Genomic DNA, 72089 nt, shown 5'->3' on the forward strand with positions numbered 1-72089 from the left:
ATTGAAATTGGGTTTCATTTGACCAGGCCAAGGTTTTCCAGTCATCTATGGTCCAACCAATATGGTCACAAGCCCAGTAGAGGCGATGTCATGCTGTTAGTAAAGCCACTCACATCAGTATTCTGCTGATACAGCCTGTTAAAACAAATTTCACCACACTGACCTAATGGAAATGTTTGTCATATGTCTTGCGTTGATTTCTGTGGTTATTTAATGCAGTATTGCTTCTCTGTTAGCAAGGACAAATGTATGCAAACGCCGCTGCTCTTGGTCGTTGAGTGAACGTCTTCAGCCACTACATTGTCCACGGTGAGAGGCAATGCCAGAAATTTGGTGCTGTCGGCACACTTTTGATGCTGTGGATCTCAGTATACTGAATTCCCTAATGGTTTCCAAAACTGAATGTCTCATGCATCTAGCTCCAATTACTAATCTGCATTCCAAGTCTGTTAATCACATTGGAAACCTTTTCACATGAATCATTTGAATACAATGACAGCTCCACCAATGAATTGCCCTTTTACACCTTGTGTATGCAATACTACCACTATCTGTATATGGGTATATGGCTATCCCATGAATTTGTCACCTCAGTATATTACACTCTGTTCACTCTAAAACTGGCTGTGTCTACATGGAGTCCTGTGTATTTTGAGATTACCACAAAAATATGTAAACCTATCAGATGCAAAAAAAAAAGAAAAAAAATCCCCATTAACAAGCTATTTAATCCCACTCACATTAGTTGAATTGTATATTTACAAAAGCTGAAAGGTATGATTCAGTAATAAGACTTAATATGGATAAATTAGGAATGCATTACTGGTTTTCAGTCTAGAAGCTTGTAGTTTGATAAGACAAGATGTAAAACAAACAAATTGTCTAGGTTTCCAGCAAGATTTTAACATAGAGCCAATGTGTCATCACCTTCAGAAAGTGGTTGAATCACCACTTAACTAGGGAGCTGGTATTACCTGCTGTACGCTCTCATTGCCATATTGATGGATAACAGAGGTAATATGCAATGTAAAATTAGGGTTCATTTATAGATTCTGTGTGAAACAACCTTAGTCAAATCAAATAATAAATTTGACAACCCAGTGTTACATCTTAAGTGAGAATAATTCAGATTATTTATTGGAAATGATGATGAAATATCAAGTGAATTTCCCCTAACAATTCTGAACCACTCCAAGAAGTAAATCAAGGGTCATATAGTTGCCAAACATAATCTCTAATGTTGCCAATTCTCTATTAGACTAACAACAGGGAGAACATGTTTGCTCAGGCAATACTTTGAGCAAGCTAACATTTGGCAAACTCACACTTTGAAGACATGACAGTGCTGGCTGCCACCATGCCACAGGCAGTCTACAGTTGTGGCGCTGATGAGGTCGACCCCAGTATCGATCTGAGTATCATCTTTGAACTAAGCTAAATATTATCCTTGTGTAGTTCTGCCATCCAGTTCTTTGTAAGCCTTGCTTGTGTAAAGAGTGAATAAATGAACTACAGCAAAATGGGAGTGTTGTTTGGTGTAACCGACCGAACTTCCTCCTCACTGGTGATCCCGAGTTGTAACGTCTTCCATTTTTGCCATTTTACTGTGTCCACAGCCTCCGTGTCAGTTATTTTTGCGTGTATTATATACACACAGCATTCGAACAATGGCTAGAGCCCAACACCAAATGCCAGATTTTGTGATCGACATGCATCATGTTGCGGGCGACATACACACGCCAGGACTGCAACACAATGCCTCTCACTTGACAATTACGCCAATTTCGCTGGACGTTTTTGAGCCTGCAACAATAAGTGAGCTTAGGAGTGTGCATAACGCTTTTGTTCACACCACATGTGCCCTCCCTCATCGATGGTACAGTTACCTGTTATGGTTCTCCGTACAGTTTGTGTCCAATGGCAATTTCTGAAAATGCTTCATTGGACAACCTACCACCATCAGGACAATGATTTGCCATACCGTAATCTGTGCAGTACCACATGGATTCAAGCCAATGGCTGGAACCACTTTGTTCACAGGTCAACATCCTCAGCATCCGACCACCCCCGCGCCTGCCTCGGTTCAGCATCAGCACATGCCTTCCTGCTTCGATACCTCGGTCTGCAACAGGAACAATTGCTTGTTATCTGTGCCTGACCTCCATCTCCGTCCCACTGCTATGCCTCAGTGTTTTGTGCCACAACATTCACCTTACCCGCGCTCCGTTTTGATTGGAGTGCCTATGAACAGTGAACATTCACACATTCCGTCCGACGTTTGACATCATTTTCCTCACTGTGATTCTGGACAGCCCGCACCTCCACACCCTCCCTGCAACATAGGTGGCTACGGCTCTGTTCCTACGTCAAGCTTTCCGCGGACTAACATGCGTTCTCAAACTTTGAACTTTTTCTCTCCTGACGCCCATGTGCTGGCTCCAGTCGAACATCCGCTACCATTCTCGGCACATCTCGGTGCCTCATCCATGTTGGTCTTCCACAACGCATCAATTTGAACACACCCACAACATTTTAAGTTTCCGCAACTGCAATTGAGACATTATGGTGCCTCACCAGTGTCAGCCTTCCGTGTCACAATGGATCGTGCTCAACCACAACACGTCACCTTCACGCTGCTACCTGACCAGCCATTGTCACCACATCCCCTGGAGGCACATTCTCGTGGAATACTAGAGCAACAACATCTCTTTTCAGGCAGTGTTCCGACGAATTCAACTCAACCTGTTCTTTCACCCATTCTACAACGCTTACCAATGCTGCTGCCATTTAATCCAGACAGGGCAACAACCTGGTTCAAAATTGCGGATGAAGTGTTTGACCATTACAAACTCGATGAGTCAACCAGGTTTCTGTGCCTCATCACCCACATGTACGCCCAGGAGGACTTGATTGCTGACCTGTTCGACACCCCGAGCTCAGCTACCCGGTACACTCGAGCCAAAAAGACAGTTCTACATCAGCTTGTATCCTCAACTGAAACAGCAATACAGCAAGTGCTCCACGTCGAGCAACTAGACAACAACAAACCTTTCCAGCTCTGGAGACGGCTACGTGCCCTGGTCAGCGCCGATCTACTCTCTGACACAGCTGTTCTCACCACCTGTTCAGGAAAACTACCTCGTCACAACCGCTTTGCTCTGGCTCAGAGGTCTCCAGAATCTCTCGAGCAAACAGTGACAATTGCTGACAAGCTACACGATGCATCACTGCTCTATTTCGCCAGCCACTGCCTACCTGGCATGTCTCAGGTTCAGGCTCATCACCCTGCGACAGGAGGCGGCCAGGGCCATACTGTGCCGACCGTTCCGCTCCGGCAAGCAGTAAACAAGCTACTGGGACGTCACCAACGCCGCCCACGGTCACGCCCCCTCGTACAACTGAGCCTGCTGCGGCCACCGCCACTGGCAATGAACATTTCACAGGAAAAGCAACCGCAACACTCATACTGTTACTTCCACACATGGTTTGGTTAGGCGGCATGGAACTGCAGACCACCCTGCTACTTCCCAAACGCCAGTCGCAGATAGGTCTGGGTGTCGCCTCCTGCGCATGACATAACAGGCAACCCCCAGTGGTCCATTCTGTCCGGGAATGGCCGGATAATTGCCGACGAATTTATATTAAAGACATTTCGTCGAGATACCTTTTCCTAGTGGACACAGGCGCCGATGTTTCGCTGCTGCCTACGTCCTTAGCGTCGTCGAACGTCTGCCCTCATCATACTTCACTGCAAGCCGTGAATTCAACTAAACTACGATGCTGAGGTTCAACTTCCCATGTTGTCTCACTCTCCGCAAACTGAAAACTCGAGTGGACTTTTTTAGTGTGCGAAATTGACATACCTATACTAGGAATTGACTTCTTGCGACACCACAAACTTTCATCAGACCTAATGCAAAACACTTTGTTTCATCACCCGTCCAAGACTCACTTCCCCTGTGCTCCGTCGAGCAAACCCTCGCCGGGACGCATCGGTCTGGGCTCATCTCATCCGTACATGCTCGTCTCATTTGACGACGTTACAAGAAACAGCGCACAAGTGCCTTGGCGAGCTTGAAAACGTCACACGCCTACGCAAGGAAAACTTTGAGCTCTCCCTCTGGCTCCACAAAAGTCAGCTCTATCTCTCCAATGCAGTAAAGGAATTACAGACACTGCAGCAAGGTCAGTAAGTGTGCTGAATCTGCTTGTAGTCCCAGCAATCGAGCCCCTGTGTGCTTACCTCCCGATACCCCTCGCAACTGTGCTATCAAGTCTGCCATTACGTGTACTGACAGTTCCACAGGGCCACACCCCCCTAACATGGCAGCATTTGACACTCGGCCAGACACGAGTGCGCATGCACGACAAATGTCACGTGTTCCCGAACTGACAGCTCCTACCCCTCCACTCGTGGACAGCACCTCAAACTATGCAACTTCGGGTCCTGTGCGCCGCCGTGCGACTGCCACCGACAACAAAAACAGTGCACTTGTGCCTAGCGCTTCACCCTCGACCGTGCTGCCACAGGCCGCGCCCTCGGACAATGGACTCACTAGCAGCTCACGAGCTCTACCGAGCTCACCTGACCTTGGTGCCACTGCTTCAAGCCGGCGGCCATCTTGTCGCGTTGACTCCTGGGACACGTTGCCGCCTTGGCTCCTGTCGGATCCGCCTAGTGGCTTCGACCACGCCTTGCCCGCCCTGCCCGCCACACATTATAAACAAACCAGTTGGTGGTCTATGCCCATACATACGACACCCAAGAAAGCCGGGTTCTGGCGCATGTGCGATGAGTACCGTTGACTAAATGCACAAACAATTATGGACACCTACCCCATACCCAACATTGCCGACTTTACCAGTTCCCTCGCAGGTGCGACTACGTTCTCTTTCATTGATTGCAAACGGGCCTACCATCAGATCCCCATGCCACCTGAAGACATCGAGAAGACAGTAATCACCACCCCAATCGGGTTATTTCACTTTTGATTCATGCCCTTCGGTCTGAAAAACGCAACCCAGGCCTGGCAACGCTTCATCAATGAAGTGCTATTCGACCTAAATTTCTGCTTCGTATATCTTGATGACATTCTTGTGTTCAGCTCCTCTGACGAGGACAACATTTGACATGTGCAAACTGTGATGAACACTCTCGCCACAGCTGGCATCGAGTCCAACCAGGACAAATTGCAGCTACATCAACCAGTTGACACTTTTCTTGGTTTTTGGGTCTCTGCCGATGGCATTTCAACCCCCCCTGAGAAAGTACAAACAATACTAAACCTACCCAGACCTGCGTCATTCAAAGAGCCCTGGCGCTTTCTGGGGTCGGTTAATTATTATCACCGACATCTATCTCGGGCTGCGGAGATTCAGGCTCCACTGACGGACACCTTGGCAGGCACCCACACTTCTGGATCTTGTCCTGTTCCATGGACCCCTGCTATGACCGACTCTTTCACCACCCTCAAAAATCTTCTTTCCGAGGTGCATCCTCAACTCAATGCGCAGCTTTTCATCACCACAGACGCGAGTGATACTGCCATCGGCGCTGTTTTTAGCCAGACAATCGACGGCCAGACTTTGCCTCCACAGTTCTTCTCGCTCAAGCTCACCAATGCACAACAGAAATATTCCATGTTTGTCAGGGAGTTGCTCGCGGTCTATGAAGCGATTAAGCATTTTAAGAGGGACGTTAAGGGACGCCCGTTCTATGTTTTAATGAACCACAAACCCCTGGGTGCGGCCATTACAGACTCGCCACTGACCCGCTTCCTCGCCACTTCAGATTCATAGTCTTCATATCTCAGTTCACCACCGATGTCGGACACATAAAGGGTGCTGACAACATAGTTGCTCATTTCCTTTCACGAGTCGACGCTGTCCATTCGGTGTTAGACCTCTCTCAACTGCCTAACTTCCAACCTACCGACGAGGATACACAACCTGATTTCAGACTCTACCTCTTCACTACACTTCGTCTGCCCCACCTTCCCTGGCATTTCTGGTGAGATCTGGTGTGATGTCAGTACGGGCACGTTATGCCCCCTCATCCCAACCACACTCCGCTGAGCTGTCTTCAATGCATTGCACAATTTAGCCCATCCCCGTGTTCGTGCGTCTGCCCACCTTGTAGTGGAGCACTTTGTGTGGAGAAATGTCAACAAGGATTGCCAGCATTGGGCATGCTCCTGTGTCGTGTGCCAATGATGCAAAGTACACAAGCACACTTCACCCCCCCCCCCCCCCCCCCCCCGGCGCATTTCGATCCCTCCTGGGCGTTTCCAGCATATTCATATTGACATTGTCAGCCCTCTCCCCCCCCTCTAACGGCTTTCATTATGTTGTCTCGTCTATCGACCGAATAACTCGGTGGGTCAAGGCTGTCCCTCTCCCCAATATTACGGCAGAAACTGTTGCTCGAGCTTTTGTCTAGTCATGGGTATCGCGTTTCGGATGTCCAGGTATCATGACGACTGACCAGGGCAGACAATTTGAGTCAGCCCTGTTCAACGAGATTTGTAACATTTGCAGCATCCGGTGCATTCATACCACAGCATATCACCCGCAAAGTAACGGGCTAGTAGAGCGCTGGCACTGCACTTTCAAAGTGGCTCTTCGATGCCACGACTTTCTATGGACGAAGGCCCTTCCCCTTGCTACTCGTCATTCATGCGACCTATAATGAAGACCTCAAAGGCACAATAGCCGAGTTCGTATACAGCCAGAACATTGTTCTCCCTGGTGAACTCGTGAGCCCTTCTGCTTCTCTCACTCAGTCTGACTTACCTTCCTTGGTGGACCACTTCAGACGCCACTTCATCAACCTCCACATCCCTCCCCCCCACCAGCCATTCCCACCCTAAGGTTCATGTCCCGAAATCTCTGGAAAATTGTGAATACGTCATGCTCCGAGATGACATTGTCCGTGCTCCCCTCCAACCTCCATATACCGGTCCGTACCGAGTTCTCCGGCACTCAGCCAACACCTATGACATCCAGATAAAGGATTCAGATGTCACAGTCGCTATCAACAGACTTATGCCTGCTCATTTCGAGCCTTCTTCTACCCCCCTTCAGGCAACGACCACACCACTCACTGTCATGACTCACGACGCTCCAACCACTCCCTCTAAGTCGGACTTACACACACAATTGAGTGACCTCCAGCTCCATTCATCAAGCTCTCCTCCGACCTCGCTCCCTACTCCGGTCTCATGCACGCCGTCAAGTGACCCCAAGCTCCCCACGTCAAGTTTACCTACGATCATGCCCTTGCCTCCGGGCCCTTCACCATTCTCTTTGACCTCTCCCCCTTCACCGCCTTGCCCTTTCAAGGTTTCTCACACATCTTGAACGTGCCCTTGCTCGAGGTGTTTGTGCCTGTCCCTTCTGGACATTATCCATGACATCTCTATATTACTACGCGATGATACACTGTTCATCATGTGTTTCCCTTCATCCGGTGCTCATGACACAACCTTCGCCATTCCCTGACACCTGGTGAAATGTGTTCCCTTCTCGCCTGACATTAACCTGGACATACTTAGTGTGTTCGCCACGCCCACCGGAGACATCGTCATCAACGCTCCATTCCTCTCGCAAACTGCCAGCCTACCTGTCGCCGCAAGACCAGCACGACACTTGGCGCACTTCAGCGACTTCCAGGTTCAGTGGCTGAAACTTCCTTCATGACATCTATTGATATAGCTCCCCGACAACACTGTCGAGCTGACCGTGATCCGGCTCCCGCGGACCACCCGTGCTGATGCCATAGTCACTTCCCACTCCCCCCAGCCTCTCAAGAGTACTCCGTACGGGTTGGAGGGGGGGCTGTGTGGTGCTGATGAGGTCGACACCAGTATCGATCTGAGTATCGTCTTTGAACTAAGCTAAACATTATCCTTGTGTAGTTCCGCCATCCAGCTCTTTGTAAGCCTTGCTTGTGTAAAGAGGTGAATAAACAAACTACTGCAAAATGGGAGTGTTGTTCGTGTAACTGATGCGAACTTCCTCCTCACAGTCGTACTGATGAAGCATTACGGGATTACCATAAAAGTATGGAAATGTAGGAATGTTCAGTGCCACAATTAAGTCAATGCAAGTGTTTCTTCATAAAAAACTAAACATTATTTTGGTAAGAGTAGAAAAGGCAATCATTAATGTGTGTGCAGATCTGTAAGTTTTTCGCCATTAGACTTACAGGTTACTGAATCGAGGTAGCAAGAAAACGTATATGGGAGAGGTTCTGTTAAGATTTCTTTACTTGTTGTCAATCTGCATGAGTGTAGCTTTGTTAGAGATGAGGTAAAAATCTTGTCTCCAGTGAGATTATAACTGACAACTTCCACATTTCTTACTTCAGATGACAAACAGTTTACCAGATAACTCCCAATGACTAAAACAGACAACTTCCTGTTTGTTCCCCTAGTATCTAAGATGGATAATTTGCAATGTGAAAGATGAGAGTGGCTGCAGTTTCAGTTTGGAATGAGCTCCCTGAATTCAAGAATATAAATCTGCTAACTCTAGGTCACCATTAAATGAGAATCATTCAGAACGTTTAATACAAATGACAAGAAAATGTCAGTTGAATATAGCAGGATGATTCTCAGCCTCCCCTAGGAAGTAAGTCAAAGGTCACAGTGTTGCCAAACATATTCTGGGTTGTTGTTATGTCTCTAGGACACCAGGAAAAAAAGTTTCCACAGCTGAGCTAATTGTGATGTGTGTCATACTTGCATTTGTAAACACGAAATAGGCAGCCTCTGAGTTCATTAAATGACTATGTCAATGAACTCATTTACATTTCTGTAACTAGGGGTCATAACTAAAGTGTAGTTGCAAATAACTTGCAGATTCACTGACTGCAACCAGAACACCACCAATTAAGGTCAGGGAAAATTACTTGGGTGGCCCTAATCCTCAGTAGTTTTTGTAACTGTTTTTTGGTCTAATGTATATTGCAAACTGGAAAACTCATTTGCAGGACATAATTCAGCAGCAATCATTTTTTGCATCACTGTAACACAGAATTAACCTCTGAGATGGAAAGAACTGCACAACAACATGTTAACTTCATTGACATGCCAGGGTTCCACACGTAATATACGTCTTTGCTGATAAACAAATTGTGTACACTGTATATTGTTCATTTATATGAACACAAATTCCTCATGGAACTAAATCCATGGTGGCTTTGAACATGGCTCAATGATTTCTTCACCTCAAAACCATGTGATTTCTACGGTTGGGAATTGAAAAGATATCCCAGTGTTGGCAGACTGTAGTAAATAGCGAAGGAGAATATACAGTATTCTTGATTGTGTAGATGTGAAGTTTCCATTACTGATGTGGTAGTACAGTGCACCATCATGTGAGTGATTTTATGTTTCATTTTCTTCCTCTACAAGTGGAGCAGACTTGTATTCTCTGCCTCTACAAGCATGGTGGGTCTATTCAGCCAATTACCATGTTAAGATCACATAATTTATATTGCATTAATAATAATCCAACAAGGTAGTCATTCTGTCTTGATGTCATCACCAACATTGAAAAAATTGTTCAATACTTACTTTATTTCACACAATGAAAGTATATAGTTAAAATTAAAAATTAATAAGCCTGTATCTAACTGCCTCAAAGCAAAGCATATTAGGCCGCTGTATGATCAAAATATTGACAGCTACAAGATACAGATGCAGAATAGAATAGAATCTTTATTTGCCTTTCAGTATGTTTTCCATACAGTTGGCATTGTCAGTGAGATCAATACTTATAATTATAATTGTACATAATTGTGCCTGTGCAGAGCGAGCAGATATGCATGCTAAAGTAATATTTATAATACAACAATTATTCATTCACAATGGTAATAATAATAATAATAATAATAATAATAACTCAAAACAGTTAAATATACTATAGTATCAAGATGTATTTATGGTACATCTTACGTATCCATGTTAAAAGTCTTTGTTGGTACATTACTGTCACAAACATATAGGTATAATTTATATGGCAGTTTTTTGTTTCATGTAGCATATCTCTTTTGTGTCACTGTTTTAAAACTCATCAAGTGAGTAATATGGTGTACATTTGAGCCACACTTCTATTGTTTGCTTAAACTTATTCATCGGTAGTTCACTCACAGCCTTTGGGAGTTTGTTATAAAATTTCAAGCTAAGGTGTTTATAGCTCTTTTGTGTTAATGTCAGCCTTGTGTATGGTAGGCCTATGTTACTATTATTTTGAGTATTATGAACATGCACTTCAGATCTTAAATTAAAGTTCTTTATGTTCTCTTTAGCATATATTAAACAATTATAAATGTATATACTAGGTAGTGTCATTATCTTTAGTTCTTTAAAATGATTTACCGAACTTTGTCTTGGTGCTAGTCCTAAAATGCACCTGACGGATTTCTTCTGCCACTTGAAGATGGTAGTTGAACCCACTGAGTTGCCCCAAAGAAGTACCCTGTATTGCAGTTGTGAATGGAAAAAAGCAAAGTACTTGGAGATTAGCAGATTCTTACTGATAGCGTGTCTCAGCTTGTGTAATAGCAAGAGAGTTCGAGCTAGTTTGCCACATAGATAATTTGTGTGTCTGTCCCATGTAAGTTTTTGATCTATATGTAAACCTAGCAACTTGACATTTTTTGTATTCTGTTCAGTTGGTTTCAGAGTGAAGTAAATTTCTTCAGTTTTCAATTTGTTTATTGATAAAAGGTTGGCTCTGCACCAGTCACTACTTTGTTGTATTCTATGACATCTTGCATCTGTTCTCCATCTGTTATTAGTGTCATATCATTAGCATACAGTACATTGTTGCATGGCATATAATTTGAGAAGCCATTGGTGTAAAAAATGAACAGGAAAGGGCCAAGCACTGAGCCTTGTGGAATTCCTCTCTTTATATTCATGGGTGTTGACTTTCGATATTTTGTTTTTACTAATTGTACCTTATTGCTTAAGTATGATTGAAAGAATTGTAATAAACCATTACAATACCATAACGTTCTAGTTTTTTAAATCATTATTTCATGTGTGACTGAGATGAAGGCCTTTGTTAAATTTAACAGTGTAGCACAGATGAATAGATGGCCTGATGACCTGCTTGAAAGTGAGAATATTGACACTGCATTTGTAGTTTTTGTTGATTTACTCAAAGATGTTTTTAAGACCTGTTGCCCAAAGGTTCTGAAAAGAGAGACTGCAACTGCCTGAAAACATGACTCTACATCCGAGTGGTTCACACCCACTCTGCAGACATTTATAACATTTGTTATGATTTACTATGTTGAGTATAAAAATTATGGTGCAGACAAAGCTAGTTGTATTGAGTTACAGAGTAAATACAGATAAGAAATGAGGTTTTCAAAGTGTAAAGCAAATGATAATTATATTAGTCACAACAAGTGTAAAGCTGCTTGGAATGTTTGTAAAGACTGAACTGGGGAGAAGCAAGAATCATAAAAGTGATGACTGTATTGTTAACACCACACCAGATGAATTCAATGCCTATTTTCTGAAAGCTGGTGACATACGTTTCTGTATTACAATTGGGTCAAATAATAAATATGAACATGACCTAAAGGATGCACTGAACGCATTTCTTCTGCGTGTGAATGGAAAGGGGTTCATTTAAGAGATATAATGAAATCAATTTCAAAATTAAGCAGCTCAAAAGCAGAAACAACATTTAAATGATTTATCTGATTCTGTATTTTTTTTTTTTTTTTTTTTTTTTTTTTTTTTTTTTAAGGGAGACATAATAGCATACCAACACTGTTTACTTGTAAATTGGATATTTAGAAAATTGGCTCTTTTCCAGCATGTTTAAAAATGAGTGGTCACATCACTACACAAAAAAGAGGTAAGTCATGTCCAAGTAATCATCGACCAATGTATCTAATACCCAGTCTATTGAGTGTAGTAGAGCACTGCATGCATCTCCAAATCCATACACACCTATCTGTCAAAGACATTCTTAGTGATTCTCAGTATGGATTCAGACCTGGCTTATCAACTGTGAAAGCAGAGAATAATATTATTTCATTGACTTTGTCTGCATTTGAATCCTAAATTTTTATCAGTGCCACACTTGTAGACCTGAGTAAAGCTTTCGACCACCTGCCACAGAATTCTCTACTCTTGTGGTTTTAAAGGTAAAATCTCTGAATATATCTTATCTGAGTGAGAGAAGACAAATTGTACAAATTAATAAAAACAAATCAGACACTCTGAGTGTAAGACGAGGTGTCCCACAAGATTCCATGCTTGGACTCTTGCTTTTCATAATTAATATAAGTGATTTGTCCAGTAAGATACCACGTACTTGCAAACTATATGCAGATGACACCACCTTTGTTACAGTTCATAGTGCCTTTGACACTCAAGCAGAAAAGTGCAGAACAACTGGGAATACCCAGTATATGGTTTAGAGCAAATGAATTAAAAATTAATCATTCTAAAACTGCAAACCTTCTTTCTAGTCTTTGTTGCAATGACAACCCCAGTGCCTCAGTTAAGCTTCTTGGCATTCATTTTGATCCAAAATTAAATTAGGAAAGACACGCAAACTATATACATAAAATTTAGCTCGAGTCACTTATCTGCTAACTAAACTCAGAACTTGTGTGCCTATTTCCACAGACACCTCACATTTGCAATGATATTATGGGGCAACTACTCGGGAGCAAAAATAATTTTTATTTAGCAGAAAAGGGCCATTATGTGCATAGTTGGAGTAAGAAACCATGTACCATGCAGACAATACTTTAAAGAGTACACAATACCACCAATCATGACACCATTTATTGTCAGCTGCTTGGTGAATATCAGGGATAACCAAGAATAGCCACAGATGATGAGAATCAATACATAACCATGACACATGTCAAAGGCAGATGATGACATCCCAGTTACTACATTTAAAGAAACCCAAAACAGTTACACATAGAGAGAGATACAATTATTTAGTGTCAGCGGAAATGTCTGATTCCACCCACCTGCTTTGATCTGTGATGCAACCATGTTGTGTTGTATGACTTCGCTATGGTGTGGCATATTTGAATTGGTTGTGTTTGTAGTTGTCATGTTGTTATATGATCATGCCCTCTGTGTGGGTGTGCTGAGTTTAACGTGTGGTGTTGGATTCATTTGAGTTTTTATTGTCATCATACTAACGTGCTTTTGTCTTTATTTGGTGGGGTAATGTGGGTTGTGGAAGTGTTCAGCAAGTAATTAAGTTCTTTTTTCTGTTACTATAGGTTATCTGTCTTGAGCTGACTGCAATCTAATAAAAAAGAATTACACCAGATGCATTTCACTTTTATTTATAAAACATCTCCTGTGGTAATTGGTGTTTGTTTACATATTCTGCTCTGTCCTCTTTGCTAGCAGTGGTTGGTATCGAAAGGCTGGATTTCACATTTTCTCTTGGCAGTTTTTGGCTTTTTGCAGTATTTCTTGCGCTGCATTATTTACACTTCACTTTCTTAAACAGCAGTGATGAATGAGAAACTGTGCATCATTATGTTCTGAAATGGGTGATGATAATATGTCTGACACAGTTTCTGCAGATGTTTGGTCTTATTGCTGAATATGTTAGGTGTCATGTTTGTGGCAACAACATGAGACTGATGAGAGTTCCAGCAGCTCTGACCAGAGGTAGGACTATCTTTATTTACATTTATACTCAGCAAACCACCATGAGGTGGATGACAGAGAGTACATCCCATTGTATCAGTTATTAGGGTTTCATCCTGTTCCATTTGCCAATGGAGTGTGGGAAGAATGGTTATTTGAATGCTTCTGTATGTGCAGTAGTTATTCTAATCTTATCCTCACAATCACTAGGTGAGCGATGTGTAGGGGATTGTAGTATATCCCTAGAGTAATCATTTAAAGCCAGTTCTTGAAACTTTGTTAATAGACTTTCTCGAGTTTTCATCTGTCTTCAAGTGTCTACCAGTTCATTTCCTTCAGTATCTTTGTGACACTCTCCCATGGATTAAATAAACCTGTGACCACTTGTGCTGCCCTTCTGTGTATACGTTCAATATTCCCTTTTATTCCTATCTGGTACGGGACTCACACACTTGGGCAATATTGTAGAACTGGCCACACCACCTGCTTTACCCTCAACTTAACCTTTGTGATCAGTCCATTTCATATCTCTACAAAGTGTTACAACCAGGTATTTGTATGAGTTGGCTGATTCCAATAGCGACTCATTTATTTTATAGTCAAAGTTATTATGTTCTTTTTTTTTCATTTTGTGAAGTGCAAAATTTTACATTTGTAGACATTTAGAGCAGTTGCCAATCTCTGTACCACATTGAAATCCTATCAAGATCCAACTGAATATTTATCTGCTTTTCTCAGGTAGTACTTCATTACAGATAACTGCGTCATCTGCTAAAAGCCTGATTTTACTATTAATATTGTCTGCAAGGTCATTAATATACAACATGAACTGCAAGAGTCACAACACGTTTCCCAGGGGCACACTCGAAGTTACTTCTACATCTGACGATGACTCACCATTCAAGATAACATTCGATGCCCACCCCAACCAAAATGTTCTCAATCCAGGCACAAATTTCACTTGATACGCCATATGATCATACTTTTGAGAATAAGCATAGTTGTAGTATTGAGTCAAATATTTTTCAGAAACCAATAAACACTGCATCTAGCTGGTTGCCTTGATCCAAAGTATTCAATATGTCACATGAGAAAAGTGTGAGTTGGGTTTACATTGTGATGTTTTGTGTGTTGTTTATTTATGGTAGGTCAATTTTGTTTTAATTGCTGTAGTGATTGTGGAGTTTTTGAATTGTTAGCGTTTTGGTTCCACTTTTTGGAGTTCTGGGTGCTGTCTTTTTGCATCAATGGCTGCATTTGAGCAATATAATTCAAGGGATATGCAATTCTACTTTTTGCAGTTGTGGGTATTAGATTTTTGGTATTGATATCTTGGTTGAGCCATATAAGATAAGGAAAATATCCAGTTCCACTTTTTGGGGTTGTAGGTGTTGGTATTGATAGCTGCAGTTTTGTTGGTCTAGCGAAATGTTGGAATTTAAATTTTTTTGACAATATTTGCTTTAGGATGACATGGTGTTTTTCTTATTGTTGTACAATTAGCTTGTCCCAACCCTAAACTCCCAACTTTCTGAGGATGTCCTGTTAGTTTCATTTTATGTTTGAAGTGAGACTTTATTGTATCATTTTTATTTTTGTTCACGTTTATTTGTAGTTTCATCATTGTCATTATGTGTACACTAGAAGTAGTCATTTCCACCCTATTGATGACATCATGTGTCAAAGCAGACACGTGGGATCGGATACTTCTGTAATGCCATTATTTAATATGTTACCACCTAAAGCACACAGTGTATCACTGAACGTCTTCAGAAATGTTAAAAATAGCTGGTGTGAATAAAACACCTTCTATGATATAGAAGAATCTAAAATGTATAATAAAAATGATCTGATCTACTAAAGCTCCTGTATGATAAGACCATTACATCACTTGAGGTGTTCCAAAAGTGTTATTGTATCAGACTGTTGCATTTTATTTTCATAATGCATTTACACTTAATGATTAACATTTATCAAACAAGTCTCAGTTATATTTGTTAAACTGTTTTTATCAGTATGCGTTTTCCTTTTGACATTCTGGACGACACATTTTGATTTAATAATTACTGAATGCGTCCAGTATAACACATATATATTCCTTGAACATGCTAAAATGTACGAGTTCTTCTGTATCTGTGTAAAATGACATCAGTTGCATAGAAAATGCTTAATGATGGATTAATAAATAAAATAAAATCATGGTTGTACTGCAATTTAAAACGCTTTAAGTAATAAATTGGTATTAGTTATCTAAATACCTGGTAATTTCTAGCATTGTACACATTTCATGACCATTTGTAGCTATCACTCTACGATTTTTTTATCATTAGCTTCTTAAAATATTCACCAAGGCCACAGAGGGCACAAATTCAAAAGTTGCGCTATGAGTAAGTAGGTGAAAAAAACGTGCTGCACGGCAACAACTCTATAGCCAACAAGATTTTAATGACTTCCACAATACAAAACCAAATTAGGCCTACACACACTAAACATAAAAATGCATGGCTAATCTTTGTTTTGATGATGATGATGGTTTGTGCGGCGCTCAACACCGTGGTCATCAGCGCCCGTACATGTTCAAAATCTTTCCATTTCCCGTATCGGTACGTCCCGAATGACTATGATAAAATGTGAGGACAACCAAACACCCAGTCCCCGGGCGAAGAAAATCCCCAAGCCGGCCGGGAATCGAACGCGGGAATCCGTAATCCAGAGGCAGCAAAGCTGGCCACTAGATTAATCTTTGTTTTGTCGCATCTCGATGGTGCTCAATGTTTACGCTACCATAGACTTCAGATCCACATCCAATGCACTCCACAGTGCAACATTAATGAACACGAAATATTACATGACAAGGTGAATCATGACTTCGTTGGGATAAAAGGAGGCAACACACATTCTCACGGTGTGCCGAATCGGGTCAAATTGTGGCTTTTGCAACTGCTAGCTGTTTGGTTGCGGATATTTCTTTCTTTCATTTTTCCAATTATTTACTGACGCACGAATGTTTTGTAAACGTCACCATTTAATTTCCAGTCGATTCGCGCCGAACGTTTTCATTGGGTGATGGTAACTTGTTCTGATTGGTTGAGTGCACTGTTGTGACTTATCTTTGGTCGAGGAAATAAGCGCACGTGTTTTCATAGGACAAGTAACTTGTCACTGCGATGGTGGGGGAACGATCTATTGCTGATATTTGGAGTGTATTTGTTGTGCACAAAGAAAAATATTATTCTAATAATTAATGGAAAAGTAACGACAGTTAGCACTATATGACATTTTCAATCAATGCGTCAGTAAAAGTAGTTCGAAGCAGAAACACGTGTACCGTTGCCGTCTAGGGGAAGTCGACAGATGACAATTGTGGGTATTTATGTTCGTCGATTATCCCAGGTTGTGTTTGATGACAAATTCTGTTGAGTGCACGTGAGATCGCTTGTAACCAATATAAGAAAGGCAACACTTGGCATACAAGAGCAGGCGATAAAACAATACTTGGAGAAAGGTATATGAAGTCGGAAGTATGTTTATGGGAACGTGATACTGGAGGCCCAATAGTCTGGGTAAATGTTAGCTATGGATATTGCGGTCGTAATTCTGTTCTCCGTTCTTATGCTGACGAACTTGTGTGCCGGAGTTACTGAAGAAGATGAAGGCGTGAAGTATGCAAACAAATGTGAAGGTTAGTAGAAATAGGCGATACGGGAATAAAACTGGTCTACAAGTTTCCAGATGATTTAAATTAATTCTAGAGATACATTCATGCAATATTTATTTACAGAATGTCGCATTACCACTGCTGCTACTAGTAATTGAATAAACTAACTTTTTAATTACTAAATTTTATATAATATATCTTGTACGGTGTATAAATATTTCTCTTTCATTTGTAAACGCTACGTTTTAAGTCCTATATCGCCTTGCATATAATCATCAGGCTTTATTAATAAGTTTATGAATTTCGAAGTTGGTATATACTGATCAGCTTAATTGGTGTAAGGTCTCCATGCGTTAAGGAATTGTTTTGTCAAGTTGAAGTGCCGCCTGTCTCGTCAGAGTGCGAACCAGTACTTGTGGAAGTAGTACTGTGGGAGTAATGCTTCTGCCACAGGAACACAATTATACAGCAGTTACATAGCAGGTAAAACAACAAGCACCTGATAAATATCGTGCTGATGGAAGCTAAAAATTTAACTTACTGGTGTACACAACGAACAGAAATTATTATGGGTAAACCTTTTATCAGAACAAGTGATATTTTGGAGAAACGTGCTATGATCATAGATTACTAAAATTAGAGTGAAGTAGCGGTTAAGAGGAAAAATAGAACTTGGAAGTTAGATACAGAGATTAACTTAATTTTCGATTATAATACGTGAAGGGAACATGTAGAGATACCCAGATTTGCACTGAATATAAAGTAATTGACATTAGCCACACAACCAGTTAAATCATACACACACAGGGGCATCATCAAACAAAACCAATTCATTACTGTGCGTCATAATGTCGTCCACATGCCACAACACCCTTATGTCATGGGTAAAAGCAGACTGGTGGAATCGGACGCTTCCATTGACCCATTATATGGCTAGGCAGAGCTAGAGATACCTGCCTCAAAGCAGAATGAAACAAAACAATGGTTGTCACCCGATGGTTAAGCAACAAATTTTGGGAACATTTTTGTTTACACATTTGTGTGTACTGTTTTCACACTTTTACTTGGCCCTTCTGTGATTGTTTTGTGAGCTGAATTCACGCATCTCCGGATTGTTTATACTTGCACCATCCTTAGGTATGTAACAATATTTGTACCCTAACAATAAACTAATGTTGTGAATATATTGATTATCAGTGTGTGGCATTGTGCATAGTGATTGTTAATGTTATTTCCAAAAATAAGCAAATAGGCTGTACCTGGCCCTTCTCGTGACTCGCTATAAACTTTCTTGCCACTTTTTCTGTGATGTAATCCTTTACGTGTTTGTTTCTTTTATATGCTGTAAGTTGGCTGCTATGGGAAAAGGAAGCAAGGCTTGTCTCATCAGCCAATATACTATGTATTGATTGGTAGCTCCTGCTGCCAGTGTCCTTCACTCATGGGCCAAGTAAAAATGTGCGATCACCTGGCTTCCAATCAAAACATTTAAACATTTTTAAAAATGTTACTGAGCAGGTGCAATGCGGTGGAGGGCCTCTAAGATGAAAGCATATAATTATAACCAGAAACTATGTGGGATTTTATTAAAATATGTTATAAATAGTTTTCTCTCTTTCTGATGTTTAACTGTCTGGAAATGTTTCAGTATGCAAAGTTCTTGCAGTAGAACTAGAATCTCGACTTGAAGAAACGGGAAAAAAGCGTGATGTCCTGGAGATAGGATATTCACTAGATGATGTGAAACCAAAGAAGAAGTACAAATATGAAAAATCGTAAGTGAAGTTTTCCCCCTACATACTAGTGATGTTCAAAATCTAATGCAGATTTGATTGTTCCATACTGTACATTATTTTTGGTAGCCTACATGGTTTCAATAATGATTACGTAGTACAGCTTACTTGCAAAAAGAACACACACACACACACTCAGAGTAAATGTTTATATGTTTATATTGTTATGTCAAGCAATATACCTCTTCCTCATAAGAATTTTATTTCATTGGAAGTCTTGTTAATTCCGATGTGTTAGCTAATTAGTTGTGCATTCATCCATAATTCTTTTGTAAAGTGGCATCAGACATGTCATTGTAATTGATAAAGGAAACAGTTATTAAAAAATACTAATTTATGCATACAGTAAGATTATCTTCTCAGAAAAAGTTTAACATTGTTCATATGTATTATACCACTCCACTGGTCACTATGCCCCCCCCCCCCCCCCCCCCCAAACACACGCACAGATGGGTACACTATGGCTGAACCTTGCATGCTGTTGAATTATTCATATTGTCCCTGTGGCCCGTCGGAAAAACCTGTCAGCACCTTACCACTATGAATGAAAGATTGAGCTCAACAGAATTGAAAACGGTTAGGATTGTCCTTCACTTGTCCTGGAATAAGATTTTACACTAAGGATCATTAAAATGACAGTTTACTGTAGAATTACAGTTGTTTTATGTTAAGGAATGATAGTGTTGCTGTTTGTATCTCTGGTGTCTAAATAATCCTTGCCTTTGTAGCATGAATTAGTCAAAATTTGATTTAACAGACTTTTTAAACATTTGGGTTTTAGTTGTCTCTTTAATCTTCTTGGACAGTTCATTACAAAAATTTATTTCCTAGTTGAAAATGCTGTTATGTGATTTTTTGTTACTTACCATCAGTGGTAAATGTAAGTTAATGCTGGCTCTTATTGTTCTATAATTGTGAATGCTGCTGTCTGTGACATAATTACTAATGTTCTTCATGTGTATAGCAGGTTGGTAGACGTTCTCATTTGGTGCAGTTAGAATCCCCAGCAGCTAAAACAGATATTTACAGGAAGCCTGATTGCTATTTATAGCTATTATTCTAGTAGCTTTTTTGTGTAGTCTGAAGACCGTACATGTTTCACGTATGGGAACACAAAAATTGATTCCATAGCTAAAGATGGAACACATATGGGAATAGTCTGACCATAAGGCATTGTGTGTTAAACACTGATGACAAAGGTGTCAAGACAGTTGCATGCTGATAACATTTTCTTTGCTGGTTAAAATGCACTTTTGGTGTCAGCGGTTCTGCTGTGTGCTGCTGTTTTCAGTTTATTTCTGTTGGTTGTGGCCAATTAGGTGATAGTATACAGTAGTCAGTAAGAATCTGTGAATCTAATGGCGTGTTTCCGCTGAAGATACGAATTGATGATTACTTTTGTTTACACCATGGATAGCATGATATTGATTATTATTAATCTGGCTGTTGTGGTTCATGAAGTTAGCCACTGGAGGGAAACTGACTCTGGTAACATACTGATGACTAGAGGGAAAACTTACTGTGATGGTGGACTAATCATTTACCATAGCCCAATTATCATTTCAGAAACTTTGTGGATTATTTTTGAAGTGTTCCAATTTCTGAGGTTGCAGCTACACTGGAATCTAAGAATCAAGTTTGAATATTATAGAATATGATATGGTGGACAGATGAGTGTGATCAACTGATAAATCTCAGACAACAGGCGTGGCAAAATTGGTTGTGCAACAAAAATCAAAAGACCCTGGAAGATCTCAAAGATACCAGGAAAACAGTCACAAAAGCAATACGAACAGTCCGTAAACAACACAAAGACAAAAAAATTGCAAGACATGGAAAATGATTTCAAGAAAAACAATTCCCGAAATTTCTACAGAGTATCCAAACAAAAATTAAGAAAGTACTCTTCTCCATCACTCCAATTCAAAAATTAACATGGGGAAATTGCCCATACCAACACTGAAAACTGTGAAATTCTTGCAAAATACTTTTCTAAATTACTGAATTGTGAAAAGCCTGCAGAAAAATTTGAGTTCCATCATACACAACGAAACCCAGACTCAAAGCCACCAAGTTTACAAGAGATTAAAGAGATAATTCACTCACTGAAAAATAACAAAGCATCAGGAGAAGACCAAATCATCGCAGAATTATGGAAAAATGCAGGAGAAAATCTTATTGGAAAACTCAAAGAAATTATACATGAAATCTAGAAAACTGAAAAAATCCCCACAGATTGGAAGACTGCAATCATACATCCCCTGTACAAAAAAGAATGTAAAACAGACCCCAACAACTATTGTGGAATCTCTTTATTGTCAATAATATACAAAATTCTGTCTAAAACCATACTAAACCGCGCAGAAACTCAGCTGGATTAAAAACTAGGCGAATACCAAGGTGGGTTCAGAAAAGGTCAATCATGCATAGAACAAATCCTTAACTTGAAAAACTCAATGAAATATTTACATAGTACTTCAAACAAAAGTTATGTCATCACGTTTGTCGACTTCAAAAAAGCATATGACAGTATAGACCGAGACTCCATTTTTGAACTATTAGCAGAATTTGGACTAGATCAAAAGACAACAATCATCATAAAAGAAACACTCACGGAGACCAAATCCAAAGTAAAATTTATGGGAGAATTGAGCACAGAATTTGAAATAGACACAGGAGTACAACAAGGGGATGTACTGTCCCCAGTGCTCTTCAGTTGTGCTCTTGAAAAAGTTGTTAGAGAATGGAAAAAAAGCTGGTGCACCAGCACACAGAGTGGGACCAAGACGTAAAGGGCATAGAATTAGACTTTTAGCATTTGCGGATGACATGACACTGATCGCAGAAGACATTACCAATGCACAGAAACGGCTAGAATTATTACAAGAACAGGCAGCTAAAATAGGATTACAAATTTCATTTGAAAAAAACAAAATTTATGACTGACATCAAAGATGCACCTTCTGATCTCAAAATTGGTAATAACTACATCTCTCGAGTAAAATAATTTAAATATTTAGCTGAATGGATTGCAGAAAATTGTAATGAAAATAAATCTGCCAGATCAAGAGTCCAGAAAATGGAGACAGTGTTTCAGTTAACAAAAAATATTTACAACAAAAAGAGTCTCTCGTTGAACTGCAAAATACGACACTATACGACAGTAATTAGACCCGAAGCTCTCTACGCATGTGAGACACTAAACCTTCAACACAGAACACTAAAATAGGAATTAGAAGTAAAAGAACATAAGATAATGAGGAAAATCCTAGGACCAAGAACTAAAGATGGTGTGCATTATCCAAAACCCAATGCAGAAATGTATAAAAAGATCTCCAAAATAACAGACACAATGCGCATGAGAAGAATCCAATTCATGGGTCACTTAGAAAGAATGGACTCAAACAGGTTAACACACACAATCCATACATTTTTAAAGAACAAAACCACAAGACCGAACTGGTACAAACAGATGGAAAAAGACCTGAGAAAATTAGGGTCTCCAAATCTATATGATAGAAATGAAATCAGAAAAATCACAAACACACGAGGTTTTGAGGAAGAAGAGAGAGAAACTAACCGACATACGTGGTCTACGCAACGAAAGCTAGCCCATTCGTTGTTTATGAAGGAATACTGGGCGAAAAGGAAGATATAGGTGGTCATCATCACAGGCCAGAGCAACTTTATAGTTTCAGGAGGAAAAAGTTCCACCAGCATTTTCAGTGTCCTCTGCAGGAACTTTTATGAACAGGCTGACTAAAATGTCATTCGGACCAGCTCTAAGCTGTTTGATTTTGTCAGTGAACATCTGCGAGTTTTTGATGTGATGTTCACAACGGCCGACTATAGGAGTCGTTAACTTTGTGAGATATTTAGGCAGTTTGTAGGTACGGTAGGTAGGTCTCGAGGGAACATTATCCTTGTGGATCTTTGGTAGTTCGTACAACCTGGGAGGTCTAAAATCTCGGACTCTCAGATTTTTTGTAACACCCTCTGGTAGACTGGAATTCTCCAGTAGCTCTGTAGTTTATCTGCTGTATGTCAAAGTTGGGTCTCATTTAAGACATTTGTACTAACTACCCTGCAATAGTGACCACATTTTGCTATGATACAGTGAAACCTCTATGTAACGTTTTTCAAGGGACCACAAATTCTGAACACTGTATAGAGGAAAACACTATAAAGAGGAAGGCTTCCAAATAATAATTATAGGGCATTACTGAAGATCAGGATACCACTAATCAGCTTTGACAAATGGTGCCATAGATGATGTTTTAAATTTTCACAACATATTATATTCTTTGCAAATGATCAATGTATCAACTGATTAGTTTTTTTTTTTAATTGAAACATGGGGCTTGGTAGGTGGATGGGTGAAAGTAAATGGATCAGTTTGTACAGTAAAAAGTTATACCAGATTCTTAAGATTGACATCATTCTCCAAAGATGACAGGTGGTATCCCATTCTCCAGTTGACCCAATTATAGAATATGAGCCAAATTTTGTTTATATATACTGAACATATTACATAAAAACACAGTAAATGGGACAGATTAAAAAAAATACTTCGATAATTAAATTATCAAATGGAACTTAAATTTGCACAATACTCTAGGAACCTAAGCAATCTGAAAGAACATACTTATGTTTTTTTTAAATATTCAAGCAGGCTTGCTTGTTTTCTGTTTCTCCTAGACTCTAAGGCAATCATTTCTTGCTCCAAATGAGCAAGTTGAACTACTGTTCTGTCCTCAAGTCTATGGGCCATCATGTACCTCCTGAATGTTTCAAAGGCTTCAGCTGCCTTAGTATATGAGGGCACAGGGTCATCTTCCTTGTCACTTTCACTATTACTCTCCAAGCTTCTCTCCGCAGTCAGCTCCTCAATACTTTGTACTCCTGTGGTTGCCACGTTGTCATCCACACCCACAAAGTCCTCAAAAGTGGCAGAATCACTGCCTATTAATTGGTGAAACTCTTGCAAATCACTTGCAACCTCTTCCACGGGAGCTGCCATTTCATTCTCACATAATCCTGCCTTTGTGAAACAGTTTTTAATAGTTTCAGCACTTACTTCCCTCCACGAGTACATAATTAAATTTATTGCCTGTAAAATGTTCAGTTTCAGTTGTGATCTTTGCTGGCTTCCCGGTTTTCTTTGGTCCATCAAATTCAAGGCCTTTTTTACAAGGGCTGTCCTATATTTAACCTTAAGGGCTTGTATTATGCCCAAGTCCAAAGGTTGCAGACGGCTGGTGCAGTTGGGTGGCAGGAAAGTTACTTTAACATTTCTCAGAAAGAGTATGTCTGGTGGATGTGCCGCACATCTATCCACAAACAGCAGCACTTTTCTTGCAGCACTCCCCATTTTGGCGTCAAATTCTCGTAGAAAACGTAAAAATATTTCACTCGTCATCCATGCCTTGGCATTGTTTGTATATTTGCACGAAAACGTGGAAATGTTTTTGAAGCACCTCGGATTTTTTGGCTTCCTGATAACCAAAGGTTTCAGTTTTTCACTGCCATCAGCGTTTGTACATAACAAAACGGTAAGACGTTCCTTGCTCTTCTTACCGCCATGGCAATTTTCCCCACGAAAAGTAAGTGTCTTATCCTGCATTAATTTGAAAACATGCCGGTTTCGTCAGCGTTATAAATGTCACCCAGTTTGTAGCCCTGTATCAGATTAGGGAGAGTCTGCATCCATTGAGCTACAGTTGGTTCATCCACACTTTTACTTTCTCCACATTCCGATTTGTACACAACACGACGCTGTCGAAATTTATCAATCCATCCATTGGACGTCTTAAAATTGTCCATTCCTAACTGAAGTGATATTTGAAGCGCCTTCTCCTTCAAAATAGTTCCGTTTATAGGAATGTTTGCAGCACGTGCTTGCTGAAACCAAGTTAATAAAACTTTCTCCATTTCATCGTAAGTCGATTGTTTCAGACGCATACGTTTCAAATTTCCACAATTCTCAAACCCTTCCATTATCGACGATCTGTTTTTCATAATAGTGTTGAGTGTTGAAGGGGCCAGTCCCAATTGCTTTGCTAGCTCCACGCGACTCGCGCCAGGAGATGCCTCCACTTTTTTAATAATAGAAACCTTCTCTTCCAGAGAAATATTCTTCCGGTTTTCACCCATGTCCACTGATGAAAGCTTAAAAAAAAAAAATGTTATATCGAAGACACCCACTTCTAGGCACACGAACTATTTGCTGCTCAGCTCACACAACACACTACTAAGTACTAATACAAAGCATTGGCTGAAATGGCGCCAAAAAGATCGCAAGCAGTATGTGCGTCACATGTCACGTGACCGGGTTTTGCTGCTGACATATGAAATACGCTGAGCGCAGGCTTTCCGAGCCAGTGCAAACTGTGAAACCACATAATAGAAAACGACACGTCTACATCCAGTCACTTAAACGCTATAAAGAGGTAAATAATTGACCAGGGTTCCAAAAATATGAGTGTTACATGGAGGAAACTAATATAGAGGAAATGCAGTAAAGAGGAATATTTAACATTGTTTATATGGGCCTTTAGTCGGGACTGAAAAAAACGGACGTAACATAGAGGAAAACATTATATGGAGGAACGTTATAAAGAGGTTTCACTGTATTTGATTTTATTAAGAATGGCAGTGGCATTTTCTTTGTCAGCTGGTAATACGAGAAGATCTTCATCTCTCCTAAGTAAACATAACCCCTCTCTCTCCTCTCTACTGATATTAGATTTGGGAGCCTTGGCTGAAGCTAAAAAGCAACTGGTAATAAGCCTTACTTTGTTGGTGTCATCCTGTGCAAGATGCTGTACCGCCTGTTCTACTCCACTGATAAGATCCACAATGGGTATAGTACCTGGTGTAGGAGCAAAATTCAAACCTTTATTAAGGGCCGAGAGGGCTCCTTCTTTTTCTTGTTCTTGTCCGACAAGTTAACAACAGTGCTTACTGCTTCATAAGATGACTCTGATCTTTGCATAGCTGCAAGACACTTAGATTTATTTATTTGCTTAGCTGATATACTGCTAAGATGAGCTCTTTGATGGACAGCTGTCATCATATTGACCCATCTCCAGTCAGAAGGCGAGAGACCTGTAGATTACAAAAGATGGCAACTGTATAAACTGTGTCCATTAAAATCCAGTTTGTAACTTGTGTGTTGTCACCTTTCTTTGACGATTGCCTGGATTGTCTTTGATAGTATATTCTTCAGCCATTTTTAATTGTGAAGTCACCTGTTCTTGGGCAGCATGTACTAGGCATAAAATTGAAGGAAGCTTTCACCATTGTTGCAGAAGTTATTTTATTAAGGCACACCTCTGACAAAATTAATCATTTCTTCAGGGAACTTCGCCTGATTGAGTCTCTGGAAGGCATATGTGACAAAATTCTTGAATATAACATCCACAAGGAGAGGAGTGACAGTACAAGATTTGCAAAAGGAATGAGCCAGACATTTCAGACACTTCATGGTCTGGTGTAAGTACTACCAAAATTTATCAATTGTAGCTTTATCCATTACATGTTAAAATAATTAAAATGTAGGCAAAGTCCATATCAATTCAGGCAGGCTAGGAAAAAATCTTACCTTCGTAGTCTCAGATGTTATTGAATGTAGCATATGTTGAAATGAAGGAACGCACATGTTTTTGTTTTCTCCAAAAAAAATTTCTGCTCAGAGATACAGCCCTCCAAAGAAGGCACTAAGCATACCATTTGGAAGATGTGAATATTGGAAAAAATTTTAAAGTGCTTTGTCTCTAAAAAAATATATATATAATTTGAAAGATAATGGTTTTATGATTACAAATAAACCCTCCATTTGGACTTATTTGTCAAAGTTCTTTTACTATAGCATTCTGAAATATTTTTATAATTTATGGAAAAATCTTTTAAAAACTTCTAATCCATAAAATTTTGAATTTTTTTTTTTACCTGTTGATTAGTATCTGAAAAGGAGAGCTTCCACTTTCAGGTTGAACAGGTTTTATAAACAATTGAAAATTTTGCCATGCATAGAACCTGTTTTGTTACCAAATTATCACATAACGGTCTCATAAAAATCAAAACCTAGCCTTATTCAACAATATTTTAGTTTTGAAAGATGAGTAAGAGACTCATTTTTTCAAGCATTTTAAATGGTTCCAAAATGTATATGAAAGGTCCAAAGAGTTAAATATTTCAATTCATTCACCTTGTGTGCACTTTGTTATGCACTCTGTTATGTACTTAAAATCTTCAAAACATTGTGAACAAGAGGTGAGCACTGATGGTGTTGTTGCTGTCATTCAGCTGGAAACCTATATGTAGCAGCCAGTCCATGTGGTAGCATAAAGTTCACTATAATTTTGTTTAACTCATAACTGGTGCCTATAATCTGTGCAATCCACCAGTCACAGTCATACACACATCCCACGAACATCCCTCTTCTCAGGTTGTGAATCTGAATATTATCCTGCTGTTTTTGATGTGTTGGCTGAAAGAACAAAATTTCTTCTTTCTTGCTCTTTAAAGTGCGTGCAGTATGAGTTCGCCCATCACTTTGACTCAAAAAATGTGTCTTCTGAATTCCTTTCACAGAAGTAGTTTGTTTGGATCATTCTTCTTTTTTCTGCTCACGGAATTCTTGGATTTCCTTTTGTCTAAAAAGAATGAGGGCTGTGGATGTGCAAGATTTCACGACTCTTGTAAAATCCGCAGCATCGTGAATGTTGGCTGTATGTGGTCTGGAAAGATTGATTTGTAGCATGGTGCTTCAGCAGGGCGCCTACACCATCACAGGGCCCCTTCACGTGACCAGTAGCACTGTATACCCAGTCAGTTGTCACAAGCGACTTACTCAGCTGGTAATGATTTTTAAAATGACTAGGAGCACAATCAGAAATAATGATGATCTGCTCTGCCCCTGTTTGCAGTTGAAGAATTTTGCCCATTGCTAGCAAAGCATATGCTAAGTTATGTCCTGTGTCATCACTTGTAACTGCAACACTTGTGGTCTCGTTGTGAAAATATGTCACTCCTGTAAAAATTGAAAGCTGGTCAATGCTCCAATAATACCCTTGTACTTCTTGTGGGAGAATTACCAACCAGTTCTCAGCAAAATCACAGTGAAGCACTAAACATAATTCTTCAGCCTGTACACACCCTTTCACTTCTACAATGTCTTGTTGTTGCAATTTCTTCAGATGCTGGTGTGTTACTGCTTTCATGGACCCTTTATCAACTTCATCAATGAAACTATCAAAGGCAACAGTTTTCTTTATTAGTTTCTTTCCTCCCATGTTGCATATGTAATTTCTGCAGAGTTATCTGCTACGTCTTCCAGGCAAAGTATCTGTGAAGACAGCCCTCCCTTTCCAGGGTAGTCACCCCATTCTTGAAACAAGCAAGTCTCTCACTTTACGTCACAAACTACTAATGACTTCACATGCCCAACCAAGGTGTTATGTGCTCCAGTAAGTTCTTCAAAGTTACCACACGAAGTTCAAAATTTATATAGTGCACTTGTAAACAGACATTTCTAGGTGGGTGAGGAACTACCCACTTAGGTTGTAGTGCATAAAATCTTGAACTTCCATTATGTAAAGTTGTTCTTATAAATTGCAAAAGTTTCTTTAATACTGCGAGTCGTGTACCTCTTCACTTTCACAATTTTTTGACCTTCAACCGTTATGGTTATAGTGACTTTTTTGCTAGCACTCTGGTGAGAACAGTCCCATTTATCTTCCAGATAAAATGACTGCACTATTTGAACTTGAGCTGCTTCTACAGGATGATGATAATAGGGATCTGATCTTCAAGACTCCTTTTACAGACCTCACATTTCTTGATTTGTCTACCATGTACTTTGGTACTGATGGAATGTAGTTCAAAATTGTTTTCTTTGAAAATGTCTCTGTTTTCTTATCTCTCTGGTATAATAGTTAAAACTTGCACCTTTTCACTGTAGGATGCACAATATTCAATGCTGGAATTGATATTTGGGGAAAATTCCTGGCTAGATGTGCAGGAGTGCTTTGGTCCATTGTCTTCTGAAGATGGAATTTCTGTTTTGAAGAGTGTGGTCAGTTTTGTTGTAGTGTGTTCATGCATAGCTTTAGTAATTTCTCTGCACTTTCTTGATACGTAGAGCTTATGGCTCGATTTCACAAACCATCTTAATAGTAGTAACATTTACCTTTGTAGTTGTCTGATTAAGAGTATTTAATTCTTCCTCTATTGATGGAAAATCTGCATCATCTGCACCATGAGAAGCTTCACTTGTTCAGATACTATCACTGTTGTTGTTCTGTCAAAACATTTAGAACACACAAAGTCGTCACTGGAAACATTGTCATGTTGAAACAGTCTTTAAATGAGAACACTTAGTCCCAACCTGAACGAAGTCTGTTTTTTGTTTGTCTTATTATCACTCTTTTATAGAGAGGCAAATAGTCAGCACACTTCACTCTCCTGTGGCATCAGTCAGAAGACATTTCAGACAGTCCTTTTCACAAAACACACTGCAACTGTGTTAATTGTCAAATTCCTCTTGAAAACACAGAACTCACTGGATGGTCTGATTTCTTAGAAGCACTGAACAATTACAATACAAAAACTTGCAATGAACAACCATGACAGAGAACTACAACAAAGTGTAAGAAGTAACTTGCAACAAAGAAAGTGAAAAGAAGTAACTTGCAACAAAGACAGTAGAAATACACACTGTAACCAAGAAATAAGTGAGAAACAACTTAAGTGAAGACATACATTAACATTAAAAGTTAAAAAAAAAAAGATTTTTAAAAACAAAACCTGTCCAACTTAAAAGTGGAAGCTCTCACTTACAGAGAATATAGTACTACATGGTACTAATACACAAAAAAAAAAAATCTAACTTTTCTGGATAGGCATGTTTGAAAAATAATTTTTTTCTGTAAATTAAAAAAAAATAATTCAAAAAGCGACATTAAAAGTACTTTGTCAGATATGTCCAAACAGAGGATACCACTGTAATCTTAAAGCAATTATCTTTCAAATAAAAAAACTGTAACAAAATATCTAGAACTGTTACAGAGATGCAGCATTTAAAAAAAAAATTCCAAAATTTGCACCGTCAGAATGGTGTTCGCAGTGTCATCTGTGGCGGCCTGTATCTCGGGGCAAGAAGTTTTTTGGAGAATACAAAAAAAATTGTGTTTCTTACTTACTCCTCCATTTTAACATGTGGTAAATTCAATAACATCCAAGATTATGAAGGTAACCCCCCCCTGCCTGAAGTGATATGGGTTATGCCTGTATATTAAACAGTATGGAATAACAACAATATTATGAAAAGCGTGGAGTGCTTCTCACCATATAGAGGAGACATAGACTCCCAGACCGGCACAAAAAAAAAGACAGCCATACATTTAAGCTTACAGCCAAAAGGTCTTCTTTTGAGATAGAAACACACACACACACACACACACACACACACACACACACACACACACACACACGGCTCCAGCCACTGAGTCTGTCAACAGCAGCCAAGACAGTGATCATTATTGCGTGAATTCTGCTTATGTGAATGCTGAAAGCTTGAATGTAAAGCAGTCTTTTTCATTGCGCCTATCTACGACTCAGTATCTTGCCTTTCTCATAATATTATGTTGTATATTTATATATATGAGTTTTTAGATAAGTTGGAATATGAAGTCGCAAAATCCAGTGCACAGATATGAGCTCACATTTAACGCAGCCTTCCAACATCATTAGAATCAAATGAAATCTAAAAAAGACAAGACATACTGCTGTACCTTTAACTGATCATATTGTAAAAAGACTATTTGAAACACCCAAAATAGCATATCATGGTTAGTAAAAACAAGTGAAACAGTACAAAAGAAAGATTGATTGAAAACACTGAATTTTCGTATATTTCATTCTCATTAAAAATTCATTAACTTTCATTTGTTCTTCATAAACTACCCTGTTACTATCTGCCAGTAAAACCTGATTTTTTAGAGATTCAAACACCCATGTGTAAAACAGCATCATACTTCTGATTATCTTACAAATGAATTGATGTGTTCAATATTACATCTACATCTACATCTACATGACTACTCTGCAATTCACATTTAAGTGCTTGGCAGAGGGTTCATCGAACCACAATCATACTATCTCTCTACTATTCCACTCACGAACAGCGAGCGGGAAAAACGAACACCTAAACCTTTCTGTTCGAGCTCTGATTTCTCTTATTTTATTTTGATGATCATTCCTTCCTATGTAGGTTGGGCTCAACAAAATATTTTCGCATTCGGAAGAGAAAGTTGGTGACTGAAATTTCGTAAAAAGCTCTCGCCGCGACGAAAAACGTCTATGCTGTAATGACTTCCATCCCAACTCGTGTATCATATCTGCCACACTCTCTCCCCTATAACGCGATAATACAAAACGAGCTGCCCTTCTTTGCACCCTCTCGATGTCCTCCGTCAATCCCACCTGGTAAGGATCCCACACCGCGCAGCAATATTCTAACAGAGGACGAACGAGTGTAGTGTAAGCTGTCTCTTTAGTGGACTTGTTGCATCTTCTAAGTGTCCTGCCGATGAAACGCAACCTTTGGCTCGCCTTCCCGACAATATTATCTATGTGGTCCTTCCAACTGAAGTTGTTCGTAATTTTAACACCCAGGTAATTAGTTGAATTGACAGCCTTGAGAATTGTACTATTTATCGAGTAATCGAATTCCAACGGATTTCTTTTGGAACTCATGTGGATCATCTCACACTTTTCGTTATTTAGCGTCAACTGCCACCTGACACACCATACAGCAATCTTTTCTAAATCGCTTTGCAGCTGATACTGGTCTTCGGATGACCTTACTAGACGGTAAATTACAGCATCATCTGCGAACAGTCTAAGAGAACTGCTAAGATTGTCACCCAGGTCATTTATATAGATCAGGAACAGTAGAGGTCCCAGGACGCTTCCCTGGGGAACACCTGATATCACTTCAGTTTTACTCGATGATTTGCCGTCTATTACTACGAACTGCGACCTTCCTGACAGGAAATCACGAATCCAGTCGCACAACTGAGACGATACCCCATAGCTCCGCAGCTTGATTAGAAGTCGCTTGTGAGGAACGGTGTCAAAAGCTTTCCGGAAATCTAGAAATACGGAATCAACTTGAGATCCCCTGTCGATAGCGGCCATTACTTCGTGCGAATAAAGAGCTAGCTGCGTTGCACAAGAGCTAAGCATGTAAGTGAGAGAAAGTTTCAAATAATGTATAAAGTTTTTTGGAAGGCACTAAGCGCTCCTGTTATCAAGCACTGGATGAGTATTGTTGGGGTAATTTGTGCTCCAATTGAAGGATCTCAATGTTTATGATGTCATATCTTCTCAACTATATTTCATACTGTGATACAATTTTGCAGGTACATCCAATGGTATATTTAGATATTGTCTGCAAAATGTATTGTGAATATAGTTAGTAGTAAAAAAATGATAAATTAAAATGCCAGACCTGTTGCTGAGGTTGCACTGCATGAACAACTGAAATATAGTAAGCACTAAAACTTTTTTCCTTGCATAATTTTACTGGGGATGTTGGGGAGAAACAGTTTCAGAAAGGGTTGAAATTATATGCAAAGTTCATTGCTCCCATTCTCAAATCCTGGGCGAATATAATATGGGTAATTTATGCCTCATGATTTACGCTGCCTCAAAACATAAATACTGTTTTAAACAGTAATACTTGCCTTACTATGTTTAACCTTTAATATAAGATTATATTTCTTAATGAATAGTATGAGAGCCTTCTAAATTTTTAAATTTAGTCAGTAAGTTTATGAAATACAAAAGTCCAACTTTTTTGCCCTTCGAAGCTTTTAGATGCATAACTTGAATAGTGGTTTAGTATTGTATCATGTTTCCTGAGATTACAGTATTCACATGGTTCATGGACAAGAGGAGCATTAATATTCAATATTTGCTGGTACTTTCGGTTGTGATTACAATCATTACTCACCAAGATTAGGCCCACGGTATTCCTGCCTGTCATAAGAGGTAACTAAAAGGAGTCTGACGTTTCGGCCCATATTTGATGGTCCCTCTTGGGTTTAACCACCATGTTTCAAAATTATTCCGAAGAGCGAGCCAAATGGGGAAGGGCGCCTTACTTGGTGCATTGTATCCATAATGCATTGAGACCTTTAGCCAGCTTATTTGTCGTTGCATTGTAGTCCCACTCGCTCTCCATCTCTTGGGTGAGGATACATTCCTGGTTGCAATTTCTGCCATGCGCTATGCAGTGTCGCTTTCTGCGCTGACGACGACGACGACCATGGACCACTTGCCACCTAATATCCAGCACGGTAGCCAGTCCATTGTGGTGGAGCCGCCAAGTACCCTGTTGGTTGTAGCCCCCTGACAACACAGGGATCGCTTTACTGATGCCTGCACCATTAACTCCCCAAATATGCCAAGGAGTAGATGCCTATCTCCCTGGGCCATCCTGCCAGGGTGGCCCTTGCTGTGGCACCCGTGAGGATGGCCCTTTGTCAGAGTAGGTGGCATCAGGGTGGATGACAAGCAATGAAGCTTGGCACATCTTCTCTTCATGGTGGCCAACCACCAGCAGTCTCTAAGCGTTCGAGGGCTCATTTTAATGCAAACATCTATGACCCCAAATCGTTCCCCTCCCTGGCCACACCATGGGAGGAATGAAAGGCTATGAATGGCAGCAAGATGTATTCGCCCAGGTATCTAGTCCGTATGAAAGCTGATGGGGAATCATTTGAGTCCATGAAGCCTCAGTTCTTCGTAGAGTATTTAGAGGACAAGTTTGGGGTGGTGGAGGGCTTGTCAAAAATGCGGTCTGGATCTGTCTTGATAAAAACAGCATCCTCTGCCCAGTCACAGGCATTACTCGCTTGTAAGAAGCTGGGGGATGTTTCTGTTACTATCACGCCCCATAAAAGCTTAAATATGGTCCAGGGCATTATCTTCCACTGGGACTTTCTTTCACAGTCCGATGACGAGCTGCGCACCAACTTAGAGTGACGAGGTGTCCATTTCCTCTGGCGAGTCCACCGGGCTCGGAGGGATAATCAGGTTGCCACCGGTGCATTCATCTTGGCCTTCGAGGGTGACACATTACCTGAGAAGGTGATATTGTTGTGGTCTTCAGTCCTGAGACTACTGTCCTGTGCAAGTTTCTTCATCTCCCAGTACCTACTGCAACCTACATCCTTCTGAATCTGCTTAGTGTGTCCATCTCTTGGTCTCCCTCTATGATTTTTACCCTCCACGCTGCCCTCCAATACTAAATTTGTGATCCCTTGATGCCTCAAAACATGTCCTACCAACCGATCCCTTCTTATAGTCAAGTTGTGCCACAAACTTCTCTTCTCACCAGTCCTATTCAATACTTCCTCATTAGTTAAGTGATCTACCCATCTAATCCTCAGCATTGTTCTGTGGCACCACATTTCGAAAGCTTCTATTCTCTTCTTGTCCAAACTATTTATCATCCATGTTTCACTTCCATACATGGCTACACTTCAAACAAATACTTTCAGAAATGACTTCCTGACACTTAAATCTGTACTCAATGTTAACAAATTTCTCTTCTTCAGAAATGCTTTCCTTGCCATTGCCAGTCTACATTTTATATCCTCTCTACTTCGACCATCATCAGTTATTTTGCTCCCCAAATAACAAAACTCATTTACTACTTTAAGTGTCTCATTTTCTAATCTAATTCCACCAGCATCACTCAACCTAATTCGACTACATTCCATTATCCTTGTTTTGCTTTTGTTGATGTTCATCTTATATCCTCCTTTCAAGACACTATCCATTCCGTTCAACTGCTCTTCCAAGTCCTTTGCTATCTCTGACAGAATTACAATGTCGTCGGCGAACCTCAAAAGTTTTTATTTCTTCTCCATGGATTTTAATACCTACTCCGAATTTTTCTTTTGTTTCCTTCACTGCTTGCTCAATATAGACATTGAATAACATCGGGGAGAGGCTACAACACTGTCTCACTCCCTTCCCAACCACTGCTTCCCTCTGAAGTCCCCCGACTCTTATAACTGCCATCTGGTTTCTGTACAAATTGTAAATAGCCCTTCGCTCCCTATATTTTACCCCTGCCACCTTCAGGATTTGACAGAGAGTATTCCAGTCAACATTGTCAAAAACTGTCTCTAAGTCTACAAATGGTAGAAATGTAGGTTTGCCTTTCCTTAATCTTTCTCCTAAGTCGTATTGTCAGTATTGCCTCACGTGTTACAACGTTTCTGTGGAATCCAATCTGATCTTCCCTGAGGTAGGCTTCTACTAGTTTTTCCATTAATCTGTAAAGAATTTGCGTTAGTATTTTGCAGCTGTGACTTACTAAACAGATAGTTCGGTAATTTTCACATCTGTCAACACCTGCTTCCTTTGGGATTGGAGTTATTATATTCTTCTTGAAGTCTGAGGGTATTTCGCGTGCCTCATTCATTTTGCTCACCAGATGGTAGTTTTGTCAGGACTGGCTCTCCCAAGGCCTTCAGTAGTTCCAATGGAATGTTGTCTACTCCAGGGGCCTTGTTTCGACTCAGGTCTTTCAGTGCTCTGTCAAACTCTTCACGCAGTATCGTATCTCCAATTTCATCTTCATCCCCATCCTCTTCCATTTCCATAATATTGTCCTCAAGTACATCGCCCTTGTATAAACCTTCTATATACTCCTTCCACCTTTCTGCTTTCCCTTCTTTGGTTAGAACTGGGTCTCCATCTGAGCTCTTAATATTATTACAAGTGGTCCTCTTTTCTGCAAAGGTCTCTTTAATTTTCTTGTAGGCAGTATCTATCTTACCCCCTAGTGAGATAAGCCTCTACATCCTTACATTTGTCCTCTAGCCATCCCTGCTTAGCCATTTTGCACTTCCTGTCGATGTCATTTTTGAGACGTTTGTATTCCTTTTTGCCTGCTTCATTTACTGCATTTTTATATTTTCTCCTTTCATCAATTAAATTCAATATCTCTTCTGTTACCCAAGGATTTCTACTAGCCCTCGTCTTTTTACCTACTTGATCCTCTGCTGCCTTCACTACTTCATCCCTCAAAGCTACCAATTCTTCTTCTATTTTATTTCTTTCCCCCATTCCTGTCAATTGCTCCCTTATGCTTTCCTTGAAACTCTGTACAACCTCTGGTTCTTTCAGTTTATCCAGGTCCCATCTCCTTAAATTCCCACCTTTTTGCAGTTTCTTCAGTTTTAATCTACAGGTCATGACCAATAGATTGTGGTCAGAGTCCACATCTGCTCCTGAAATTGTCTTACAATTGAAAACCTGATTCCTAAATCTCTGTCTTACCATTGTATAATCTATCTGATACCTTTTAGTATCTCCAGGCTTCTTCCATGTATACAGCCTTCTTTTATGATTCTTGAACCAAGTGTTAGCTATGATTAAGTTATGCTCTGCGCAAAATTCTACCAGGCAGCTTCCTCTTTCATTTCGTAGCCCCAGTCCATATTCACCTACTACGTTTCCTTCTCTCCCTTTTCCTACTACCAAATTCCAGTCACCCATGACTATTAAATTTTCGTCACCCTTCACTGTCTGAATAATTTCTTTTATTTGATCTTACCTTTCTTCAATTTCTTCGTCATCTGCAGAGCTAGTTGGCATATAAACTTGTACTACTGTAGTAGGTCTGGGCTTCGTATCTATCTTGGCCACAATAATGCGTTCACTATGTTGTTTGTAGTAGCTTACCCGCATTCCTATTTTGCTATTCATTATTAAACCTACTCCTATTTTCCTATTCATTATTAAACATACTCCTGCATTACCCCTATTTGATTTTGTGTTTATAACCCTGTAGTCTCCTGACCAGAAGTCTTGTTCCTCCTGCCAACAATCTTCACTAATTCCCACTATATCTTAACTTTAACCTATCCATTTCCCTTTTTAAATTTTCTAAGCTACCTGCTCAAGTAAGGGATCTGACATTCCACGCTCCGATCCGTAGAACGCCAGTTTTCTTTCTCTTGATAACAACATCCTCTTGAGTAGTCCCACTCAAAGATCCAAATGGGGGACTATTTTACCTCCGGAATATTTTACCCAAGAAGACGCCATCATCATTTAACCATACAGTAAAGGTGCATCCCCGCGGGAAAAATTACACCGCAGTTTCCACTTGCTTACAGCCGTTCGCAGTACCAGCACAGCAAGGCCGTTTTGGTTAGTGTTACAAGGACAGATCAGTCAATCATCCAGACTGTTCCTCGTGCAACTACTGAAAAGGCTGCTGCTCCTCTTCAGGAACCACACGTTTGTCTGGCCTCTCAACAGATAATCCTCCGTTGTGGTTGCACCTACGATACGGCTATCTGTATTGTTGAGGCACGCGAGCCTTCCCACCAATGGCAATGTCCATGGTTCATGGGGGCGTGACATCAAGCAATATATCCCTCCCCCCTATTCGGTGCTTCAAGTGTTGGAAGTTTGGCCATACGTCTTCCCGCTGTGCTTCCAGCCTCATATGTCACGATTGTGGTGTTCAATCTAATTTTGATACTCCATGTGCTGCGCCTCCCATGTGTGTCAACTGCGGAGAGCACCATCCCCCTTGCTTGCCGGACTGTAAGATTCTACAGAATGAACAGAAGATAATGGAATACAAGATCCTAGACCGTTTGACCTACACTGAGGCTAAACGGAAATTTGAAAGACTTCATGCCGTGCGTATGACGTCATCTTATGCTGCCACTGTCACTCCGGTTATAGCTCAAGACCACATACAGTCAGCTCTCAGAGCCGAAGAACCACACCAGCCCCCTTGATGGTGGGGGGGCACTTCCCTCCCTATTGCTCCCACACCACCTACCTTGGGAACAGCCGCCCTCCCCCCCCCCCCCCCCCCCTCCCCCTCCAACCATAGGGGACACCAGTCCCCACTTCTAAGCCAGAGAAGAGTAAGTCTTCTTCGACTTCTCTCGCTAGGAAGGGATCCCTTGGCTCACTCCCTTCCCAGGTTCCCACCAGTGGCAAACCAGACACCTACAAGGGGCTGAAGAAGCCCCAGGTAGCTGGTCATAGGGTTTTGCAGTCCTCTTCAGTTCTGGAGACTGAATCAAGGAAGTCCTACCAGCAAGGGCAACCAAAGGAACAACGTGAGAAATAAAAATCGTAGACCCCTAAGACCAAGGAAATTGCGTTGGCACCCACTCCACCGCTACTACAAGCTCTGTGTCTGAGGATGCGATGGAGATTCTGGCGTCCGCTGAGGACCTAGATCTTGCCTGTCCCTCTGACATGATGGATGTTGCTTGTGTCGGTACTCAATCGGTGGCAGCAGGTGACCCATCGTCGTAATCTGCCTTCTCAGTCCCTTCATGCCTTTCTCGATCATGGACAATGTCATCCTCCAGTGGAACTGCAGCGGTTATATCCACCATCTTACTGAGCTCCGACGACTTCTCAGCCTTCTCCTTTTCCTCTGCATTGCTCTTCCGGAAACTTGGTTTCCGGTAATGCAAACCTCCGCCCTCCATGACTATTAGATTTATTATAAGAATTGGGCAGCTTATGCGAGGGTATCTGGTGGTGTCTGCATCTACGTCCTTCAGCCTCTTCACAGTGTGTCCCTCTACAAACACCTTTCGAGGCTGTCGCTGTTCGGGTGTGGACGCCTCAGGCTGTTACTGTCTGCAGTCTCTACTTTCCACCAGATGGTGATGTCCCGCAGTATGTCCTGGCTCTGCTGATAGCCCAATTGCTGCCGCGTTTTCTGTTACTGGGTGACTTCAATGCCTATAACCTGTGGGGTGGATCAGTGGCAACAGGCCGAGGCAGCATAATTGAGCAAGTATTGGCACAGCTCGACCTTTCTCTTTTAAATACTGGTGCCTTCACACATTTCAGTGTGGCGCATGGCATGTACTCAGCCATCGACCTTTCAATTTGCAGCCCTAGGCTATTGCCATCTCTCCAATGGAATGTGCATGACAACTTGTGCGATAGTGACCACTTTCCGATCTTTCTGTCACTGCCACCCCCGTCACTTTTAAACTGGGTGCCCCTGCAGATGGGCTGTGAATAAGGCTGACTGGGACTTGTTCACCTCTATTGCCACTATTATTGACCCTCTTTCCATTGACGCCATCGATGCGGTGGTTCACTTGGTCACCACCGGCATCGTTACTGCCGCAGAATCTGCCATTCCCTGTTCTTCTGGTTCCCCTCGGGGGAGGACTGTGCCTTGGTGGTCGCCCGAGATCGCTGAGGCGATTAAAGATCGCGGGCGGGCACTCCAGCGTCACAAGTGGCATCCCTCATTGGCACACCTCTTCGCCTTTAAACGGCTCCATGCACGAGCCCGCTGCCTCATTCACCAACACAAGTAGGAGTGCTGGGAAAGGTATGTCTCCACCATTGGCCTCCGTACCTCTCCATCACAGGTTTGGGACAAGATTAGGCGACTCTATGGCCATCAGCGTACCTGCACTGAATGGAGCAGTCTATACTGACTCCGACACAATTGCAAACCGCTTAGCAGAGTTCCGCTTCTGTGAATTACCCTCTGGCCTTCCACTCCCTAAAAGAGCGGTTGGAACGTCGGAACCTTTCATTTCGCACACGCCACCCTGAATTGTACAATGCTCCTTTCAGTGAGTGGGAATTCCAAGGTGCCCTAGCCACTTGCCCTGATATGGCTCCTGGGCCAGATCGCATTCACTGTCAGAAGCTCAAACACCTCTCGGTGGACTGCCAGCAATGCCTCCTAGACCTTTCAAACCATATCTGGGTTGAGGGTGTGTTCCCGTCGCAATGGTGGGAAATCATCGTAATCCCCGTGTTGAAACCTGGCAAGAACCCACTGGAGGTGGACAGCTACCACCCCATTAGCCTCACCAATGTTCTTTGCAAGTTGCTCAAATGCATAGTGAGCCGAATGTTGAGTTGGCTACTTGAGTCTTGGGGCCTTCTGGCACTGTCTCAGGGTGGGTTCCGTAAGGGCCACTGTGCCACCAATAATCTGGTGTGCCTGGAGTCTGTCATCTGTACAGCCTTTGCCCGCTGTCAGCATCTGGTCACAGTCTTTTTTTGACTTGGGGAAGGCACACGGTATGACATGGCGACATCACATCCTCTCTACACTTCATGGTTGGGGTCTTCATGTTCCGCTCCCCCTTTTGCGTGCAAGTTGCGACCTCGCATAGTTCCTCTAGAGTTGAGGAGAATTGGGTACCGCAAGAATGTGTCTTAATTGTCTGCCTCTTTTTAATTGCAATTAATAGGTTCAATGCAGCGGTGGGAATTTCTGTCTCAGCTTCCTTGTATGCTGACAGCTTCTGCCTGTACTTTGGCTCCACTGGCATTGCAGCTGCTGAACGGCAGCTACAGGGCGATATCCGCAAGGCGCAATCTTGGGCTTTGGCGCATGGCTTCCAGTTTTCAGCTGCCAAGACCTGTGTTATGCATTTCTGCCGGCGATGCACTGTTCAACGTGAGCCACGGCTTTATCTTGACAGCGAACCTCTTGCTGTGGTGGAGACGCATCGGTTTTTGGGATTGGTTTTTGATACCCGGTTAACTTGGCTCCCTCATATTCAGCAACTTAAACATATGTGCTGGCGGCATCTTAACGCTCTTCGTTGCTTGAGTCACACCAGCTGGGGTGTTGTTCAGTCTACCCTTCTATGGCTGTACCAGGCATTAATTCAGTCCCATCTAGATTATGGGAGCCTGGCTTACGGTTCGGCATCACCTTCCGCATTGCAGTTGCTTGACCCCATCCTTCACAGTGGGATCAGACTCACCACTGTAGCTTTCCGGACAAGCCCTGTCAACAGCATACTTTTGGAGGCAGGTGTCCCTCCATTTCAGTTCCGGCACCAACGATTACTGGCCGCTTGTGCTACACACGTTTGTAGCTTGCCTCGATCGCGGTTTGCGTCAGAGCTCTTCTGTTTCGACTTCAGGCTTTTCCTGTTCCACCTCTTTTCTGGGCTCTCTGCATATACCCCCGTGATGTGTGCCCCACCCATGCCTTCGGCTCGATTTGGCTCAGGGCCCAAAGGACCGGTCCCTCCTGAGGCCCTCTGCTGCCACTTTCTTTCAATCCTTGCCACGTTTCAAGGCTCTGACGTTGTCTATACTGACTGTTCAGTGGTTGCTGGTCGTGTTGGTTATGATCTTACTCTAGGGGATCATTATGAACGACACTCATTGCCGGCTGGCTGCAGTGTTTTCACTGCCGAGCTGGTTGCCATCTCTTGCGGCCTAGAGTATATCCGCTCCTGCTTTGGTGAGTCCTTCATTATCCGTAGTGAGTCCCTGAGCAGTTTACGAGCTATCGAGCAGTGTTTTCCTCGCTCTCGTCTGCTGATGGCTATCCAGGAGTCCCTCTGTACTCTTGTCCGTTGCAGCCACTGTGTGGTCTTTGTGTGGACCCCTAGTCATGTTTGCATCCCAGGAAATGAACGTGTCGACACACTGGCCAAACAGGCTGTCGGTGCACCAGCCTTGGAGTTTGGCCTTTTGGAGAGTGATCTCTGGTCAGTCTTGCGGCAGGAGGTACTTCGCACCTGGGGTGAAGAATGGTGCACCCTTCCTTCACCCAACAAACTTCGGGCCATCAAAGAGGCTACCAGTGCATGCCATTCCTCCTTGCGGGTCTCTCGTAAGGACTCTGTTTTCCTCTGCCAGCTGTGTATTGACCACACCTGGACAACACTCAGCTATTTATTGCACCGCAGGGACCCACCTTTGTTGCTGCGGGGTCAGCTTTAACGGTGGCCCACATCTTGTTGGACTGCCCGCTTTTAACTCCTGCACTTTTATCAGATGATGTTGTGATGGCAGATTTAATTCCGAGTTTTATTCGTGCAGGGGGTTTTTATCACTTCAATTAAGTGTTTGTCCTGTTTTGTGTTGAGTCTGGCCTTTGGCCTATGATTTTAGACTGGGGTTTTTAGTGTGTTTCTTGGTGGTTGGCTTTCCCCTTTTTGTTTCTACAGTCAGCCAACCACTGTCAAACTCATTGTGATTTTAATTCTTTTTTCTGGTCTGTGTCTTTCTTGTCCTGTGTTGTCTCTTGTCATCTCCATTGTTTGTTCTTATTCTTTGTGCGTGTTTAAAGTTCGTGGAAAAAGGGACCAATGGCCCTAGTAGTCTGGTTCCTTTAATCCCACATATCAACCAATCAACAGTCATTACTGAACAGATAGTGTAAGACATGCTTGATATCGTACAGTAAGAAACCCTTCTAATGCCCCCTCTCTCCCCCTCTCTCCCCCTCTCTCCCCCCTCTCTCCCCCCCTCTCTCCCCCCCTCTCTCCCCCTCTCTCCCCCCCTCTCTCCCCCCCTCTCTCCCCCCCCTCTCTCTCCCCCCCTCCCTCTCTCCCCCCCCTCTCCCCCTCTCTCTCCCCCCCCCTCTCTCCCCCTCCTCTCTGCCCCCCTCTCTCCCCCCCTCTCTCCCCCCCCCTCTCTGCCCCCCCTCTCTCCCCCCCTCTCTGCCCCCCCTCTCTGCCCCCCTCTCTGCCCCCCTCTCTGCCCCCCTCTCTGCCCCCCTCTCTGCCCCCCTCTCTGCCCCCCTCTCTGCCCCCCTCTCTGCCCCCCTCTCTGCCCCCCTCTCTGCCCCCCTCTCTGCCCCCTCTCTCTCCCCCCTCTCTCGCCCCTCTCTCGCCCCTCTCTCCCCCCTCTCCCCCCTCTCTCTCCCTCTCTCTCTCCCCCTCTCTCTCTCCCCTCTCCTCTCCCTCTCTCCCCCCTCTCCCCCCCTCTCTCCCCCCTCTCCCCCCCGCTCTCTCTCTCTCTCTCTCTCTCTTCTCTCTCTCTCTCTCTCTCTCTCTCTCTCTCTCTCTCTCTCTCTCTCTCTCTCTCTCTGTGTGTGTGTGTGTGTGTGTGTGTGTGTGTGTGTGTGTGTCCCTTTTTACATATTTGGACAGTATATAATCGATTGGTTAATGGTGCAGGCAGCAGTTCTGTAGAGACTACAGACACCATGTAAAACTGTTTTTCATCACTATATACACAAAGATTCCAAGACTTACCAAGCGGGAAAGCGCCGGCAGACAGGCACAATAAACAAAACACACACACAGAATTACTAGCTTTCGCATCCGATGGTTGCTTCTTCAGGAAGGAGAGGGAAAGATGAAAGGATGTGGGTTTTAAGGGAGAGGGTAAGGAGTTATTCCAATCCCGGGAGCGGAAAGACTTCCCTTAAGGGGAAAAAAAGGACAGGTGTACACTCGCGGGCGCGCGTGCCCACACACACACACACACACACACACACACACACACACACACACACACACACACACACACACAAGCAGCTTGTGTCTGTGTGTGTGTGTGTGTGTGTGTGTGTGTGTGTACACCTGTCCTTTTTTTCCCCTTAAGGGAAGTCTTTCCGCTCCAGGGATTGGAATGACTCCTTAGCCTCTCCCTTAAAACCCACATCCTTTCGTCTTTACCTCTCCTTCCTGAAGAAGCAACCATCGGTTGCGAAAGCTAGTAATTCTGTGTGTGTGTTTGTGTGTTTTGTTCATTGTGCCTGTCTGTCGGCGCTTTCCCGCTTGGTGAGTCTTGGAATCTTTGTTTTTAATATATTTTTCCCATGTGGAAGTTTCTTTCTATAGTCTTGTGGAATCATATTGAGATGCTTCTCATCTTCATTTCAGAAACAAAGGAGTGAAAGTGGAATTAGGTATACCATATGAGTTGTGGGATAAGCCTTCTGTTGAAATTACGAACTTGAAAATTCAGGTGAGTAAAAATACATTTTCTTTGTGTCACAAGTAGTTAATTTTCGCACATATGTTACACTTTTAAACTGTTAATATTGACATAAGTAAGGATAGAAAATTTTGGGTTACATTAATGCAAAATTAGCAGTTCTTAGCAACATATCATGAAATGGCTATTTTTAACAACCTGTGGCAAAATTGGCTTTTTCCAATTTGTGTATTAAAAATGTCATATATCTTAGGGCAGCAGTTTATTAATATTGGTAACTAATAGTTACTTAACATTAGAATTTGGATCTTAAGGTAGACATTTGCATTTCACCTTCAAAATGATTATTTTTTGTGAAAAAGTTGATTCTTACAATGCACTGAAAGTGTGCAAAATTCTACCTTTTCCTACTGTAGAATTCCAGTCACCCATGACTATTAAATTTTCATCTCCTTTCACTATCTGAATAATTTCTTTTATTTCATCATACATTTCTTCAATTTCTTCATCCTCTGCAGAGCTTCTTGGCATGTAAACTTGTCCTACTGTGGTAGGTGTGGGCTTCGTATCTGTCTTGGCCACAATAATGCGTTCACTATGCTGTTTGCCGTAGCTTACCCACATTCCTATTTTCCTTTCCATTATTAAACCTACTCCTGCATTACCCCTATGTGATTTTATGTTTATAACCCAGTAGTCACCTGACCAGAAGGCTTGTTCCTCCTGCCACCAAACTTCACTAACTCCCACTATATCTTAACTTTTTAAATTTTCTAACCTACCTGCCCAATTAAGGGATCTGACATTCCACACTCCGATCCGTAGAACGCCAGTTTTCTTTCCCCTGATAACGACTCCTCTTGAGTAGTCCCCGCCCAGAGATCCGAATGGGGGACTATTTTACCTTCGGAATATTTTACCCAAGAAGACACCATCATCATTTAACCATACAGTAAAGCTGCATGCCCACGGGAAAAATTACGCCCGTAGTTTCCCCCTTGCTTTCAGCCGTTCGCAGTACCAGCATAGCAAGGCCGTTTTGGTTAGTGTTACAAGGACAGATCAGTCAATCATCCAGACTGTTCCCCGTGCAACTACTGAAAACGCTGCTGCCCCTCTTCAGGAACCACACGTTTGTCTGGCCTCTCAACAGATAATCCTCCGTTGTGGTTGCACCTACGATAGGGCTATCTTCCCACCAATGGCAAGGTCCATGGTTCATGGGGGGGGTTGAATATTAGTATAAATGTAAATACCTCTTAGTGATCACATGTTGCATTTTGATTCATATTTTTGGTAATATCCTTTCTATGAACTGAATTAAGCAAAGATGGCATATTAAGAGCTACGGAAGTCAAGAAACGAACAATAAGTATGCTGCTAACAGAGACAAATTTTATGTATCATTTTAAATTACTATTTTACTCTGATATTTTGTGTGTGTAATTGCAGGGCAGCAACTTCTGTTAATCAATACTATGGTAACCACGCAAAGTTGCAAATTCAAGTATTTGGCTGGGACTCATTTTCAAATCGTCTAGATAGTCAAAATGGTAGTTCGAAATATATAAGAACCATGTCAAGATATATATCTGGATGATTTGAAAATGGGTCCTGGCCTGGCACTAGTCACCAAGCAAATAAAACAGTAAAATTTGCAACTGGTTTTCCATTACACTTAGTACTTTCCTGTTTAAGAGAACTGAAATCTGATCATAAATTACATATAAAGTTACATGATTTGGATTTGCCACTTCTGGTTAGTGTATGACTTTTGAGTGATTTCATTGATCCAGTTGTTATGTGAAATATTTTGCATACAGATAATTAGCAGTATATTACAGTGATTATTTTATGATTCTTTCTTTCAGTGTGAGACATTATTGGAAGATTATGAGTCCGATATTGAAGATTGGTACTGGCGGCGTCAGGGAGATATCTCTCTAAAAACATTTCTGTGTTCACAACGTGCTTTGAAAGGCAATGATGATTCATGCCTAAATGAAACAATGAAACCACAAAAGAAAGAAGAAAATAATGAATTAGATGAGACTGAGAAATCAGAAAAAGATGAACTTTAGTTAGTTTGAATGCTTAGTAAACATAGGCATCACATGTAAGGGGTCACATTGGCCGTTAGGAATTAATGTGCAGGTAAACTGTCACAGGCTTTATGCTACTTTTGCTTTATTATTACATTTCCTCATCGGACGAGAGCATCTTCAGATGTTCATTTCTCCGATAGCTTTAAATCTTTAACATGTTGCCACCAGGGCAATGAATATTGTGATACACTCGTGTCTCATTATTAAAAATAGAAATAGAGCAAATAATATGAGACCTGTGACAGTTCACCTCTATATTAATGTGCATTTGTTGCAACCTCTTTATACCAAACATCTTTGTATTAGCTTAGTCATATGAAGTCTGATTATACCATTTAGAGTTCATTAAAGCTTTTATTTTTTGTATGTTGTATTTCTCATACATTGTAATTGCTAACATTTCCAAATGTCAGTCTCATCTTTGGGTGAGCTATTGTGATGGTTTTATTTACAATTTTGTTACTTAGGTAATAGATTTTACCATAAAGTTTAATTACGATTTCCAGATTTGATCACCTTGAAGTACACTGGGGAACACAAGTGTGTCAACTGTGCTTGCCACTGACCAAGAATTATTTTGTCACAATAACAATTCAGTAGCAGTTTGAACTGGGCAGACATTCAATGCCTATCACATTTTCTGATGATACGCTCTCCCTTCCTCTTTCCCTATGCACACAATTATATTTTCTTATAAGGTGAGGCAAAATTGAAAAGATGGAGTTAATGTGAATAGGCAAATTATCAAGTATTTCAAGTTGCCTTCAGAAGGGAGCAAACTTTAAGCTCTAATACAGTTAAAATGTGAGTATAGGTTATTCATGAATTGAAGGCCTTGTAAATTGATTATTTTTTGTAAATAGTTCGCCATGTATCATTTTTAAATGACTTGACATTTCTGTACATTCATAGTAAACACTGCCACAGAGTGTAGTAGTAGAACATGTTGTCATAGGGTATTGGTGGGTGAAGTCATTTATCTATGTAACACTCATTGAATTGACTGAAAATGTGCATCTATTGTGCCTCATGGATTCATTTAGATATGAAACAATGTTTAAGACATGTTAAATTCTGCATTTAAAATGCATTTATACATAAGCACTGGAATAACATAGCACTGTTTGATCACTGAACAAACTCCCAAATGATTGATGTTGAAAAATAACACACTACTCAAAGCAAATACTGTGGTGTGGTCCAATGAAATTTGTTAGATTCTATTTATGATGCAGTATGGGTTTAGCTCCTTTCCTAGACCATGAACAGCCTTACACGAATGAAACGGGGTGCATTTATGAGAAGAGTAAATGAACATATGTACAGACCAATATTCCCAATGACTGCCTATTATGGTATGTAGGAGCTTGTTTTGAACTTACATTGTCACAGGAAATGAAGCATCTCTTAAAGAAACACCAATCATATGAAGTAATAGCTTCTTTTCAGATTAAAAGGTAGATTCCAAGATTTCCAATGTACCACTCTGCTCCTTGGTGAGAAGATATCATCATATACGATCTCACCAAAAAGTATTGGCACATGCGCATATTAGTCGTTGCTGGTTACGAACTCCGCACCTTCCGGTACACAGCACATGTACATGCTACGTCACATACCAGACATTACAATTCTGCCCACAGTGCCTACCATTAACAAAGAAATGCAGTGTTAAGGGCAAACATTTATCTCCTTTGCACGCAAAAAGTATTGGCACAGAGCATGGCTTCTCTGGATTTTCAGGTACCGCAACAACATCTGCTGACACAATAAACACTGCGTGTTGTTGACGGCCCAGTCACTAGTATGTTGCTGTATTTCGCAATAGTGGTCAGCGTGGGGCCGAAGAAGAAGGAACATTCAGTGGTGTTGTGTGATAGAGTGGTATTGCTCCATTCACAAGGGAGAAGCTATCGACAAATCGGAGCAGAGGTGTCTGTTAGCTACACCACTGTATGAGCTATCATGCATAAATATAAATAAAGAGACTGGAACAACAGTTAATAAGTGTTGTGCAAAAGTGCTTACAACCCGAGAGCATCTCCGTATCATCACACTTGCTCAGAAGCAACTTGCTACAACTGCAGCAACTATTTCTGAGGTTGTTCAGATGACGTCTGACAACACAGGTAGTGTTCAAACTATACGAAATGTGTTGAATGAGGCTGACATGCACGGACATTCTCACAGGAATAAGCCATACATATCGGAAATTAACCGGCAGAAATGCCTGCAGTTTGCCAAGGACTATATCAGCAAGTTGATGGACTTTTGGAACACTGTGATATTTAGCAACAAATCGAAGTTCAATGTTTTTGGATTTGATGCAAGAAAGAAAGTTTGGCGGCCATACTGGGGTGTTTCATTTCCAGTAAGATGACGATCCAAAACATAGTGCCACGAAAACCTAGGAGTAGTTAGTGTACAGTGCCCCCAGAAGTGTTCTAACACCACCTCAGAACCACATTGACATGCAAGTCAGAAAAAGGCATCCATCCGGTAAAACCGACTTGGAGAAAGTGCTCCTGGAGGAATGGTCAAAAATTACCCCTTATGTTGTTGTTGTGGTCTTCAGTCCTGAGACTGGTTTCATGCAGCTCTCCATGCTACTCTATCCTGTGCAAGCTTCTTCATCTCCCAGAACACACTGCAACCCACATCCTTTTGAATCTGCTTAGTGTAGTCATCTCTTGGTCTCCCTCTACGATTTTTACCCTCTACGCTGCCCTCCAATACTAAATTGGTGATCCCTTGATGCCTCAGAACATGTCCTACCAACCGATCCCTTCTTCTGGTCAAGTCAAGTTGTGCCACAAACTTCTCTTCTCCCCAATCCTATTGAATACCTCTTCATTAGTTATGTGATCTACCCATCTAATCTTCAGCATTCTTCTGTAGCACCACATTTCGAAAGCTTCTATTCTCTTCTTGTCCAAACTATTTATCATCCATGTTTCACTTCCATACATGGCTACACTCCAAACAAATACTTTCAGAAATGACTTCCTGACACTTAAATCTATACTCAATGTTAACAAATTTCTCTTCTTCACAAACGCTTTCCTTGCCATTGCCAGTCTACATTTTATATCCTCTCTACTTCGACCATCATCAGTTATTTTGCTCCCCAAATAGCAAAACTCCTTTACTACTTTAAGTGTCATTTCCTAATCTAATTCCCTCAGCATCACCCGACTTTATTCGACTACATTCCATTATACTCGTTTTGCTTTTGTTGATGTTCATCTTATATCCTCCTTTCAAGACACTGTCCATTCCGTTCAACTGCTCTTCCAATTCCTTTGCTGTCTCTGACAAAATTACAATGTCATCGGCAAACCTCAAAGTTTTTATTTCTTCTCCATGGATTTTAATACCTACTCCGAATTTTTCTTTTGTTTCCTTTACTGCTTGCTCAATATACAGATTGAATAACATCGGGGAGAGACTACAACCTTGTCTCACTCCCTTCCCAACCACTGCTTCCCTGTCATGTCCCTCTTCTCTTATGACTGCCATCTGGTTTCTGTACAAATTCTAAATAGCCCTTCGCTCCCTATATTTTACCCCTGCCACCTTCAGGATTTGAAAGAGAGTATTCCAGTCAACATTGTCAAAAACTGTCTCTAAGTCTACAAATGGTAGAAATGTAGGTTTGCCTTTCCTTAATCTAGCTCCTAAGATAAGTCGTAGGGTCTGTATTGCCTCACGTGTTCTACAGAATCCAAACTGATCTTCCCCGAGGTCGGCTTCTATTAGTTTTTCCATTCGTCTGTAAAGAATTAGAGTTAGTATTTTGCAGCTGTGGCTTATTAAACTGATAGTTCGGTAATTTTCACATCTGTCAACACCTGCTTTCTTTGGGATTGGAATTATATTCTTCTTAAAGTCTGAGGATATTTCGCCTGTCTCATACATCTTACTCACCAGATGATAGAGTTTTGTCAGGACTGGCTCTGCCAAGGCCGCCAGTAGTTCCAATTGAATGTTGTCTACTCTGGGGGCCTTGTTTCGACTCGGGTCTTTCAGTGCTCTGTCAAACTCTACACGCAGTATCATATCTCCCATTTTGTCTTCATCTACATCCTCTTCCATTTCCATAATATTGTCCTCAAGTACATCGCCCTTGTATAAACCTTCTATATACTCCTTCCACCTTTCTGCTTTCCCTTCTTTGGTTAGAACTGGGTTTCCATCTGAGCTCTTGATGTTCATACAAGTGGTTCTCTTATCTCCAAAGGTCTCTAATTTTCCTGTAGGCAGTATCTATCTTACCCCTAGTGAGATAAGCCTCTACATCCTTACATTTGTCCTCTAGCCATGCCTGCTTACCCATTTTGCACTTCCTGTCGATCTCATTTTTGAGACGTTTGTATTCCTTTTTGCCTGCTTCATTTACTGCATTTTTGTATTTTCTGCTTTCATCAATTAAATTCAGTATCTCTTCTGTTACTCAAGGATTTCTACTAGCCCTCGTCTTTTTACCTACTTGATCCTCTGCTGCCTTCACTACTTCATCCCTCAAAGCTACCCATTCTTTCCCCCATTCCTGTCAATTGTTCCCTTATGCTCTCCCTGAAACTCTGTACAACCTCTGGTTCTTTCAGTTTATCCAGGTCCCATCTCCTTAAATTCCCACCTTTCTGCAGTATCTTTAGTTTTAATCTACAGTTGATAACCAATAGATTGTGGTCAGAGTCCACATCTGTTCCTGGAAATGTCTTACAATTGAAAACCTGGTTCCTAAATCTCTGTCTTACCATTGTATAATCTATCTGAGACCTTTTAGTATCTCCAGGCTTCTTCTTTTATGATTCTTGAAACAAGTGTTGGCTCTGATTACGTTATGCTCTGTGCAAAATTCTAACAGGCAGCTTCCTCTTTCATTTCTTAGCCCCAATCCATATTCACCTACTATGTTTCCTTCTCTCCCTTTTCCTACTACCGAATTCCAGTCACCCATGACTATTAAATTTTCATCTCCCTTCACTATCTGAATAATTTCTTTTATTTCATCATACATTTCTTCAATTTCTTCGTCATCTGCAGAGCTAGTTGGCATATAAACTTGTACTACTGTAGTAAGTGTGGGCTTCGTATCTATCTTGGCCACAATAATGCGTTCACTATGCTGTTTGTAGTAGCTTACCCGCATTCCTATTTTCCTTTTCATTATTAAACCTACTCCTGCATTACCCCTATTTGATTTTTTGTTTATAACCCTGTAATCACCTGACCAGAAGTCTTGTTCCTCCTGCCACCGAACTTCACTAATTCCCACTATATCTAACTTTAACCTATCCATTTCCCTTTTTAAATTTTCTAACCTACCTGCCCAAGTAAGGGATCTGACATTCCACACTCTGATCCGTAGAACGCCAGTTTTCTTTCTCCTGATAACGACATCCCCTTGAGTAGTCCCCGCCCGGAGATCCGAATGGGGGACTATTTTACCTCCGGAATATTTACCCAAGAGGACGCCATCATCATTTAATCATACAGTAAAGCTGCATGCCCTCGGGAAAAATTACGGCCGCAGTTTCCACTTGCTTTCAGCCGTTTGCAGTACCAGCACAGCAAGGCCGTTTTGGTTATTGTTACAAGGCCAGATCAGTCAATTATCCAGACTGTTGCCCCTGCAACTATTGAAAAGGCTGCTGCCCCTCTTCAGGAACCACACGTTTGTCTGGCCTCTCAACAGATAACCCTCTGTTGTAGTTGCACCTAAGGTACGGCTATCTGTATCGTTGAGGCACGCAAGCCTCCCCACCAACTGCAAGGTCCGTGGTTCATGGGGGGAATTTAATACAAAGCACTCCTAGCCATTTATGTGCTATTATAGATGCTAAAGGATGCACACTAGCTGTTGGTAGGTGAACATCAATGAAGAAAATGAACACACTGTCCTATTCATATGCATGTGCCAATACTTTTTTGAATGCAGAAGAACGATATTTATTTTCATAACACTGTATGTTACTTTACGGACAGGTGATTTGGACATATTTGTAACCTATGTAATGTGAGGCGGCATGTGTCTGGGTTCCGTTCTGAAAAATGTTTCGATTAACCTACAACTACTAAAATGTAACTGTGCCAATACTTTTTGGTGTGATTGTAGACTATCTTCTGAAATACGTGATTAGTTGGATAAAGATAGTTTGTAATAGACCATGAATGTATTGTTTTGTTATACTGTTGTCAGCTGGAAATTAGTGGTTGTTTCCACTGCACACAAGCTCTCTTGTAATGCGGACAAATGCAGGATAGCAATCACCATCAAGACAAAGAATCCAATTGTTTCCAAATAGTGATATAGTGATAAACTTCTTGAGTCTAACTTATTGTTTAAGTAACAAGGGATAATACTTTGAAGCCATACCAAATATAGTGAATGTGTGAAATTAGGAGAAGTGGAACAAGTGGATTGGTGAGATGGTTCTGTGAACAGTGCATTTGTTAAGGAAGTCTCATACAAAGTACAAAGACCTAGGGAAATCTTTTAGTGTGGGGATCCTTCTCAAATTTCTGACAAAGGAATATCTCTCTCTCTCTCTCTCTCTCTCTCTCTCTCTCTCTCTCTCTCTCTCTCTCTCTCTCTCTCTCTCCCCCCCCCCTCTCTCTCTCTCTCTCTCTCTCTCTCTCTCTCTCTCTCTCTCTCTCTCTCTCTCTCTCTCTCCCCCCCTCTCCCTCTCTCCCCCTCTCACCCCTTCTGTGCTAGGATGTTACGAGGTCATTAATGCCTGTATAAAAGTGTAATACAGATACTCTGGAAATTAAATGGGGATCTTTGGTGGTGGGGTACAAATCTCAACTTTATACTTAATTCTCTCATGTTTGTGCTGACTGAATTTAGTGAACTTATATTTGAGGTAGACTGTGAAACTTACACTACCTGAGTTATTTACTAGGAGAATTTAAAAAGTTAGTTACACATTATTATGACAGGCCAAGTACCTTCCATTGAACGCTGCACTACTGGGCTGTACAAAATAATTAAGTAATTTCTTAAAAGTATTTAAATTAAAAATGCAAATACTTGGTTATTTTTTCTATTTCAAATGTAAAAGCAAAATACATCCTTCCAATTTACCTTTATTCAAATAAAATACCTCTACAGTGGAACTCCGATTTTACATTTTTCACGATTCTACACCATAAACTCTTATCCTCTGTGAAAACCCATAAGATCAATTATAAAATTCCCCCAATTTTATGTGTCTTCCTTGTAAGGTTTATCTCAGTTCTACATTCTTTCTTGGCGCAGTCCCATTTTCTTTGGTATTAACATTTGATGTGACTGAATGACTTATAAGTGGCATGAAAGATAGACGGTTTGCACTGCAGATGGTGGCGGAATTAAGGGAATATTTTTGGCCATTGCAGAGAGAGGAGACAAGAGGAAATGCTGACATAATCCATGATTGGTATTGCCAACACAACTTGCAATGTTTAGTTTCACTGCAGTACTGCCAGGCTGTGGCAGCAAAAGATAAATAGGAAATGCGACATGAAGTGTTCTGTACTGAGCCAATACATGACGAACGGGCACAGCCGACACCTTTTCTTGTGCCATTTATAACTTGGTCTCGTCTTTTTGCATCTATTTACAATGTACTGTATTCAGCAAAAACATCATTTGTCAACCTTCCAAATTTAAACAAGAGTCTCTAAAAATATGCTCGAACAGAATTGAGGAAACACTGGCCATTTCTGGCTAGAGAGCTCTTAGTGGCTGGTGACCTGTTAAGTCACCCAACAGCAAGAGCAGCCACCACACCACACCAAAGGTGGTTACACATTTGACTTACTTGTCAAAACTGACTACTTGAAGTGCTTGCGCCTTTTGTACCTGCTTGTAAATCAGTGACTAACCACATTGAAAGTGTGTCTACGACGTTAATGATTGATTGATTGAGTTGAGTGTGGAGCACTAAATTTTTGAGTATGCTGTGCGACGTGTGCACAGAGATGAGGAACTGTAGTGGCATCTTCTAACATGGTAAGTTATAACCTATTATGGTAGAGTTCACTCCCATTATATAAATGGATTTTGTGATTTCATGTCATCTTGATTTTATTAGGTTGTTTGCTTTGTTTTCGCAGCACACTGAAAAGTTACACTTTGTCCTAATATTTTCTCCTACAAGAGAGACGAAATATCACAGAGGAAGAAGTATCTACGTTTTACAAAGAAAGAACCTACTCTGTGCATAGTTAAGAACTTGTTTTAAAGAGAATTATTTCAGCATGGAAAAACTCGGAATTACTGTATGGGAAAAACAATTTTTGTTATTTGGCACCTAGCTAGAGTAAAACAAGATACAAAGGAAAAAGGCAGTATTAACTGCATTCTACAGGGTGTCTGACGTGTTTGCAAGCAGATATTTTCTCGAGCAAATAAATGTATGTACTCAGGAGTATGAGCAATGTACCTTGCAATCTCTGACAAGAACTTCCACAGTTGACGCATTTGTCTCAAGTAGTTAATTGATATATCATGCAATACTAAAAACTTAGTTTTCATGTTGTCCAGCTCACATACTATACCTCAAACAGAATAGGGTAGATCACAAGGGTTGGCAGCAGTGAGACCTTTAGTACAGCAGCAACAGCACAATGAACTTCGGCATTTAAACTCGATGTGTATTACACTTTGTACTTGTTAATAAGTCCTCTGACATTGATAGACCACTAAGGGGCAAATAGTTCAGGAGCCAGGTACAAATTCGGTCAATTATTTCTTCTCGAGTGAAACTTTGTAAAATGCATTAGGGATTTATATTATTAATATTCGTGACCGTCAGCTGCGACTCTGTGGGCAGTGGCAGCCTCCCACGCATGGAGACAAAAAAAGTTTTTTAGTCACTTCCTCCCATTTGAAAATTTGTCAGATTTTGGTTTACCTAATATTTTGAAGGAAAAATAAAGTCAGCTGACTATAACATGGTGGATTATACATCAGCTGGCTGCTTGAACATGAAAAAATAACTATACTTTCAATGATTTTCTCTCAACTAAAAATTTACCTGGTGATGGTATATATGCTACTATGAATGAAAATTAATGTCAGCTTGCTGTATCTCTGAGGAAAGATTGTCAACTGGTTCCTTGAAAGGTGTAACGCAGCAGCATCTATCACGTACTGAATCTTATCAGCTGATGACTTTTCCCTTGACTTACAGCTAGCTGATTTTTTTCATTATTTACTAAAGCATGTTAACAATTGTCTTCCAAGTTTTCATCCAGGAGGAAATCACATTTCTTATGTTATTCGGCAGTATGCTTGACTTGAGTGTTTTGATAACAAATATGAAGTTTAATAATGGAGGAAATGTTGGTATAAGTTAATTAATTATTAATAATTTATTGTAGCATATTTTTTTGTTAATTATCTTTTACTTCAATGAACTGATTAAAAATAATAATGACAACCATTTTCGCTCTCGCTTTGTCTTGAGTCACTTTCATCTCTCTCTGATTCACTGTTAGTTACATGTGATCATGTCTTCATCACCTATGAAAAGAAATGTTATTAGTACGCATGTATGGTAAAACATGATCATATGAAAAAAGAACTGATACTCTTCCAGGCTGAATGGTTATCTCCTCAATCAATGTTGTTAACCGAGTCCCAGAAAACCAATCAAATTCGAATCGGTTGTCTATTTCTTCCCAACCATCATCTGTAGGTTCTTCAGTTGTTGCAACTTTAGGTTTGCGTGAGACCAAATTTTCGCAATGTAACATCCTTAAATATTGCTTGTGTAGTTCCCCCCCATGAACCATGGACCTTGCCGTTGGTGGGGAGGCTTGCGTGCCTCAGCGATACAGATGGCCGTACCGTAGGTGCAACCACAACGGAGGGGTATCTGTTGAGAGGCCAGACAAACGTGTGGTTCCTGAAGAGGGGCAGCAGCCTTTTCAGTAGTTGCAGGGGCAACAGTCTGGATGATTGACTGATCTGGCCTTGCAACATTAACCAAAACGGCCTTGCTGTGCTGGTACTGCGAACGGCTGAAAGCAACGGGAAACTACAGCCGTAATTTTTCCCGAGGACATGCAGCTTTACTGTATGATTAAATGATGATGGCATCCTCTTGGGTAAAATATTCCGGAGGTAAAATAGTCCCCCATTCGGATCTCCGGGCGGGGACTACTCAGGAGGATGTCGTTATCAGGAGAAAGAAAACTGGCGTTCTACGGATCGGAGCGTGGAATGTCAGATCCTTTAATCGGGCAGGTAGGTTAGAAAATTTAAAAAGGGAAATGAATAGGTTAAAGTTAGATATAGTGGGAATTAGTGAAGTTTGGTGGCAGGAGGAACAAGACTTCTGGTCAGGTGACTACAGGGTTATAAACACAAAATCAAATAGGGGTAATGCAGGAGTAGGTTTAATAATGAATAGGAAAATAGGAATGCGGGTAAGCTACTACAAACAGCATAGTGAACGCATTATTGTGGCCAAGATAGATACGAAGCCGGCACCTACTACAGTAGTACAAGTTTATATGCCAACTAGCTCTGCAGATGATGAAGAAATGTACGATGAAATAAAAGAAATTATTCAGATAGTGAAGGGAGACGAAAATTTAATAGTAATGGGTGACTGGAATTCGAGTGTAGGAAAAGGGAGAGAAGGAAACATAATAGGTGAATATGGATTGGGGCTAAGAAATGAAAGAGGAAGCCGCCTAGTAGAATTTTGCACAGAGCACAACTTAATCATAGCTAACACTTGGTTTAAGAATCATGAAAGAAGGTTGTATACGTGGAAGAACCCTGGAGATACTAAAAGGTATCAGATAGATTATATAATGGTAAGACAGAGATTTAGGAACCAGGTTTTAAGTTGTAAGACATTTCCAGGGGCAGATGTGGACTCTGACCACAATCTATTGGTTATGACCTGTAGATTAAAACTGAAGAAACTGCAAAAATGTGGGAAATTAAGGAGATGGGACCTGGATAAACTGAAAGAACCAGAGGTTGTACAGAGTTTCAGGGAGAGCATAAGGGAACAATTGACAGGAATAGGGGAAAGAAATACAGTAGAAGAAGAATGGGTAGCTCTGAGGGATGTAGTAGTGAAGGCAGCAGAGGATAAAGTAGGTACAAAGACGAGGGCTGCTAGAAATCCTAGGGTAACAGAAGAAATATTGAATTTAATTGATGAAAGGAGAAAATTTAAAAATGCAGTAAATGAAGCAGGCAAAAAGGAATACAAACGTCTCAAAAATGAGATCGACAGGAAGTGCAAAATGGCTAAACAGGGATGGCTAGAGGACAAATGTAAGGATGTAGAAGCTTATCTCACTAGGGGTAAGATAGATACTGCCTACAGGAAAATTAAAGAGACCTTTGGAGAAAGGAGAACCACGTGTATGAATATCAAGAGCTCAGATGGCAGCCCAGTTCTAAGCAAAGAAGGGAAGGCAGAAAGGTGGAAGGAGTATATAGAAGGTTTATACAAGGGCGATGTACTTGAGGACAATATTATGGAAATGGAAGAGGATGTAGATGAAGATAAAATGGGAGATATGATACTGCGTGAAGAGTTTGACAGAGCACTGAAAGAACTGAGTCGAAACAAGGCCCCTGGAGTAGACAACATTCCATTAGAACAACTGACGACCTTGGGAGAACCAGTCATGACAAAACTCTACCAGCTGGTGAGCAAGATGTATGAGACAGGTGAAATACCCTCAGACTTCAAGAAGAATATAATAATTCCAATCCCAAAGAAAGCAGGTGCTGACAGATGTGAAAATTACCGAACTATCAGTTTAATAAGCCACGGCTGCAAAATACTAACGCGAATTCTTTACAGACGAATGGAAAAACTGGTAGATGCAGACCTCGGGGAGGATCAGTTTGGATTCCGTCGAAATGTTGGAACACGTGAGGCAATACTGGCCTTACGACTTATCTTAGAAGAAAGATTAAGAAAAGGCAAACCTACGTTTCTAGCATTTGTAGACTTAGAGAAAGCTTTTGACAATGTTGACTGGAATACTCTTTTTCAAATTCTAAAGGTGGCAGGGGTAAAATACAGGGAGCGAAAGGCTATTTATAATTTGTACAGAAACCAGATGGCAGTCATAAGAGTCGAGGGGCATGAAAGGGAAGCAGTGGTTGGGAAAGGAGTGAGACAGGGTTGTAGCCTCTCCCCGATGTTATTCAATCTGTATATTGAGCAAGCAGTAAAGGAAACAAAAGAAAAATTTGGAGTAGGTATTAAAATTCATGGAGACGAAGTAAAAACTTTGATGTTCGCCGATGACATTGTAATTCTGTCAGAGACGGCAAAGGACTTGGAAGAGCAGTTGAACGGAATGGACAGTGTCTTGAAAGGAGGATATAAGATGAACATTAACAAAAGCAAAACGAGGATAATGGAATGTAGTCAAATTAAATCGGGTGATGCTGAGGGAATTAGACTAGGAAATGAGACACTTAAAGTAGTAAAGGAGTTTTGCTATTTAGGAAGTAAAATAACTGATGATGGTCGAAGTAGAGAGGATATAAAATGTAGACTGGCAATGGCAAGGAAAGCGTTTCTGAAGAAGAGAAATTTGTTAACATCGAATATAGATTATGTATCAGGAAGTCGTTTCTGAAAGTATTTGTTTGGAGTGTAGCCATGTATGGAAGTGAAACATGGACGATAACTAGTTTGGACAAGAAGAGAATAGAAGCTTTCGAAATGTGGTGCTACAGAAGAATACTGAAGATAAGGTGGATAGAGCACGTAACTAATGAGGAGGTATTGAATAGGATTGGGGAGAAGAGAAGTTTGTGGCACAACTTGACTAGAAGAAGGGATTGGTTGGTAGGACATGTTTTGAGGCATCAAGGGATCACAAATTTAGCATTGGAGGGCAGCGTGGAGGGTAAAAATCGTAGAGGGAGACCGAGAGATGAGTACACTAAGCAGATTCAGAAGGATGTAGGTTGCAGTAGGTACTGGGAGAAGAAGCAGCTTGCACAGGATAGAGTAGCATGGAGAGCTGCATCAAACCAGTCTCAGGACTGAAGACAACAACAACAACAACAACAACAGTTCCGATTCGCATGGTGTTAGAGAAGAACCGTCAATACCTTTTTTGGGCAACTTAAATTCATCATTATTGTCAAAAAATTTATAAGTTTTTTTGAAACTATGCGACCTTAGCATCGTTTATGTTTCTTAACCGATTAAGGCCATACATCTGACAAGCAAACTCTTGAATTTTGCCAAATAAATCTTCCCTGTTCATAGATAGCTCTGAAATTTGTACGAAACACTACGTAAAAGCTTCAGATTTTGACACTATCGAAAATGTACTCTTCTTGCCTTTTTTAAAAAATGCAGGGTTGTAATCACATCCTGTAAATGCATGGAATGCTGGAACTGCTGTGCTCAAATTCGGTTCCAAAGTTTCATAAACCTCATACATTTTCCAATGCCGACTTCCATAACATTTTTGGTTGAGAAGAAATCATTGAAAATATAATTTTTTTCATGTTCAAGCAGCCAGCTGACGTATAATCCACCATGTTATGGTCAGCTAACTTTATTTTTCCTTCAAAATATTAGGTAAACTATAATCTGACATTTTCAAATTGAAGGAAATGACTAAAACATTTTTTTTGCATGCATGGGAGGCTGCCACTGCCTGTCCCACCCACGGAGTCTCAGCTGATGGTCCTGTGTGCCGGACCGAGACTCGAACTCGGGACCTTTGCCTTTCGCGGGCAAGTGCTCTACCAACTGAGCTACCCAAGTATGACTCACGCCCCATCCTCACAGCGTCCTCCACAGTTACTGGCAGAAGTAAAGCTGTGAGGACGAGGTGTGAGTCGTGCTTGAGTAGCTCAGTTAGTAGAGCACTTTCCTGCGAAAGGCAAAGGTCCCGAGTTCAAGTCTTCGTCTGGCACACAGTTTTAATCAGCCAGGAAGTTTCAACCACTAGTAATGATTTGTAGACACTCTTTGAAACAGTTTCAAGGAACATTCATAAAGAACACATTCAGGTCCTTGTTGCTCCCATGCACCATCATTTGCATTCAGGAGTTATGGGATCATTTATGGTTCTATAATGCTATAAACTGAGATTACAGATACAAAATACCTCTTAATATCATGTAAGACCTCGTTTTTCCTAGCATAGCACAGAAGCTTGACATGGCATGGGCTCCACAAATCACTGGAAGTTCCCTGCAGAAATATTGAGCCATGCTGCCTCCATAGACATCCATAACTGCGAAAGTGTTGCCTTTGCAGGATTTTGTGCACGAACTGACCTCTCGATTATGTCCAATCAATTTTCAAAGGGATTCATGTTGGGTGATCTGGAAGGCCAAATCATTTGCTTGAACTGTTCTTCAAACCAATCATAAACAATTTTGGCCCTGTGACGTCCATGAATGGCTGTGAATGGTTTCCTATTAGACAAACATCATTTCCATTTAGTGATTGGTTTAGCTGGACAAGAGGACCCTGTCCATTCCGTGTGAACACATCCCACACTATTATGGAGCCCCCACCAAGTTGCACAGTGCCTTGTTGACATTTGGGTCCATGGTTGTGTGGGGTCTGCACCACACTCATACCGTACCATACCATCAGATCTTACCAACTGAAATTGGGACTCATCTGACCAGGTTACGATTTTCCAGGCATCTTGGGTCTAACCAATATGGTCACAATCCAAGGAGAGGTGTGCAGGCAGTGATGTGCTGTTAGCAAAGGATCTCACATTGATTGTCTGCTGCCATAGCCCATCAATACAAACTCTGCCACACAGTCATATCAGATATGTTTGTCGTACATTCCACATTGATCTCTGTGGTTATTTCACAGAGTATTGCTTGTCCATTAGCCCAGGCAACTCTGTGCAAACACTGCTGCTCTTCAGTTGTTAAGTGGAGGCTGAAGGCCACTGTGTTGATCATTGTGAAAGGTAATACCTGAAACATGGTATTCTCTGCACACATATGCTGTGGATCTCAGAATATTGAATTCCCCAATGATTTCCAAAATGGAATGTCCCATGCATCTAGCTGCAACTACCATTCCATATTCAAAGTCTGTAATACCCATTGTGAGGCCATAACCGTGTCAGACATCTTTTCACATAAATCACTTGAACACAAATGATAGCTCCATCAATGCACTTTCCTTTTCTACCTTTTGTATGTGACACTACCACCATCTGTAAATGTGCATATTGCTATTCCTTGACTTTTAACACCTCCGTGCGATGTCATGCACCCATACTTAATACCCAATATAAAGTCAATTTTAGTCATTTGCAGCCTTCATGGTATAATTTCCACATATAAGTGTGTGTGTGTGTGTGTGTGTGTGTGTGTGCTCAGTGCATAAAGTTTAAGTTTATGCCACCCAGTTGCTCAAAGTATTCTTGCACAGAGAGGCCTGTTTTTGGTGCTTCAGAAGGCATACTTCGTGAAAGTCTTACCTATTATTTCATTTTGTGTTGAGGACATCAATTTTCTGACCGTGTCTAAAATTCTCCTGCACTATTAATTTTTCTGAACTGGTCAACACTCCCCAAAGGATCACTGCTAATACTTTCAAGGTAATGGAGTTGCAAAAAGATCTAACTCGCCAATGTCTCCTTTTTCAAATATTGCCCAACCTGTTTCCAGAAAACTTCATGATAAGAAAAGCTCCTGTATGAATCAAACTGTGTTGAAACCTAGACTGTTGCCCTTTATGTATGTTATGTTCTGAAATAAAATGTAAGACATTACTTACATAGTACCTCATGTATTGCATATGACAGTAGTTTGCATATGACAGTAGGATGGAACACTTGGATTGAACCAGTCACTACAGGTAACCTATAGGGAACCCATAGCACCTCAGTTGTAGAAGGCCTGCTAAGTAAACACAAAATTATGTCCCTAGGTGCTGTGGGAAATTCATGGAATTGAACAACCTATCCCTCAACATTTCCAGGTGCTTGAGTAAACTGCCAGGAAAGATTAACACTCAGTCAACCAAAATAGCTCTAGAGAGAAGTCCTGATAACCCAGACACTTTTGTGTCAATCAGTTAACTGTGATAAAGAGGGAAAGTGGGTAGCTTTAAGATCTCTCTGTTCTACACAAACAGAAAGCATTAGCAGGATTAGCAGCTACTCTGAAAATTGTGAAAAGGCTGTGTAATGTCACTGTAATTGAGGCCTCTACTGAACAACAAGCAGCAAAATTATGTGGTTACTCTATTGCTTAAAAATTCCACACCATCATCAACTTTTGTGAGGATGTCATGACATAATGAATATTGACATGAAAGAATTGCAGGAAAGTGATCAAAACTAGGCGCAACTGAAGTAGACTATAAATACATTTGGATTAAAGAAGACCATACACCAAAAAGCAGAAACATTGAGTTGTTGATAGGCACACACAACTTCCTAGCTTTTGAAGTAACCCTTTTACTAGCTGACCTATGATACATATAGAAGGTATGATAAGTAAGGTAAACATTTATTTTAACTTATAGCAAAACTTCACTGTGTGAAAATATGACCTTTTATAACAATTCCAATGTGGTGTTTCAAATGCCAGAGCTCTGGGCACAACACAGTTCTATGTAATGCAAACTTACTTGCAGACATTCAAGCACACTATACCGAATCATTGTATACATTTCCAGCAAAAATATGTTAACTGCCAGGGTGATCATTCAGTGAAGCAGTGGATGCAACACAATGCTATGCAGCCTCCAAGCTTGACAACCTCATTTGCAGTGGCACTAAAGTTATTGTTGTTACATATGCTGAGACTGTGGATAGTGTAGCAAGGACATGGACTTGCATGGGAATCACTGTTATTCTGTCCACACTTACTCCCAAATTGGTGACTAAGGGACCACACAGACAGAGAGATATCACTATAAAATCACAGAAATATAGTGCAAAATCATCTGGTCCTACACTGGCAAGAGAGAAACCTATAAGCAAGTTCAAAGGAAAAGCAAATGCAGCCACCTTAAGGCCTTCAGAGCACTTTCATTTTGATAATGAAAAAGACTTTGTAGATGTTGATGTATATATGGACAAAGCAATAACCTCCACTGTTCCCCTTAACATTTCATTAATAACTCTACTGCAGTTGACAGAGAATGCCAAACAACCAGGATGATTTCTGGAAGGAAGAGTGCAAGTGCATAAGAGTGGAACAGTGTGCTGATCACTTTGCTGTATCTTAGAGCAGGAAATCTGTATAACACAACTTGTAGTGTGTGACAGAATCCCATATTCCAACATCAGAAGTTGATCGTCAGACTTCCAGTCTGACAAGACAAAAGCATACCACTGTCCATTCTCCATGTGAGTGTTAGAATCTGTTGTGGTTGGCAGGAGAGCCAACCGTGTTTTTCTAAAGGAGGCCGAAATGCACGCGTCTCAGCTCACGCAGGTTGGCGTGAGGTCTGGAACATGACAAGGGAATTAAAATTGAGAAAAACGGACGTAGCTGGTGGAATACTTAACTTTAATCCATTCATGGAGAACGTCTCTCTTTATGGTACATGATTCACAATATCAATAGTACGGATACTGGCGCCTTGCTAGGTCCTAGCAAATAACGTAGCTGAAGGCTATGCTAACTATCGTCTCGGCAAATGAGAGTGTAGAAGTCAGTGAACCATCGCTAGCAAGTGTGGTGTCTGGCGGTGACACCACAGAATCAGTGTTGTCTGTAATGAGGAACACAGCTTCCCACCTTGACAGCATTCATTATCACCTGCCACTGAAACTAAATTCCCAATCAAAGAAAATTGTCCTGGAACACTTTGGCAAGATTTATTCAGAAAGACAGCATTCCTGTTCCTGGAGGGGAGCTATCCTGACACCATAGAAGTCTCCAAGTAGTCATAGGAGTGTTTATTTACTAATGGTGTGAAAAATACAGGACAATCAGTAGTACCTTTTTTGAATCCTGGAAAAAAAGAATCTTTTGAAACATTTCCAGTGTGGTTCCAGAGGGTGCCTGCCACTCTGGACATTTTTGCCCAGTGGGAGGTGGCTATATGAGAGTTCTTCCTACATAAATGATATCTCATTGGTTGTTGTTGTTGTTGTGGTCTTCAGTCCTGAGACTGGTTTTATGCAGCTCTCCATGCTATTCTATCCTGTGTAAGCTTCTTCACCTCCCAGTACCTATTGCAACCTAGATCCTTCTGAATCTGCTTGGTGTATTCATATCTTGGTCTCCCTCTTCGATTTTTACCGTCCACACTGCTCTCCAATACTAAATTGGTGATCCCTTGATGCCTTATATATATTCCTTTCTTAGAAAGGGTGTATCACACTTGTTTGAGGCAAAATCTCAGGTTCACAACTGGGAACTCCATGGGTGTTTCTCCATTTTTCTGCAAACTTTTTCTTCTGACACACACTAGATACTGTGTCATTATGCATTATGAGAGCATCTTCGTCAGGAGAAAGGTTTCCCTCAGGGAATCTCTTCATCACTAGAATAACAAAAATATGAAAAGGATAGATTGCTACTCACCACTTAGAGGAGGTCTTAAATTGTAGACAGGCAGAACAAAAAGATTACTAAACTCCAAAAAGGTCCTTCACAAGTAAAAAACATTCCCCCCCCCCCCCCCCCATACACACACACACACACACACACACACACACACACACACACACACACAGGGCTAAGCAAGGACATGGTAAGGAAGGATAGGATTGCTAGATGTAGTCAGGAAGCTGCACTGGGGAGGGGGAAGGAAGAGAAGAGACATAGAGAAGGGGAAAAGACTAGAAGGTCTGCATAGTGCTGGAGTGGGAGCAGACAAGGGAGCAGATGACATAGACTAGCAAAGGCTGCGACCAGGGAGGATTATGAGAAAGAATATTTTGTAGGGAGAGTTCCCACATGCACAATTTTGAAAAACTGGTGCTGGTAGAAAGGATCCAGATGGTGTAGTCACTGAACTGAAGCACTTTGTGTTGGTTAGCATGTTAAGCAACTGGGTGGTCCAGCTGTTTCTTGGCCACAGTATGGCAATGGCCATTTATACAGACAGAGAGCTTGTTAGTTGTCGTGCCAACATAGAAAGCAGCACAGTGGTTGCAGCTTAGTTTGTATATAACATGGCTGCTTTCATAGGTAGTCATGCCATTGATGGGGTAGGAGATGCCTGTGACTGGACTAGAGTAGCTGGTAGTGGGAGTATGTGTGAATCCGGTATTGCATTTATATCTACTGAAGAAATATTAGCCATGAGGCGAGTTGGGAGCAAAGATGGACAAGGATATTGTGTAGGTTACAGACATTTCACAGTTCGTATACAAATTAATAGTAGCCACATGAATTATGATACCTCAAAAAGAAACGTGTACATTACCATTATTTGTACGACGACTCTGATGGTGTAATCAGATTTTCAATATCTTTATTAGTTTAAAGTTCAGTATCTGACGATAAATCATACAAGTAACACCCAGCAACGAATTTCCAAAACCTAAACGGTTCATCCGATTTCGTCGATCTCCGCGTCTTTGGAAAGCTATTAGTGTAAACCTAAATTGGTATGAATTACAGGCATGTAACTTGAATAGTACATGAGTTTTTGGAGGTCAAAGTGGCCGATTACTATCAATCGCGTCAGGCCATAAGTACTCCACAGTTACACGAAAAAACGGTGGCAGCATGGTTATAAATATATTTATTCATCTATGTCTTTGTTTATATCCGATATATACTATTCACGAAGAAATTGGTTAAATATTTACTGTGTTTAGAAAGCACAGAGACATTAAGCTACTGGCCTACCTTTTGCTGCTATTCCTATAGGAATATTTATTTAATTTCAAGTCGTTAAATGTAAATCCAGCATTTCGTATGTGTTTCATTATGTCTGTGAATGTGCATTCGCTTGAAGATAGCTCTAGCCAATCACAGCGTTCGTGAATGAGGAGTCTGGAAGGAATTGGGAGGAGAGCACAGTTTCTGGAGAGGACACGAGGTAGTTTGAGCAGTGCGGCGCGAGGGAGAGTTGCACAGGTCACATGCGGTACGACACGACACGGAAAGCGCGGCACGGAAGACTTGGACAGTGTGGAGCAGTTTGCGCGTGGTTGCGAGAGATAGAAATACTTCGGAGTGCGGACTTATGTATTTGCGAGATTTCCTTGGCTTCTACAGTGAAGACGTAGTGTGCGTTTAGAAGTGAATATCTCGCGAGCTATGTTGTCGTTCATAACCAATTACGTGCAGCAGGAATCTGTTGTTTCTCTGTTATTCAACTTATATTTTATTTAAGTGCTGGACCATCGACACCAATAGGTGTTTTGAAGAAATATACTGCATTATCAAAAGTACTTCTATCGTACTCATCATTTAAAGTCATTAAGATAGTAGCTGCAGATTTTATTTAATTGCAATCTTTCATTTATAAATTTATATGTTACAATCATAATTCGCAATTGCCGCGTGACAGAAACCTTCGACCGTTCGATTTATGTGTGTATTCTTATAGTAGACTGTAGACTCAGCAGTATTTGGCCTGTAATGCGGCAACTACGTATCTCAGCCCCTAGACAACTAAACCAGCCAAAACTTTTAGTAGGTATTTCAACATTGAGTCGGAGGGTGCTTAGTTTTTTGGAAACCCCTCAAGGGGGAAAGTGCCTGGAGACACAAGGCACAGGAGACTTGTTTCTTGACAGAGTTGGGTGGATAATTTCGGCCTCCGATGGCCTCAGTGAATTCTTTAATGTATTTGGAAAGGAGCTGCCTGTTACTGCAGATGCCAAGGCTATGCATTGCTGGGGTGGGTAGAAGGGACTTCTTGGTAAGGAATGGGTGGCAGCTTTTGAAGTGGAGGTATTGTGGGTGCTTGACAGGTTTGATATGGACAGAGGTACTGATGTAGCCATCTTTGAGGTCAACGTCGAGGAAGATGGCTTTTTGGGTTGAGGAGGATCAGGTGAAGCGAATAGGGGAGAAAGTGTTGAGGTTCTGGACGAACCCTCAATCCAGATATGAAAGATGACCTGGACACGGGGAGGGGTTTGACATTCTGGTTGGTTAGGAAGGATTCCTCTAGATAGCCCATGAATATGTTGGCATAGGACAGTGCTATGCAAGTGCCCACTGCTGTACAATAGATTTGTTGTTGGTAATGCCTTCAAAGTAGAAGAGATCATGGGGATGCAGGGAAAGTTTGAAGCAGGATCTTGTAGAGATGATGGATAGTGGTAGTCCGAGGTGGGAGGAGGAGGTGAACAAGTCGAGGAGTTTTTTGAGATAAGGTTGTGCATGCTAGTTCCTGGAGGGCAAGAGTTTCAATCGAGGGGATTGGATTTAGAAATTTGGAATTGCAGGGCGGGAGAAATTATGAGTGGAGTGGAGGTATTGGGCCTAATTTATATGTCCAGTTTCGTGAGGGCTATTGGCTGACGGAGTCTGAAAAGACAGTTGTCATTGGGCAAGGAGGGGTTGCAGCCAGAGATTGATATTTAGATTTTCAGACCATTTGGGGGGGGGGGGATTCTATAAGCTAGGCAAAAACACAGGGACAGTATAAGGGGCTAGTTTCTGGCTAGGCACAGTGAGGAACTTTATTGGTGCAGATGGAATGAGCAAGAATGCATAGTGGAGGATAAAAAAAAGTGTAAAAATACATAGGAAATTCACAAGATAGACAAAATGGATGAGGTATGGAGAAAAGAGTGAGAGGGGGGGAGCTGATCGTGAAAGACAAAACTAAAAATGTGAAAACACAATGACATCAACAAGAAAATTAAATAAAAAGTGGGATGCAGGTCAGTGTGTGAATATGCATGATGAATGATGCCAGCTGGCATAACTGGATTAGTATATGAGAGGCAGAGAGAGGCAGAGAGAGACAGAGAGAGAGAGAGAGAGAGAGATATTTTTTGATTTTTTTTTTTAATGGTGCCAGCTGGCATAACTGGATTAGTATATGAGAGAGAGAGAGAGAGATTTTTTTTTTTTTTTTGGGAGGGGGTGCCTTAGATGCAGTGCTCAAGAAAGTATGTGTGGCATAGGAAGGTACGGTAAATAGCACACGATAAATGTGAGAGTGAGGGAGGAAGTGAGATCAATTTGAAGGTCTAGGCTCAATTCTATCAAAGGGGAAAATGTGGGACATAAAATGCTCCATCAACAGTTCGAACGGTTATGTAGTCCTGTGTTGTGCATGGACAAGACTGTTGATCACAGTTTGACTTGGAAGTCAGTGAACATGCTGTTTGGAAGGTGACATTAAAACGCAGGAAAGAAGAGAAAGAACTGGATGGACATGGAGTATAGGAATGCATTAGAGAATAGTAACAAAGGAACCTAGCACTGGGTTGTGGGGTGCAAGGAAAGGCAAAATAAAACAATGGAAAGTCCAGGCTGGAATTACAGCAATATGAAAAGGATAGACTGCTGCTCACCACATAGAGGTGTCAGCTCAATGCCTCCTGTATGTGTTGAGTTGTAATCCAGCCTGGTCTTTTCATCATTTTGTCCACTGTTCTTTGTATGTGGACAATTTGTTTTGGTGTCTGCCTCTTTCTCAAGCTTTGCAAACACAACTTCAGCTGACATTCAGGAGGTTAGAGTAATGGCAAGAAAACATGGGATTTCAGTTTTCTGCACACTAAATTGTGTGCATAAATCTTAATCATCTCTATGAGAATTTTAGAATACCTTACCTGAGAGATACTCAGTTAGCTTTTAAAAATTTACTGGGGTTGTAGGTTTTACATTTGATGGGAAATTTATTTCGTTGCCACAGTCAGACTGCTCACAAAGAAATGCATCAGTGGTGAAAACTGGGACATACAGAACTTTCCTGGTATGGCTTTACAGAAGCTTGGCTCAGTCTCACCTCAATTATAGCTGTAGCAAGTACAGATGTGCACTATGTTTGTACATAAAGGTACCAGATACACTTTTCATCATGATGGGCATTAGTTTGGCCACTGGCGCTTACAAAATAATTATTACACCCAGCCTTTTTCCTGAGGCAGGTAGAGAGACACCATTATCAATCCAATAGCAGCTCTCAATGATGATACATATGTATAAATTTTGTTTCACTGTGCAGTCACTTGCATACAAATCGTATACAAATGCCTGTATGCACTGGCTATGTCACAAAGCCTTTAGGGATTTTAGCAAAGCAGTGTCTTATGAGCCTATGGTATGCAGCATAAGTTTTTAAATTTGACAATGGAAAATCCAGGATAGAACAATGACAATATTGAAAAGGATAGATTGCTGCTCACAATATAGTGGAGATGTTGAGTCACAGGCATGTACAACAAAAAGACTGCTAAACAGTTAAGTTTTCAGCCAAAAGGCCCTCTTCTGAATTACACACACACACACACACACACACACACACACACACACACACACACACACACACACAGAGAGAGAGAGAGAGAGAGAGAGAGAGAGAGAGAGAGAGAGAGAGAGAGAGAGAGAGAGAGAGAGAGAGAGAGAGAGACAGTGGTCATTTGTGTGTGCGAGTTGTATTTGTATGAATGTGTGTGTTTGTGTTTTGTCTAAACCAGAAGAAGCCCTTTTGGCTGAAAACTTATCTGTTTAGCAGTCTTTTTATTGTGCCTGTCTGGAACTCAGCACCTAGTGAGTAGCAATCTTTCTTATTAAGCATTGTCAGTTTTTAAATTTGATGATATATGGTAAACCTTACATCCCAAATTATACTTTTAATCCATTTTTTATGAGATTTTGAAAGATATGTGTATGATTTTGAAGTCTAGGTGCACAGATTGGTCTAAGCTGGAGACTGTGCAATCATTGTGACTTCAAAATATCTCCCAAATGAATTTACCATCTTTGACATAAGGATCTACATCTACATCTACATGACTACTCTGCAATTCACATTTAAGTGCTTGGCAGAGGGTTCATCGAACCACAATCATACTATCTCTCTACTATTCCACTCCCGAACAGCGAGCGGGAAAAACGAACACCTAAACCTTTCTGTTCGAGCTCTGATTTCTCTTATTTTATTTTGATGATCATTCCTACCTATGTAGGTTGGGCTCAACAAAATATTTTCGCATTCGGAAGAGAAAGTTGGTGAGTGAAATTTCGTAAAAAGGTCTCGCCGCGACGAAAAACGTCTATGCTGTAATGACTTCCATCCCAACTCGTGTATCATATCTGCCACACTCTCTCCCCTATAACGCGATAATACAAAACGAGCTGCCCTTCTTTGCACCCTCTCGATGTCCTCCGTCAATCCCACCTGGTAAGGATCCCACACCGCGCAGCAATATTCTAACAGAGGACGAACGAGTGTAGTGTAAGCTGTCTCTTTAGTGGACTTGTTGCATCTTCTAAGTGTCCTGCCAATGAAACGCAACCTTTGGCTCGCCTTCCCGACAATATTATCTATGTGGTCCTTCCAACTGAAGTTGTTTGTAATTTTAACACCCAGGTACTTAGTTGAATTGACAGCCTTGAGAATTGTACTATTTATCGAGTAATCGAATTCCAACGGATTTCTTTTGGAACTCATGTGGATCATCTCACACTTTTCGTTATTTAGCGTCAACTGCCACCTGACACACCATACAGCAATCTTTTCTAAATCGCTTTGCAGCTGATACTGGTCTTCGGATGACCTTACTAGACGGTAAATTACAGCATCATCTGCGAACAACCTAAGAGAACTGCTCAGATTGTCACCCAGGTCATTTATATAGATCAGGAACAGTAGAGGTCCCAGGACGCTTCCCTGGGGAACACCTGATATCACTTCAGTTTTACTCGATGATTTGCCGTCTATTACTACGAACTGCGACCTTCCTGACAGGAAATCACGAATCCAGTCGCACAACTGAGACGATACCCCATAGCTCCGCAGCTTGATTAGAAGTCGCTTGTGAGGAACGGTGTCAAAAGCTTTCCGGAAATCTAGAAATACGGAATCAACTTGAGATCCCCTGTCGATAGCGGCCATTACTTTGTGCGAATAAAGAGCTAGCTGCGTTGCACAAGAGCGATGTTTTCTGAAGCCATGCTGATTACGTGTCAATAGATCGTTCCCTTCGAGGTGATTCATAATGTTTGAATACAGTATATGCTCCAAAACCCTACTGCAAACCGACGTCAATGATATAGGTCTGTAGTTAAATGGATTACTCCTACTACCCTTCTTGAACACTGGTGCGACCTGCGCAATTTTCCAATCTGTAGGTACAGATCTATCGGTGAGCGAGCGGTTGTATATGAGTGCTAAGTAGGGAGCTATAGTATCAGCGTAATCTGAAAGGAACCTAATCGGTATACAATCTGGACCTGAAGACTTGCCCGTATCAAGCGATTTGAGTTGCTTCGCAACCCCTAAGGTATCTACTTCTAAGAAACTCATGCTAGCAGATGTTCGTGTTTCAAATTCTGGAATATTCCATTCGTCTTCCCTGGTGAAGGAATTTCGGAAAACTGCGTTCAATAACTCCGCTTTAGCGGCGCAGTCGTCGATTACAGTACCATCGGCACTGCACAGCGTAGGTATTGACTGCATCTTGCCGCTTGTGTACTTTACATACGACCAGAATTTCTTCGGATTTTCTACCAAATTTCGAGACAATGTTTCGTTGTGGAACCTATTAAAGGCATCTCGCATCGAAGTAAGTGCCAAATTTCGCACGTCTGTAAATTTTAGCCCATCTTCAGGATTTCGCGTTCTTCTGAACTTCGCATGCTTTTTCCGTTGCCTCTGCAACAGCGTTCGGACCTTTTTTGTGTACCACGGGGGATCCGTTCCATCTCTTACCAATTTATGAGGTATGAATATCTCAATTGCTGTTGCTACTATATCTTTGAATTTGAGCCACATCTCGTCTACATTCGCATAGTCAGTTCGGAAGGAATGGAAATTGTCTTTTAGGAAGGCTTCTAGTGGTACTTTATCCGCTTTTTTAAATAAAATTATTTTGCGTTTGTTTCTGATGGATTTGGAAGAAATGGTATTGAGCCTAGCTACAATGACCTTGTGATCACTAATCCCTGTATCAGTCATGATGCTCTCTATCAGCTCTGGATTGTTTGTGGCCAAGAGGTCAAGTGTGTTTTCGCAACCATTTACAATTCGCGTGGGTTCGTGGA

At 41.2% G+C, this 72089-nt stretch overlaps 1 protein-coding gene across 1 annotated transcript; it reads left to right on the forward strand.

Annotated features, from left to right (window-relative positions):
* The first annotated feature begins 16731 nt into the window (after window positions 1-16731).
* Window positions 16732-46318, forward strand: LOC126328061 (protein canopy 4). Its single transcript, XM_049995966.1, has 5 exons — window positions 16732-17337; window positions 18962-19088; window positions 26466-26600; window positions 43793-43877; window positions 45719-46318. The coding sequence occupies exons 1-5, from the start codon at window positions 17223-17225 to the stop codon at window positions 45926-45928; spliced, it is 672 nt and encodes a 223-aa protein (XP_049851923.1). The 5' UTR covers window positions 16732-17222; the 3' UTR covers window positions 45929-46318.
* The last annotated feature ends 25771 nt before the right edge of the window (window positions 46319-72089 follow it).

Source organism: Schistocerca gregaria, chromosome 2 (genome assembly GCF_023897955.1).
Source record: "Schistocerca gregaria isolate iqSchGreg1 chromosome 2, iqSchGreg1.2, whole genome shotgun sequence".
NCBI classification, from domain to species: Eukaryota; Metazoa; Arthropoda; class Insecta; order Orthoptera; family Acrididae; genus Schistocerca; species Schistocerca gregaria.

What these genes read in the sequence shown, in the direction of transcription:
- LOC126328061 (XM_049995966.1), top strand. Translation starts at nt 17,223, where the DNA reads ATGTTAGCTATGGATATTGCGGTCGTAATTCTGTTCTCCGTTCTTATG. An exon ending in GTATGCAAACAAATGTGAAG is followed by an intron (nt 17,338 to 18,961) that starts GTTAGTAGAAAT and finishes GAAATGTTTCAG; the next exon opens with TATGCAAAGTTCTTGCAGTA. An exon ending in TTACGAACTTGAAAATTCAG is followed by an intron (nt 43,878 to 45,718) that starts GTGAGTAAAAAT and finishes TCTTTCTTTCAG; the next exon opens with TGTGAGACATTATTGGAAGA.